Source organism: Cetorhinus maximus, chromosome 15, assembly GCF_964194155.1.
Source record: "Cetorhinus maximus chromosome 15, sCetMax3.hap1.1, whole genome shotgun sequence".
In the NCBI taxonomy this organism is placed as follows: domain Eukaryota; kingdom Metazoa; phylum Chordata; class Chondrichthyes; order Lamniformes; family Cetorhinidae; genus Cetorhinus; species Cetorhinus maximus.
Genome location: NC_135893.1, coordinates 79426663 through 79498751, shown reverse-complemented (window position 1 = coordinate 79498751; position 72089 = coordinate 79426663). Strand labels below are relative to the sequence as shown.

General features: G+C 41.7%; 1 protein-coding gene across 1 annotated transcript; it reads left to right on the top strand.

The window, feature by feature from the left end:
* The first annotated feature begins 26864 nt into the window (after positions 1–26864).
* carhsp1 (calcium regulated heat stable protein 1) lies at positions 26865–71299 on the top strand. Its single transcript, XM_078558704.1, has 3 exons — positions 26865–27080; positions 46924–47046; positions 68288–71299. The coding sequence occupies exons 1-3, from the start codon at positions 26899–26901 to the stop codon at positions 68448–68450; spliced, it is 468 nt and encodes a 155-aa protein (XP_078414830.1). The 5' UTR covers positions 26865–26898; the 3' UTR covers positions 68451–71299.
* The last annotated feature ends 790 nt before the right edge of the window (positions 71300–72089 follow it).

Here is a 72089-nt window from a genome sequence, read left to right as displayed (position 1 = left end):
AGTAATTAAAAACAGCTATCCACAATTGGGGAGCTATTAGGGCTTCATTATTAGGGTATAAAAATGTGATCACACTGGGTGTTTGGGGAGTGGAAACTGGAAGAGTCTGTGTATTTACTCTGCAGAGGAAAGAAACCTGTCTTAAGGTACAGGTTGGCTTCTGACCTATTCTTTCTTCCACATACTAGTAATGAAGTTAACATGCCTGTGATGTTCATTGATTTGTAGGGAAGTCTGTGACCTGACCATGTAGAGAAGATTAAGGGGTGATCTTTTGCCTGTTCCCTATGGCAACATGAAGCACCTTGCATCCGAGGAAAATTGCTGATTAGTCGTTCTTGACCGCAACTTGCTTTAATCTTCAAAGTAAATGGACTGTTTGCAACCTGATACCTGCACCACCTTTATGGGGCTTTGGGAGACTCCAGGTCTACTCATTGTAAACTTGGAGACTGCTGCCATTGTCACCAAGCGTAAATACCTTGTGCCACCTGCTCAGTAAAACAGTCTAAGCCTTCCTTTGATCTCTTAACAATCAAGCCGCCCAGGCTTACTGTCAGGCAGAGACCAGAACAGGTCACAAGGCCCCCTTCATTTACTCTAAATTTAAAGCTGCAGTCCCAAAATATAATAATATTCCAAACCTCATGATTATAACACTTTTAGCTACCTGCTCAGAAACCAAGCTGACTTGTAGTCCTTGCATCACTTTTTCTTTCAACAAGTTAGTTTGGGATTTGATTGAATTTTAAAGCGCTGTTATCAAGTAGAAGCAGCATTTTGCCCCCCTTTTCTAATCCTGCCCTATATGTTGGCTGAGAAACAAAACCACATTTATTGCACATTGGCAGTCCTGTTTGGGAATCACAAGGATGATTGATGTTTCATCCTTCAAGAACAAAAACTGATTGAGGAAATTTATCTTTACTCAGAAGGTTGATGAATGTTTGGATTAATCTGCCAGTCGGAGTAGTGGAATGGTAGGGGCAATCAAAATGCATATGGATACAGGAATGGAAAAATTCAGGCATTGGAGGGATGAGAATTGATAGTCCAGTTGCCTTCATTTGTCCTTGACTTTTGTAATATTATGGCATAATATCAGACCTGTACTTAAGGGCTATTACGAAATTTGAAACTATGGAAGAATCTGTTTACTGTATCATAAGCTTGTGTCCATTAATCACTCAATTTGCTTTGTTTTCTCTAACATTTAGATTCCTTTGAGATCCAGGTTATTCCTGGAAAGGGAAACAATCTTTTCCAGTAGGCATTCAGAGCCTGCTGTCCATGTCACTAATATACTGATAAATAATACTTAGCTTTTTATGTAGTCCCTTATCACATTGTTGAAAGCCCTGCACACAGCCTCTGTTGTTATGGTAGCCAGTACAAAATTACTATTATCTGATTAGATTCAAGGACAAAGACTGTAAGGGAAAATTCTTTACTTAGGTTGTGAATGAATGTAATGTGTTGAAGAGTGGCGTGTTTAGTTATGATTGTGATACAGACAGCGGTCAAAGTGTTGGAAAGCTAGTGATGAATAAGCTATGACTCAGCAGGTCTGGCAGCATTGGCGGAGAAGAATAAAGTTGACGTTTCGAGTCCTCATGACCCTTTTTGAAGGGTCATGAGGACTCGAAACGTCAACTTTATTCTTCTCCGCCGATGTTGCCAGACCTGCTGAGTTTTTCCAGGTAATTCTGTTTTTGTTTTGGATTTCCAGCATCCGCAGTTTTTTGTTTTTATCTTGGCATGAGCTGTGTTTGTGTGTAATGTTTCTGTTGCTTCCAACAATATGTAAGTGCTGACACTTGCTGGTATTTGAGAAAGTAATTAATTTTACACGGCTGGAACAGAATGCTCTGATGTAATCCATCTATCAGTGGTCTGTTTAGTTCTTTTATTCTATTCATTGTGTGTGCGTGACAGTTGTACTGATAGTGCCCGCCCTGCTACATCTGCGAATACATCTTGATATGCTATACTGTACAATGCTGTGCTTTTTTTTCTGCCTTATGTAATGAGTATTTTTCCATTTTCTGTATACTAAGCCCTAATTAAGAGTTCATGTTTCCAAGTGACTTGAAGATGCTCTCCAGGCCATGGTAAAAGAGGAAGTAATTCAGGCACCCAGAAGAGTTTAAAATTGGTAAGGAGGAGGTATTGGATAGGCTGTCTGTACTTAGTGGTTAAGGCATCAGGACCAGGTGAGATGCATCCAAGGATACAGAGGGAGGTGTGAATGGAAATTGTAGAGGCACTGACCATAATTTTTCAGTCTTCCTTAGACTTGTGGGTGATGCCAGAGGACTGGAGAATTGCAAATGTTACACCCTTGTTCAAAAGAAAAGTGTAAAGATAAGCCCAGCAACTACAGACCAATAGGTTGTGGGGAATCTTCTAGAAACAATAATTTGGGACAAAATTAATAGTCACAAGGGCAAATGTGGGTTAATTAAAGAAAGCCAGCATGGATTTCTTACGGGGAAATCATGTTTAACTAACTTGCTGGAGTATTTTTTTGAAGAAGTAACAGAGAGGATTGTTAAACTCCAGTGGCTGATTGGCAATTAGAAACCAAGTCTTGACTTCTTCCAGGTAGAGTTTATTCCCACTGATATAAAGCTCCATTTCCAGATCACCACTTATTTCCCCTTTATACTCTTTTGCCCACATCAAATCAAATAATCAACAAATTAAGGGGATAGCCCCTTAAAGGGACACTGTGACAAAAAATAAAAATCTAAAAGGAAACTTATCAAACTCAAATTAAAATGTCGTTTTGGGAGCCACTGATGCACCCCAGTCCCCACGGTGCCCACTGGTCTCGGAAGGCCTCAGTCATGCTCCTTCTCCAGGGATACCTGGCTGCTAACATAGCCACGGAAGAGGGGCAGACAGTCAGGTTGGATGACCCCCTCGACTGCCCATTGCCTGGATCTGTTAATGGCCACGTTGACCAGGCCCACGAGGAGGTCATCCTCCTCCCGTCTCGCCCGACCCACTGCCACTGGGTGTGTTTCCCCTTTTTACTCCTTTGATTGAACCAATTAAACTAAATTAACAAAAAATTAAGGACAAATTAAGAAGCAGCCCATTTAAGATTCGTCTTTTTTGCAGTATCCCTTTAAGGAAACTTACAAAAATTCAAAATCAAACATGATTTAAAGGGTCAATAAAGCACACCAGTCCCTGCGGTGCACACCGGGCACGGAAGGCCTCAGTAGTGCCTGCGGACATCACATGCTCCCTCTCCAAGGACACCCAGCCGTGAACATAGCTGTGGAAGAGGGGCAAACAGTCAGGTCAGGATCCCCTCGATTGCCTGCTGCCTGGACCTGTTGATGGCCAACTTGGCCAGGTCCAGGAGCAGGCTTACGAGGAGGTGGTCCTCCTCCCTTCTCACCCCCCCTCACCAGGTGTGTTTCCCCTTTTTTATATGCGCCAATTTAATCCTAATTATTCACTCAATCACTTGTTGAGTCTTAACTATTTCCTCTCCGAACAAGGGTTGATGAGGGTAATGCAGTTGATGTGGTGTACATGGATTTCCAAAAGGCGTTTGACACAATGCCGCACGTCAGACTTATGAACAAATTTATAGCTCTCAGAATAAAAAGCATGGATACGAAATGGCTGCGTGACAGAGAGTAATGGATGTTTTTTGGGTTGGAGGAAGGTTATTAGTGGAGTTCCTCAGGGGTCAGTGTTGGGACCCTTGTTTTCCCTGATATATATTAATGACCTGGATCTTGATGTACGGGGCACAATTTCAAAGTTTGCAGACGATACAAAACTTGGAAGCATGTGAAAAGTGATGAGCATAGTGTAGAACTTCAAAAGGACATAGACAAGTTGGTGGAATGGGCTGACAAGTGGCAGATGAAGTTCAATGTGGAGAAATGTGAAGTGATTCATTTTGGTAGGAAGAACATGGAGAGATAATAGAAAATAAAGGGCACAATTCAAAAGCATGTGCAGGAGCAGAGGGACCTGGGTGTGTATGTGCATAAACCATTGAAGCTGGCAAGACAGGTTGAGAGGGTGGTTAATAAAGCATATAGATCCTAGGCTTTATTGATAGGGGCATAAAGGATAAGAAAAAGGAGGTTATGCTGAACTCGTCTAGGACACTTGTTCAATCTCAGCTGGAGTATTGCATCCAGTTCTGGACAATACACTTTAGGAAGGATGTGAGGGTATTGGAGAGAGTGCAGAAAAGATTCATGAGAATGATCCAAGGGATGAGGAACTTCAGTTATGAAGATAGATTAGAGAAGTTGGGACTGTTTTCCTTGGAGAAAAGAATCTCCTGAGGGGAGATTTGGTAAAGGTATTCAAAATCATGAGGGGTTTGGACAGAAACTGTTCCCACCCATGATGGGATCGAGAACGAGAGATCACAGATTTAAAGTAATTGGTAAAGAAGCAAAAGCGACAATGAGGGAAAAACTTTTTCATGCAGTGAGTGGTTAAGGTCTGGAATGCATTGCCTGAGAGTGTGGTGGAGGCAGGTTCAATTGAAGCATTCAACAGGAAATTAGACAGTTATTTAAAAAGGAAGAATGTGTAGGGTTACGAGGAGAAGGTTGGAGAATGGCACTAAGTGATTTGATCATTTGGAGAGCCAGTGCAGACACAATGGGCCGAGTGGCCTCCTTCTGCACCATAACAGTTGTGTTTCTGTGTGTGTTTCACCCATCTCCACCTTTCTTTGTCCTGGTACTGGTGTTTGCACTCATTGAACATTTTGGGCTGAGTTGACAAGGTAGGAGCATGCAGAAACTCCCAATGCCTGCAGTATTAGCAATCAGAAGTTAATTGCTGAACTTGTGCTCATATTAACTGTTGTGTGCTTCTGATAACTTCACCATATATCAAAATTAATATTTGACATTTACTCCACTATAACTGCCATGCAGTTAGATCTTTATCCCACTTGTTATGTGTTCGCGATTAGTGGCAGTTTCTATAAGCCCTCCAAGTGTCCTGTAAGCCAAAACCTGCCCTCTTGCACTCTGGTTCTGGGTTAACTTGTGCAGGTTTAGCTATTAACCACTCATTGCTAAACATTGTTTGCAGGAGATCAGGTGGGATACTGATCACCTGAAAGATGGACAAAGCATATCAGCAAACCAGTGAACTACTCCATTAGATTCATGTACTGGTTAGTACACAGAGGCCAATTAATACAACAAGCTCTTGAATTGGGAATACCTAATTACAAAAAATAATTGTCCACAAGGAGTTGATGTGTTTTTAGAACAGATTGTGGCGAGCATTTGAATGGAAGTCAGGGTTGTTACCTGGCAGGATTTCAGGTTAGTTGTTGCAAGTGGACAATCAAATTTTAGTTCACTGAAAGAGTTTAAATCCCTGGACTAAATCTGAACAACCAAAATGTGATTTATGCAATGGCCACCTTTCACATTACAATCATTTCCCTGACTGAAAGCAGACTGAAAATTTGAATTTCACAACTTGTGACACGAGGTGTTACTGCCTGAGTACTTGTTGCTTCCTCCATATATTGCCCTTACTAGTTTAAGAGTCACTAGGATTAAGTTGTCCATTAGATAACCTGTTAATCAGCCATACAAAGAATCAATGATAAAAACTACCCTCTAGAATGCAAATACACTGGTGATGGCTTGTGCTTCAAGTAACTCCGCAATAACTTGGCCATGGCAATTCAATTGATGGCAATAACAACAGTTCTGCATCCCGACTAATGTTCAGATTAATGAGCCAGGCCTTGGATAACTCATCTTCCATCCTTCACTTCGCACGCTGGTGAAGGGAGATACCATCCATTTATAGGGTCAGCGGGCAGAATTTTCGGGAAAATTCCCAACTTCACAAACCCAATTCAAGAGAAAGAGGATAAAAGCAAAATACTGCGGATGCTGGAAATCTGAAACAAAAACAAAAATAGCTGGAAAAACTCAGCAGGTCTGACAGCATCTGCGGAGAGGAATACAGTTAACGTTTCGAGTCCGAATGACTCTTCATCAGAATGAAGGAGATATAGAAATGAGGTGAAATAAAAGCTGGTTGAGGGGGGTGGGACAGGTAGAGCTGGATAGAGGGCCAGTGATAGGTGGAGGCAAAGAAGAGATTGCCAAAGATGTCATTGACAAAAGGACAAAGGGGTGTTGATGGTGGTGATATTAGCTAAGAAATGTGCTAATGGTGACATTAAGGGTAGAAAGCAGGACAAGCAAGTGACAGCCTCAATGAGAGGGGGGAGGGGGGAGAAGGGATCGAAATAGGCTAAAAGGTGGAGATAAAACAATGGATGGAAATAAATTTGGGAAAAGAAAAATATATTTTAAAAAATTATAAATTATTGGAAAAAGGGGGATCGGAAAGGGGGTGGGGATGGAGGAGAGAGTTCATGATCTGAAGTTGTTAAACTCAATGTTAGGTCCAGAAGGCTGTAAAGTGCCTAGTCGGAAGATGAGGTGCTGTTCCTCCAGCTTGTGTTGAGCTTCATTGGAACATTGCAGCAGGCCAAGGACGGACATGTGGGCATGAGAGCAGGGTGGTGTGTTGAAATGGCAAGTGACAGGGAGTTCTGGGTCATGCTTGCGGACAGACCAAAGGTGTTCTGCAAAGCGGTCACCCAGTCTGCGTTTGGTCTCTCTAATATGGAGGAGACTAAATTGATGGAAGTGCAAGTGAAGTGCTGCTTCACTTAAAAGGAGTGTTTGGGCCCTTGGACGGTGAGGAGGGGAGAAGTAAAGGGGCAGGTGCTGCACCTTCTGTGGTTGCATGGGAAGTTGAGGGTGTAGGGGGTGATGGAGGAGTGGACCAGGGTGTCCCGGAGGGAATGATGCCTGTGGAATGCCGTCAGGGGGATGAAGGGAAGATGTGTTTGGTGGTGGAATCATGCTGGAGTTGGCGGAAATGGCAGAGGATGATCCTTTGAATGTGGAGTCTGGTCGGGTGATAAGTGAGACAAGTGGGACCCTATCATGGTTCTGGGAGGGAGAGGAAGGTGTGAGGGCGGATGCGCGGGAGATGGTGTAGGGGGTGGTGGTGTGTGTCAGCTTCACCTCTGACGTCAGAGCGGTCCGAATCGCTCCCACTCCCTGGGCTCTAGACCTTGGACTTATTTGGGGGTTGTGACAAAGTGCAGCAGACAACTGGTTTTGGTGCAAGAAAAAGACTGTGTTTATTGAAGTCACAAATGAACTTATAACATTAAGATTACACTGAGATTATACAGATTTACAAAGTACACTTAGTTAAGAATGGGGAACACACGGCATAACGAGGGAAAATCTCGCTACTAATCCCCTTACCCTTGTCCCACTCCCAAATCCTAACTAAATTGAACTAGGAGAGGTCAGGGGTCATGCTCACCAACCAGGGTTCTTTGACAGTTCGAAATCCAGCCAGGTAAGCCAGTTGCAGTTTTGGGGTACACTCTTTGTGTCCTCTGGGGCCTGCTGTCCCCACGTGGTCCTGGTCTGTGGAATCTGCGAAGGTTCTTCAGTTGGGTGGAGGGCGCGGTTGTGGGTGGCCGATCTTTGTGGAGGGCTGCAGTTGCGGCCTTGTTGTCTTCGGTTGAGCCTGCCACCCCGTGCCCCTCGCCGTGATGTTGCCTGCGGGCCTGCAAACCTCCAGATCTCCTTCCTCTGCTTGGCTCGGCTCCCTGCTTAAACTCGGCTTCAACAGCTCCCAACTGCTCACTGCCCTGTGCCAGCTTTCAAAACTGCTCACCCTTCTGTATTGGCCTCCCCTTTGTCACTCCTGGCCCAGTTATGCTGTTTTTTTCGAATTTCTTACCTGAAACCAAATCAAGGTTAGCTCTTTGTCTGATTTGGGCTTCTTCAGGTGATTGTTGTCTTGTTGTTTTTAATGGGCTCGCATGATGTTTATCAAGCCATTGTATATGTGGAGTATTGATGGGTTTGCATAATTGCATTGATTGTTGTCTTCCTGCCTTAGTAGTTAGTAAAGATTATTCATGCAAGATTTTGATGGGCTTTATTTTGTGTAAGATGAAGTCTTCCTCTGGGTTTATTGTTTTAAAGGGAAGAATGTGTATTCTGTCTCCTCTCGTTGTCTGGTTTCAGGTAAAAGTCTAAAAGTCATATCCTTGTTGATGATATGAAAAATATGGGAATTTTGAGAACCCTTCAATGGGCAGGACACGGTTGAGGGCCCTGTCAACCACCGTGGGTGGGAAACCTCAGTTAAGGAAGAAGGAGGACATGTCAGAGGGAACTGCCTTGGAAATTGGCATCATCAGAACCGATGCGACGGAGGCGAAGGAACTGAGAATGGGATGGAGTCCTTACAGGAAGCGGGGTGTGAAGAGCTGTAGTCGAGGTAGCTGTGGGAGTCGGTAGGCTTGTAATGAATATTAGCGGACAGTCTATCACCAGAAAGAGACAGAGAAGTCAAGGAAGGGAAGGGAAGTGTCAGTGATGGATCATGTGAAAATGATGGAGGGGTGGAAATTGGAAGCAAAATTAATAAAAATTTTCCAGGTCCAGACAAGAGCATGAAGCAGCACCGAAGCAGTCATCGATGTACCGGAGAAAGATTGGTGGGAGGGGGCCGGAGTAGGACTGGAACAAGGAATGTTCCACATACCCCATAAAGAGAAAGGCGTAACTGGGGCCCATGCGGGTACCCATAGCCACACCTTTTATTTGGAGGAAGTAAGAGGAGTTTAAGGAGAAATTGTTCAGTGAGAGAACAAATTCAGCCAGTTCTGCCTGTACTGGCAGACCAATCATGTCAGCCTGTTCCTGCCCCATGGAACTCATTTCTTGCTATCTTGACTCCATTTTCTCTCCCCTTGTCCAGTCTCTTCCCACCTACATCTGTGATTCCTCTGATGCCCTACATCACATCAACAATTTCCAGTTCCCTATCCCCAACCGCTTCCTCTTCACCATGGACGTCCAATCCCTCTACACCTCCATCCCCCACTGGGATGGTCTGAGGGCTCTCCGCTTCTTCCTCGAACAGAGGCCCAAACAATCCTCATCTACTCCATCTGGCTGAACTTGTTCTCTCACTCAACAATTTCTCCTTAAACTCGTCTCACTTCCTCCAAATAAAAGGTGTGGCTATGTGTACCCACATGGGCCCCAGTTATGCCTGTCTCTTCCCCAGTCATTGACCAGAAAGAGTGCTAAATTCCAATTAAAAAAACAACTTGAGTATGCAGAAAGTTACATGCGTAAATCTGCTGTTATGTACTCTGACCTGTAATGAGAAATGGTCGAAATATAAATGTTTGTATCTCCTGCTGGATTGTTGATCACTAATGCAAAATGGGTTGCCCAACAGCCTGCGTGTAAATTAGAATCAGTACATAAGAGGTCAAAGTCCCTTTTTCAGAAAATAGATTTGAGAGCGATAAGTAACAAGGCTTTGTCTTTAAAAGAGATATCCAGATAATTGAGAGTCCTGTAGATGTCGGCAGAAGTCCTATCATAGTTTCTGTATGACTTGAGATAATACTTTTCAAGTGTTTGGGGAAAATAAAGCAGAAGTCTGGAAACATTTGGGTAGGTCAGATGGAAAGATCAGAGGAGTTGATATTTCAACTGTGGAGGCATTGTAAGGAAGGGCCTACACTTTTTATCTGTTCTCTGTACAGATGCTACCTGATCTGTGTGTTTCTAGCATTTGCAGTTTTTGTTTCCGATTCCCAGCAACCACAGTTTCTTTTTTGCTTGTTGCTTGAGGGTTTTGAAATTTAATTCATATTTCGGAATATCAACTTGTCATCAATCTGCTTCTTGATGAGACGCCCGGGTACATCCTTCTAGTTTATGGACATAGTTGCTAGCCATTGCTGTAACAGGGCTGTTATTGGATTAACAGGTGTGTAAGGTCCAAAACATAAACTGTTCCAATTGAATGAATTAGCTAAGTATGGGTGGCATTTTGAGACTTGACTGTGCTTTTCGTTGATTGCTGGCCTGACCTTATTTATTTTTAATTTGCTATACAGTTAAAAGATAGGCTCAGATAAACTCTCGAGGCTAAACATTAAAGTGATGTAGGACTATTCCTAAATTTTCTAATGTTAGTAATACGTCTGCAGGCCATTTTATTATGTTAAAATTGGGGAGTCTCAAAATAAAATTCTTAAATTGTAATTTGCTTTTCAGATCTGTTTTGCTGATGTGGATTTACAGCACAGGATCCTTTAATCGATGATCACTGTTGTTTGTCCTGTCTGGCAGATGGCATGCTGGAAACTATGAACAGTCTACTTAAAAAAAACTGTATGGTCAGCATGACCTTTCTGACTCCATTAATGAGATTAATCTTGCTACACTGAATATTAAAAGGAAGTCTTTCTTCTAAATTCGGGTGTTTGTTTAATATTTCTGCATAACTGCACAAATCCTGCCCAGGCTCATTCATTCTATAAACCTTTGAGAATAACATCCTGCCTAATTTGATGTTGGCACAGGTCTTAATGGAAGTAAGTATCAACTAAACACAAACTATGCTAACATGATATTTAATTTGCAAGAATCATTCTTCAGTTGAAAGGAATGTTGATCGAGCTTATGCTTTCTCTTGTGTTTGTGTTTTGATTGTTTCATTTCAATGTGTTGACGCTCTTTGTCATGTGGTATAAAATGTACAACTGCATTGTTTCAAACTATGCAGTCCTGCATCTAACTCATGTGATGCTGAGTCATTATAGCTAAAAACTATTTGCCATATGCGTATACAGTTTTTCTTAAAATTGATTTAACCACATAATATGGGTTTGGTCCCACTCACATTCATATCAATACATTTTCAAAGTTTTGTTTTAAAGCTTGGGTTCCTCAGGATTCAGTTGTTTAGCTTTTGCTAATGTTGTAACTGTGTTTTATGGTTTGGATAGCTTTGTCTTTAATTATCTGTACATCAGAAGATTTAATAACACCTATTTCTTATGCGGAGTGGTCAGGATGAAGGGGGAAGAAAGAGCTATTCAGTTGGATCCCTGGCCCCTTTACAATGTGTGGGCATTTCTGGGGTTTCCCAGAGTGGTGAAGGGTTTATGGCTGCAACAGGTGCAGCTCCAAAGTACTATTTAACAAGGCAGGGAGGGCGTTTCCATGTCTGCATTCTTTTTCTGCACTAACTGCTACGAGATACCTATAGAGATGGTGTTGGGGCCTGGAACCCCTTGCAGATGGAATGTTATGAGCAGTCATAGCAGCAGCTCAAATACCTTTCCATATTGTCAATCAGATATTGGTTCCTGGGGCTTTCTGAATGCTACCGTCCATGTCACTAGCTCAGGACAGGAAGTACTATTTGTGGCTGGGGTGGACGGGAGAAAAGTATGATCACAATTTCAAGAACGTAATCCTCTTTGTGCAGATTTTTGCGTTTTAATGCGATTGATGATTGTCACTACAAGATCTGTGCAGTGAAACTTTCTTCTTTAGGAAGCTCATTGTGAAGCAACCTGTAAATTTAGACATCCTCTTCACCCTGATCACTCCCTCGGGGTGAGAAAGAAGACCTGTAGCTCACTAGGATTATGACCAGCTACAAATCTTCACATCAGCTATATTGAGAACACTTTTTTTGATGTTCAGTGATTTTTTTTTGGGATTGGAATCCAATAGAAAGGGGATGAGCAAGCAGCAAAACCACAAGGCGAGAATTTCAGCTGGTGGGGTGCAACTTCTCTCGAGTTTGAATGAATCTCCTCACTTGTGGTTATTCATGTCCTTGACTTTTTTTTCCTTAAAACTGACTAAGAAGCCTCAGAGGATGATGATAAATGTGCCATGTTACCTCTAAACCTGGGACTTGCATGACGTTATATTTGAGATTCAACTTTTGGCACTTTGAATGTCATCCACTTTGATTCCTTGTTTAGTTGCATTGATTGAACCAATAGCCAATAATATTGATATTGAATTGTCTGTGGCAAAATTCCATTTCCAAAGGTGAGGCACTTGTACAGCAGGTTAGGTGAGGGAATGCAGTGGATCTCAACTTGGGCTGCCTTTTGAAGACTAAGCAATTGCTTAGCAACTGTGCCCATTCTACAAGTTAATAAGGCATTTGTGGAGTAAATTAAGATATTACATTTAAAAATTGGAAAATTATAGATAAACAAGAAGGGTTTGCAACCTCTGAACTCACAAATATGGTCTATCTTCAACTGTTCCCTTCCTTGACTCCTCTGTCTCCATTTCTGGGATATGCTATCAACCTATATTGACCACAAGCCCATGGACTCCCATGGCTACCTTGACTACATCTAGTCATGCTCTGCTTCCGGCAAGGACTCTCCATTTTCCCAGTCTCTCTAACTCTGTTGCATCTGTTTGGACAATGCAAACTGGGTGACCACTTTGCAGAACATCCACAAACGTGACCCTGAGTTTTCAGTCGCTTGTTATTTCAATTCTCCGCCTTGCTCCCACTCTGCAGCAGGCTAAGGACAGAAAAGGTCAGTGTTCCACTGCAGCTCAACACAAGCCCGAGGAACTTCTTTCAACTTATCTTTCAACTGGAGCTCAATTTTAGATCATAACCTCTGCCCCCATTTTGTTTTGAGTTTCTTTGCTGGCTCAGTTTGTTCTCTTTTTTTCTTAAGCCCTTTACTTTGCATTTAGATGGCTACTATCCTGCCATTCGCACCTCACCTAGACACAGCTTTTGTCCTTTACTTGACCTGTTACCACTCTTTTTGGCTTTGTCCCATGAAACCACTTGTCAATCTGTCCTGCATTCCACCCTATCACACACCTTCCCTTTTTGTTCCTCTTCCCCCCTTTCACTTCTCAAAACCTATTACATTTCTAACTTTTCGGATGAAAGGTCACAGATCTGAAACATTAACTCTTTTTCTCTCTCCACAGATGCTGTCTGACCTGCTGAGCATTCTAGCGTCTTCTGTTTTTATTTCAGTGTTCCAGCATCTGCAGTGTTTGGCTTTCGTACACACATTCAGCTGTTTAGTTACACACTTAGAAATGATGAGCTAGAAGATACTGAAATATTAATGGGGCATCCCTGGTTTAAGAATTGCTTGTCATAGAGGTGCAAAGTTCTGCAGCATATTTAGTGCAAAGATTTGCTTGTTATGAATGTTGAAGCCATTAGTCTGCACATCTTTCGGCTGTCTTCCAGCAATTAAAATCCTTCCATGAACTTACTCAAGAAACAGGCTGTATGCCAAGAGATTAAAAAGATTAATATTAAATTTAGTGTTACACCAATTGCTCTGGCCTAAGCCCTTCGCTTGTGCGTTACTGTGGTGTCCCTATAATGTATGCTCTCTTGGCCCATAATTTTAAGGTTGTGAACAACTGTGTGGGTTGGTTGTTGCCTGGTGTAGCCTGTTTGGAAACTGGTGTTGGAATTCGGGAGCAGAATCATCATCAGTGATGATGCTATAGCGCCTGAGGTCATTTCATCCTTAGTGGAGCCTGAGTGGAGTGGTGAATATGTGAACACTTTAAGAGGAAGATGCCTCAGCAGACCCTACTCCCATCTCTGATGTAGATATGGATTGCTTACGTCCATTTTCATGTGATTAAATAGTCTGTCAAATTCTGCGGTAACAGACTAATGTACCTGGGCTCCTGAAGCTTCGTTGTACTAGTGACAGTATTTGGAATAATGTTATTCCCTCACTGTTTTGGAAATCCACAGCAGATGCTATTGTGCATTTCTTGCTTTAGGAAATGCAGTGAGAAAGGGTGGCCATTTTTGGAGTTCAAGCTTACTCACCTCTTAAAACCAGAAGCCTAAGGTGGAGGAAGCAGAGCAGGTAAACCCAGGCTCCTAGGTTCATTGTACCTGGAGGTGCACATTTTTGCCATTAAACTTCACAGTATTGACCTCTCCTTTTAAATGTGAGCAGTGGTCCTTTAGGAATTGGCTTTGTCTAATTTTTTGCCTCTCTGCTAACTCGGCTAGAAAGAGCATGTGGGAATGAAAGAGAAGGGTTTGCCTCACAAATTTGGTGAGGCCAAATTGGGCTTTGAAGTGTCCTGGAGGAGTGAGGCAAGCAATCCTGCTAGTCACTGAACAGAAGTCTCTTGATACAAACAAAAAGCTAAAAGCTACTGCGGATGCTGGAAATCCAAAACAAAAACAAAATTACCTGGAAAAACTCAGCAGGTCTGGCAGCATCGGCGGAGAAGAAATCAGTTAACGTTTCGAGCCTTCATGGCCCTTCGGCAGAACTGAAGCATAGTTAGAAGAAGGGAGAAATATAAATTGGTTTAAGGTTGTGGGGGGGGGGGAGGAGAGAGACACATTGAGGGACACATTGAGGGACATTGATCACCACACCCTCAATGTGTCTCTCTCTCTCTCTCCCCCCCCCCCCCACCTTAAACCAATTTATATTTCTCCCTTCTTCTAACTATGCTTCAGTTCTGCCGAAGGGCCATGAAGGCTCGAAACGTTAACTGATTTCTTCTCCGCCGATGCTGCCAGACCTGGTGGGTTTTTCCAGGTAATTCTGTTTTTGTTTTGTCTCTTGATACAATCTGCTGTACACGGTATAAATTTGTACAGCTTGGGAAACCCCATCTACTCGATTCATTATTGGTGACATTTTATCAAAAATCGCAAATGCTCAAAGTAATTGAAAGACTCCTTGTGCACCTAGTGATGCTTATAACTATCAGAATTAATGATAACTTTTACTCTTTTTCCTTTCTCACACTGTTGGAATTGTGTCTGCAAGGAGCAGGCGTCAGCTGTGGCTGTGCATGGCGTTTTGTGTGGGTGTAGGGAGGTGGAAGAGTGTTAAGTTGCTATATCTGACACATGCGCTACCTCTCAGTTGGGTATCCTTTATTTAGCCTTCTGTTGAAAGCATTTAATTACACAGTGCAAGTTTAATATTGATGACAAAATAATTTTAAAAATCAATGATATGGATTGGAACCTTGGGGAGAATTTTTCCTGTGGCGGGTGGGCTGGGCGGGAGTGGGCGTGGAGCCAATCGCCACCCGCGATCAGCTGTGCTCCGCCATTTTACATGGGCGGGCCAATTAAGGCCTGCCTGGCGTAACGCACGGCTGGTAGCACTACTTGTGCAGGCGGGGGGAGGAGGGAGAGTCGGTGCATGTGCGTGAAAGAGCGCAGCAATCTTGTGCCTCAGGGAGATTGAATGGATTATAAAAGTTTTCAATAAATAAAGTAAAAATTTATTTAAACATGTCCCCTCGTGACAGTGTCACATGGAAAATTCATTTAATTATTTTATAAAACCTTCAGGAAACCTCATCCCACCCGTGGATGAGGTTTCCTGAAAAATGCGAAGGCTGCTTGGGCCTTTAAGGTTGGACGGGCAGCATTCTTAACAAGTTTAATCATTTTTTTTAATGGCCTTAACAGGCCGTTGACAGTTCAGTGGGCGCGCAGCTGCCTCTGGTGCGCGCTCACCAAACGAAATATCGAAATGACGCGCGATGACTTCGGGCCCGCCCCCGCACGCCGACAGTAAAATTCTGCCTTTGTTTGAGTCAAACTCAGACGTGTTAAATTGCCCCCCAACTTTCCCTTTCTAAGGAGTTACACGAAAGAGGTTTAAGCACTCTTCACTCAGTTCATAAGGGATGAATTTGCGGCATTGACTTAATGAACCACAGGGCCATAGTATGAAATAATAATTCCAAACTGGCATAATAGAGGGTGGTTGTCAGGCTGGGGTTAAAATAGGTAATCCTTGGGTGGAGATGACGCATTCTCTGTCTGACCTGCTCCATTCCCATCCCAACCTCTAAAATTAACAAATATTAAAAAATAACTTTGAATTATTATGTTACGAGTCAGTATAGCAAATTGCTTAATTGAGGGAGTAACATGATATGTAGATTCCTGTGGAAAGGACCTTTTTTGTCATCTTGCATGATATGGCTATTTTCAAAATGCCTGTCACTTCCTTTTCCTTTTCCTATTCCACCTCCATCATGAGGACACACATGTGATTAATCATTGTGAACCCCTTAGTATGGGCTCCATGACAGAGGATTGGGAAGCAGAAGATTTCCCCACCTGAAAATTAAATTTGCAGAATCCTTTCTTGGTGGTACAGCTGATGAAAAGTAATTCCGTGGACAAGATGAAAGATGCAGAGACTGGCAATTCTGTGAGCATTCTTGAGAGAGCGCAGAGGAGGTTTACCAGAATGATTCCAGGGATGGGGGATTTTTGTTCCAAGGTTAGATTGGAAAAGTTTAGGTGGTTGTTCTTGGAGCAAAGAGACCGAGGGGAGATTTGATAGAGGTGTACAAGATTATGACAATTTTGGATAAGGTAGGTGAGAAAAAATGGTTCCCATCAGCTGATAGTACAAGGACTAGGGGACAAACGTTTAAGGTTTTGAGCAAGAGATGCAGAGGGAATGTGAGGGAGAACTTTATGGAGCGAGTGATAATGACCTGGAAGTTGGTGGAAGCAGAAACAGTCAATGGTTTCAAAAGGAAATTGGATGGGCACTTGAGGGAAGTAAACCTGCAGGGCTATGGGGATTGAGTGGGGGAGTGGGACAGGTTAGATTGCTGCATGGAGTGCCAACACAGACTTGACGGGCTGAGTGGCAGCCTCATGTGCTGTAAATGACTCTAATTTTCTGCCCCTTTATGTTGACTGGGGATTTCAGGGCTATATGCATGGGCGGGGGGGTTCGAGCTAGGGCTGCACTTGCAACGGATGCAGGCCCGTTTGTGACATGTAAATTAGACAGGCAGAGTCATTTCTGGCCTCCTGTTTCTTTTTTCCAAGTTGTGGATGATGAGTGCCCCAAAAAGCTGCTGTTGCCCTTGCTTTGTTGAGATTGGACAACCTGAAGCGCCTGGCAACAAACAGAAGAGGAGGCCCAAGGTATTTTCGCAAATTGTCAGGGTGATTTTCTGCAGGGATTCCTGGTTGGCCTAATGGAGGCCTTTAAAATGATGAAAGGTTTTGTTAGAGTGGATACAGAGAGAATGTTTCCTCTTGTGGGGAAGAGCGTAACTGGAGACCATCAATATAAGATAGTAGCCAAGAAATCCATTAGGGAATTCCAGAAGAAACTTATTTACTCAGAGAGTGATGAGAAGGTGGAACTGGTTGAAGCGAATAATATAGATGCATTTGTGGGGAAGGTAGACAAGCACATGAGCAAAGTTTCTGCGAATCATGGAAAACCTGGAAAAGTCATGGAAATTTCCAAAAAAAAGGCCCAAGAAGTTGAAATTTAAAAAGACTGGGGAATAAGACTCTTCTGACTTTGGGCGGAATTCCCACTGTTTCCAATGTTTTGCTGATGTCCATTTCTCTCTCTCTCCATAATAATTTGCTTTGCTTTTTATATGTCTGGACCCCAGACTTATTGTCGTCCTCCTGCCTGAACCCGCCCACTGTCCCTGCTGATTGGCTGCTTTGAAGATGGGCAGAACAGCAGTAGTCATTGGCTAAGTAACCTGTCAATCAGGTGCTATGTGCCAATTGGCTGCTTTGGACACTGTCAGTACAACAGCAATAATTGGTTAAGTAATAAGTGCCAGAGTCCCCAGCCCCCCCTCTCTTGCTTGCCTCATGTGAGGAGTTTGTTGGTGTCAGTTGCAGAGTTTGGTTGTTGTGGAGGCAGAGGGCTTGGCGGGTGCTTTCTTCTGAGCCGGAGCATGGTAAACAAGGTAAGGCAGAGCAAGAACAAGCATGTGATGGAGGGGACGATGTCTAAAATAATGCTTTATGTCTATTGATGAGACCCACCTGCTCTGAGAGACCCCACTGAAAATTTCTTCTTCAACCTGGATAAGCCATGAAATTTTATTTTCTGAAAGGTGTAGGAACTCTGTATGGGGAAGAAAGGAATAGAGGGTTAAAATGATAGATTTAGATGAGGAAAGATGAGAGGAGGCTCAAGTGGTGCATAAACACCAGTGTGGACTGGTTGGGCTGAATGGTCTGTTTCAGTGCCATTTTTCTTGTGTAATTCCATATGATGATCTGCTACAATTTGGGTGGGAAATCTGCCAAATCTGGTGGAAATTGCATGAGTATCGTTTACACCTGTTTTCTTTTCCATGAGCCTACTGCTTAAGTTACAGCAGGCGATAACAAAAACCTGCATGGAAAATTAGCTTTATGTACATAGCAAGCTGACCTTTGTGGGTCCATCTGATTGCAGCTTTCCGCGTTAATGGCCCAGGATTCCCTCAATTGAACAGGTGCAGTGCATTTTAGCACCGGTCTAAAATTTCCAATATTTACATATGCCTGACCTCTCTAGAAAGTATTTATTTTAATAAATTCAGGAAATACGCTTTGCTTAGCTGATCGGAGCTGATAGAATAGTGGCTGGCTTCAAATGTTAGAACTGGTTGTAACACATTTCAGTAATATCCTCCAAGTTATAAAATTATCTGAACTCCTTGAATATTGAAGTAATCGCACTAGATTTAAGGCAGTTATTGTTTTTGTCGCAATGTCCTTTAAAATGTTTGGTACTGCTTCCCAGAAAGAGAATATATGTATATGGACCAATATGTATCTTATGTATTCATACATGTCCAAATATGTTCTCATATTTAGATTTGATAGTGGTGTTCGAAATCATGAATGGCTTTAATAGAAACTGTTTCCTGTGGCAGAAGGGTCGTTAACTAAGGATAGAATTTTTAAAGTGATTGACAGAGAACCAGAGGTGACATGTGGATATTGTTATGATCTGGAATGCACTGCCTGAGAGGGTGGTACAAGCAAATTTAGCAATAACATTCAGAAGATTTATTGGATAAATACTTGGAAAAAATGTACATAGCCATGGGGGAAAGAGTAGGCGAGTGGACTCAATTGGATAGCTCTATCAAAGAGCTGGTCAGAATGGGCAGAATGGCCTCCTTTCATCCTGTGGTGTTCTGATCCAAAGTAGTGGTAGCATTTACAACATGGCAACAAACTAGAGGAAACTTCTAAGTTATAAAATGTGATGGCCAAGAGTTTTCACTTTGGACACAATCAGCAATTCGGATGCAAATTAGGCACATAATTGTAGTTGTTTTAAGACTTCTGTTTTGCTCAAGCTCCTGCTGAAACTCATTTACATATCACCAAAAGTAAAATTCTACATAAACCAGTGTCATTGGGCAGGAGTTTAGAACGTAATTTTTCTAAGTTGCCTGATGCAGTTTTTATTAAATGGCTGAATATAAGTTTGTTAAAAATAAAAAGACTTTTTAATCACAGCAACCAGTCCACCACCTAAGTGGCCCGATTTTAAATAATTGCAAATGATTTTAAAAAGACTATACAGAACCAATTGCTAGTTACATTGGCGTGCAGTAGTCAGATTGCTAGTAAGTTAAAAGCTAAACCATTCCTGTTAATGTCCTTGCGCCTTTTCATCATGTAACTTTAGGATCCTCCTCGAAGACCCATAATTAGTGGAAATTTGCCATGGTGATTAATTTAATTTGGGGCTGTGGGTGGGGCCAGCATCCAGCATAATTTTTTTAAAAATTAGTGCAAAAGATTGAGGAAGCTCATTTTGTGCTGGACATAATTTGCACTTGAAATTCCTCTATCTTTTGTGCTTAGTTGGCTAATTTTAGGTGAGTTGCACTGAAAGAGAGCACAAGCTAGTTGGAGATAGCTGCCTGATGTGTATTGATCAGCCATCATTCAGTGGACAACATATAACTGGTAATCATACAAACATCTCCAGGACAGAGGGAACAACCAAAAAAACTTGCTCTACTTAACTCTGGATACAAAGTTACACCAGTATTGATACTTTTTAAACCTGCAATACATTTGTTGGAATTAACAATCAAAAGTTAACCAGGGACAAAATATCAACTTTGTGTGGAGTTCTATGATGTAGAGAACTGTTTGAAGATAGCCTCATAAATAATGTTTGGCCTATCTGTGCAAAATATCATAACCCAGTTATTTTAGGTTAAGATTATCACTTTGAGCTGGTGATCTGCTCTGTGACTGCTGCTAAAAGTATAAGGTGTTTCTCATCTGGTCTCTGCCGTCTCCCTCAGTCAGTACAACTACATATCGGCGATAGAAACAAAAAGCAAAATGCTGCAGATGCTGGAATTCTGACATTAAAATAACGGAAAATGCCTGAAATACTCAGCAATTTAAGTCAGTTAGTGTTTAAGTCAGAGGACCCTTCCTTTGGACTGAAAAATGTGGCAGCATTTAAAAAAATTCAGGGGAAAGGTTGGCGGATTTGCACATAAATTGCTGTCTCACCCGGGTGAAAGATTTGAAGCTATGAACGGTGGTGTGAGGTTGGTTGGTTGAATGGGTTGGTGGTACATCTCCAGCAGTAGCTTGGGAAAGTGCCTGGGGAGGTAGGTTGTTTGGGTGATGGAAAGTGACCCAGGTTGCCGCAGAGGTAAGATCCCTTATGAATGGAGGGAAGTCGTGGGAAGGTTTGGTGGAATCATGGTGGATTGAAAAGTTCACTGAAAGGGAGGTGAGGATGGGGAGGCCCTTGTCCTGGTTCTGAGAGAGGGAGAGGGGTGATGGCAGAAGTACAGAAAATGATTGGACTCAGTCATGGGCTGTGGTAATTATGGTGTTATCTAATGTGTACCATACCTTTAAGAAGAATGTTATAAAGGAAGATCACATGATCTTTAGTAACCAATAGAAGAGTAGTGTGGGCAACCTCTAATATAGCGATAGGGGTTGAAGTAAAAGCATGTAGTTGCTGCTGAGTACCTTTGTGAACAAACGTAATGTTTTCCACCTAAGGAGTGTCTGCTGATCAACTCTATCTGTAGCACCAATTTGGCCACCACTTACAACAAGCATGTGACGAGGATCCACAAGATCCAACAAACTGGCGACGAGGATAAAACAAGTTAACAGAAGAAATGAAGAGAAACAAAATCGGGCTGTACCTTGCAGAGTAATTGTAAGTAGAATTTCCATTCAACTCGACGAAATAATTCCCTCTCAGAATGCTGCAGCTTGATCCAGCCATGGACGATTGGTCTCATTACATTGAACAGCTCGTGTTCTTTTTCCAAGCAAGCAAGATTATGGGGGAAGTGAAGAGGCAGGCGATCCTCTTAAATACATGTGAAAATAAAGCCTCCGGCTTGATTTGAAGTTTGACAGCACCCGGTGCCCCAGATTTTAAAGATTTTGATGAATTGGTGGACCTCGTGAAGGGTCATTACCAGCCAAGGCCCTCAGTAACAATGGAATGATTCAAATTTAACTCGAGAAATAGAGCCCCGGGGGAGACGGTTGCTTGTTTTGTGGCAAGTTTGAAGCAGCTAATGGAACATTGTGAGTTTGGTACATCTCTTAAAAACATGCTCAGAGATTGTTTGGTGGGCTATGTGAATGAGGACATTATTGAGAAGAGATTGTTATCCGAAACAGATTTGGATTTTAAGAAGGCGCTAGAGAGAGCACTGGCCATGGAAAGCGCAGTAAGGGATTCAAAAGTCATACTGGGAGCGCAAAATAGCACCGTCCTCCACTTTGGGCAGGAAACCCCAGCCAAAAAGGGCAGGAAAATGCAATGATTCTGCCGAGAAGCGGGAAACAGACCCTGCTAGCTGGAAAATGAGAAAAAATGACTTAGCAGCGAAAACAAGGAATAATTTCAATAGAGGTGGAAACGAACAGTCTTTTAATGATTGGCAGTTTAAAAGAATCAAATGTTTCTATTGCCATAGAAATGGACACGTAATGAGACAGTGCAAGGAAAGAATGTGGCAAACTTTCAAACAAAAGAAAAAACCCAGTGAGATCTACAATGGAGAAGAGCCTGAAGCAACAGATTCAGATATTTATTCGTTATTTAATTTGAAGGTTGGAAAGACAGAACCAAAGTATGTAATAGTGAAAGTAAATGACAGACCTGTTAGAATGGAAGTGGACATAGGAGCATCCACTACAATAATTGGGGAACATACCTTCAGATATCTCAATTATGGTGAACATCAATTAAATTTAGAAGAAACTGATGCCAAATTAAAAACATTCATGGGTTGAAGACATTCAAGTCAAAGGCATAAGTAGAGTAACTATCCATTACAGAAGCCAATTAATAAAGCTACCCTTGATGGTGGTAGCAGGCAAGGGGCCAAACCTCCTGGGGTGAAACTGACTGAAGGAGATTAAGTTAGAATGGGCAGAAATTTTCCATTTTGAGAGCAGGTGGGTTACCAGAGCTACTACGAAAGTATGCCAGTCTTCAAGGGTGAACTTGGGAAGATCCAGGGGCTGCAAGCAAAATTCATGTGGATCCAGAGGCAACCCCCTGATTCATGAAGGCACGACTAGTATCTTACGCACTGTGAGAAAAGGTCAACACTGAACTGGACAGATTAGAGAAACTGGGCGTTATACAACCTGTGCAGATCTCAGAACGGGCAGCGCCCATAGACCATGTCCTTCAACCTGATCAAAGCGTTCGAATTTGTGGAGACGACAAATTGACGGTTAATAAAGTAGTTAAGTTAGACAGATGCCCCATACCAAAAATTGAAGACCTGTAAGACAATCTGGCAGAAGGGATCACCTACTCGATGCTTGATAGGAGTCTTGCTTATCAATAGCTGGAGGTAGAGTATGCCTCCCAGGAATTTGTCACAATACTCCCAGGAATTTGTCACAATTAATACCCACAAAGGGTTGTACTAATATACTCAATTGCATTTCGGCGTCTCCTCAGCTTGCGCCACCTTCCAGAGAGCAATGGAAAGTTTACTGCAGTGACTGCTCTACATTGTAGTCGATTTAGATGATGTTTTGGTGATAGGATTCACTGAAAAAGAGCACTTGGCGAAGTTAGAAGAAGCCTTAAACCGTTTCTTGCAGGCTGGAGTGCGTTTTTAAAAAAAAAGAAAAGTGCATGTTCCAAGTGAGGGAGGTAATTTATTTGGGTCACCGGGTAGATTCACCTGGGCCTCCACCCGGTTGAGGGGAAAGTGAGAGCCATAAGAGAGGCACCTGCGCCAAAGAATGCTTCAGAGCTCAATTATTCTTAGGAATGATCAACTATTATGGGTGGCTCTTACCAAATTTGTCTACAGAACTGGCATCCCTACATTATTGACTCAAAAAGAACAAACATTGGTCTTGGGAGTTGCCCCAGAAAGGAGCTTTCATAAAACTGAAACAATTGTTGCACTTGTCCAACTGATTAGTGCATTACGACCAGAGAAAAGAATTGGTGTTGACATGTGACGCATCCCCCTACAGAGTGGGAGCAGTGCTCTCCCATTGAGTGGACGATGGCACAGAATGGCCTATAGGATACGTATCAGGAACGCTCACCACAGCGGAAAAGGGATACTCGCAGATAGAAAAAGAAAGCCTGTTGATCATCTTTGGTGTCAAGAAATTTCACCAGTACGTACATGGCCATCATTTTACTATTGTTTCAGACCACAAGCCATTACTAGGATTGTTCAGCGAGGACAAGGCTATACCACCCATAGCCTCAGCAAGAATACAATGATGGGCTTTAGTCCTGTCAGCATACGAGTACACTTTTGGACATAGGCCTGGAAATCAAATCGCAAACGCTGATGCACTTAGTCATTTGCTTTTACAAGAAAATGATGAGGATGTCCCAGTTCCACAAGAATTTGTTTCATTGTTAAATTTCTTAGATTCCACACTGGTATGTGCTCGACAGATCAGAGACTGGGCAAGCGAGGACCCAGTCCTATCTTGAGTATGAGAACAAGTGCTTCGTGGTTGGTCACGAGCCTGTATCTGACGAAATGAAACCATACTTCAACAGAAGACATGAAATAACCAGCCAGCATGGCATCTTATTGTGGGGAGCATGAGTGATAGTACCTCCAAATGGAAGAGAGCCACTGTTAATTGAACTACACAGTGCACATCCTGGAATATCCTGAAAGAAGACCATAGCACGCAGCTACCTATGGTGTCCTGGGATGGATGGTGATCTAGAGAGTTTAGTGAAGAATTGTGTGCAATGTCAGCAACTGCAAAAATTATCTTCAACAGCTCTGTTATCCCTTGGGAGTGGCCAGGAAGGACATGGGTCTGATTACACATTGACTATATGGGATCTTTCATGGAACAATGTTTCTGCTCATTGTCGATGACCACTCAAAATGGATGGACATATGAGGTGAAGTCATCAACATCTTCTGCTACAATCTAGAAACTCAAAGTTTTGCCATTCATGGACTACCAGAAGTGGTCGTTTCCGATAATGGCATGGCATTTATGAGTGCTGAGTTTCAATAGTTTACCAGCCTCAACGGTATCACTCATGTAAAAACTATACTGTACCACCCTTTCTCAAATGGACTGGCTGAAAGGATGGTTCAAACGTTCAAGGCAGGCATGAAAAAGTTAACTGGAGATTCCTTACCAACCAAACTAGCACACTTTCTTTTTCATTATAAGACCACTCCTCACACAACAACAGGTGTCCCACCTGCAGAGTTATTGATGAAACGCTGTCTCGGGATGAGATTGAGGTGGAAAGGGGTCAGGGAAGTTAGAAAACTAGACACGTTTGGCATAGTTGTGAGAGGAAATTTACCATGGGAGAGACTGTGTATATATGAAGAACTTTGGAGAAGGACCAAATTGGTCACCGGGCGAAATAAGTGCAGTGACTAGACCTCTATCTTACCACATGGAGGTGGAAAGCTGAGTCATACAGAGACATGTGGATCATCTAAGGAAGAGAGAAACAAATCACCAAGAAATGATTCCACCAGTGTTCATGACTGGGTCAACATTTCCTGTTGAGAGAACTCAACCCAGTACAGACATGTCTGATGTTCCTGCAGGAGTTGAGGATACAGATCTGCAGGAGGCCCACAAAGCACCTGATTTTCAGGCAACTCCGGAAAAGTAGGTTTCTGACAAAGCATCTGAAGTTGTAGAGCTGAGACATTCTGCACGCATATGGAAACCCCCAGAAAGACTGAACTTGTAAATTACTTACCAGTGTAAATAATTTGCTATCTTGAGAAAATTGTACTTGTAAATGTAAAATGTATTTCTGAGTAAAGGGGGAGGGATGCTGTAATTATGGTTTTACCTAATGTGTATTATAACTTTAAGAAGAATGTTATAAAGGAAAATCACATGACCTTAAGTAACCAATAGAAGAATAGTGCGGGCTACCTCTGTAGTTAGTAGTCAGTAGTATGGAGATAGGGTTTGAAGTGAAAGCACATGTAGTTGCTGCAGAGCACCTTTGTAAATAAACAAAATGTTTTCTACCTAAGAAGTGTGTGTTAATCAACTCTATCTATAGCACCAACTCAGTCACTACTTAGAACAAGCGTGCGATGAGGATCCACAAGATCCAACAGGGGCCCTGTCAACACAGGTAGAGGGGAACCCTCAGCAGCTGTGAAAAATGGAAGGGAAGTTTAGAAACTCTAGAATGTAGCATTAATTGCAAAAGCCAATTACGTCTAAATTCCAATAATATTGAGAAAATGTTGGAAACATTCAGCTGGTTAGGCAGCATCTGTGGACAGAGAAAGGCAGGATTAGTGTTTCAATTCAATGATCTTTTGTCAGTGCTTCATGCCACCATTCACGGCCATGTATTGAACCATGCTTTAAGCTCTGGAATTTTCTGTCCCTAAACCTCATCACCTCTCAGCCTCTCTCCTCCTTTAAACTCAACTCTTTGACCAAACTATTGGTCACCCCTCCTCATATCTCCCTCTTTGTGTAGGCCTCACATTTTGCCTGCTTACGCTTCTGTGAAGCGCCTCGTGATTATTTTTCTATGTTAAACGCACCATACACATGCCAATTGTTATTAATGGAACCAAGTTAAATAAATATGAAGTGCTACAGGGGTTTAATTTAAATTTGAAATCTGTTCACAGAACTTTTAAAAAGCACATAATGCTCAGGATATGGGCATTGCTGTCAAGGCCAAATTTATATCCTATTACAAGCTGCTGTTGAGATGGTGGTGAGCCATCTTCTTGAGCTGCTGCAGTCCATGCGGTAAAAATATTCCCACAGTGCTGTTGGGTAGGAAGTTTCAGGGACCATGATGTTTTAAGGTTGGATGGTGTGGTGACATGCTCACATACCTGCTGCCCTTGTCCTCCTAGGTGGTAGAAGTCATAAATTTGGGAGGTTGCTGTTGAAGAAATGTTGGTTAGTTGCTGCAGCTCATCCACAGTGTGCCAGCAAGACCAAGTCATTATCAGGAAAGTTGTTCTGGTGTTCTGGCCAGATGTAACCATTCAACTGACATTGCTACAATAGATGAACGGATTATCATTCTCATTGTTTTTGGGATCTTGCTGTCTACAAATTGGCTGCCATGCTTGTCTACGACCCAACAGCAGTTGCATCTCAAAGTAATTAATTGGCCGTGGAACTCTTGAATACATTGAATTCAGGAAAGATTGTATGTGAATATACACTGGTTTTATCTTTGAGACTTATATAGTAGATGTGGATTAATGCACTAGGTTTTGCCTAATTACAGTACCAACAACAAATCTAGTCCTGTCTATATTGAGCATTTTTCCTTACAGTTAAATTTTGCTTTTTTTTACAGCTAGTCATTCAGAACCCTTGTTCCAAGGTATTTACATAACCAATATGTTGATATTTCCTTTTACTTTTTTTTCAAACCTGAGTCCTCAAACACTGGACTCTACCAGACCCTTAAACCTCTCTCTGGGGCCAAAATGCTGCAATAACTGTATCTCTAACTCTGTAATGTTATGTTTCAAGTGTCTGCTAACATGTGCACTTAGCCAGAAAATATTTTCAGGGATTCCCAATGCAGATTTGGGGATCTGCCCAAATCCCCAGAAAAGGAAATACTTTATATTTTTTATTGACCTGTTATGTATCCTGAATGCATAGTAACTGTGTTCCTTTCCTTTTCAGCTTCTACATATTAACTCTCCTCGCTCTTTGGAAATGGCCTCTCATTCCACATCACCACAATCTCCTACATCTGCCCAGCTATCACCATTATCACCATCTTCTGCAGCTCTTCACACTCCTGAAAATACTAAACTAAGGGAGCGTTCTCCTTCACCAATGAGGGGCTTCCTCATCCCCAGCCCATTACCAACCAGGAGGACCAGAACTATGTCTGCGTAAGTACACAGTGAGTCGCTGTAGCAGTGGAAAACTATGACAAAATTACATCTTTTCTGAAACAACATCTGGTACACCGGTTAAATTTTTAATGAAGAATCAATAGAAACCTCGAATTTTAGTTTTGATAAAGACTGTATAAACAGTTACATCTTGATGGCACTTAAAGAATTGTATCCAAACTCTGTGTGGGTTGGTGAAAAGATTCTTTAACATTGATAATTGTTCTTGTATTTTTATTTTTTTTTAATACCTGTATCTGATCAGTTTTTTGTAGTAGAAAAATTAGAGGGTAGTGTAAAATAATGCAGCATCTAATTATCAAAATAATACCTATAGAGAGCTCCCTTGGTGGTGAGGATGACTGAGTCAGAGGATACAGTTTTAGATTGATCTTATCCATTGTAATGCAGTATGTTTTGGCATAACCTCTGTGAGGTTGCCAATGGTGAAATGTTTTCTAACAATAAGAGGCGTTATCAACAAAATGTTGTGGGAAAGCTGTGATAGGAAGTTTGCATGGCATGTACAGGAAGACCGCTATATGCAAGGAACAGAGAGCGAATCTCCTGTGGCATTGTTCTCCTTCTGAATTGAGTGATGCATTGTTGTAGAACCAAAGCAATATCTAGCCACAAAGTGCAAGAAATGCATGATGACCTTGTTGATGATAAGTGAGGAGGGACAGCGTTAACAACATGTTCTATTTTGCAATGGGAAATTCATTTTATTTGAAGTTTTAGATATCTGAAACTTCAAAATCCTCTTCCAGCCAGCTCTGAACAAAATTCTGTGCCTACCTGTGGGAGTCCTATAAATGAGAAATTTGCCCTGGATGAATACTTTCGAAGCAGATGCATATGCTGTACAAGGCCATGGACTTCCTGGGAATGACCGTGTGTGCAACAGGGATTAAGTTGTCATTAGCATTCTTCCATCTATGTAACTTGATGGACCTGCAGCAAACCAAATACATTCGGGATAGGGTAGCTTCAAAAGATACACTTTTGCTGATGGCTGAAGGGACTAACCTTTGAGAGGCAGTGTCTGCCACAAGTGCCGCATAGGAAGTTATCAGATGTTGTCGGTTGTTGTTTTCTGTGTTGGTGCCTGTTGCCTAGCCACTAATGAATGTATACCAGTGAATTTGTTGCCTTAGTTATTGTTGGACAGAGAAAGGTGAAAAAAGGAAGCTCGTGAAGATGTTAAGTTGTCCAGAAATTTCTGGTTAGTTGAGATTTTCACTATCAATATTGCGCAGGTGCCTGCAGAACATAAATTTTCAGTGGAGAAAAGGGGGATGTAAGGAATGTAATAGCGGTTGTGATTATTTAGCAGCAGTCATGACTTTCTGAAGGTGTTAAGGTGGAAGAGTTTATACTTAATTACATACATTTCAAAAAGAATGGTGGCAGCACTAGAATCAGTGCACAAGTTCATTGAAATGGCGTTGAATAAGCTGCCAGTCAGTTCACTGTCTAGAAACAGTAGCAACAAAATCAGTGGAGTCATAAGCTTACAGTAGAGGGGATTGTTTGTGCAAGAGTAACTTCAAACTAATCCCATTGCCTGCTCTCGTCTTATAGCTTTGTTTGTTTGTTCCCCTTCACATATTTATCCAATTCTCCCAGTGAGTGATACCGCATTTGTAGGACACTCATTGTTTTTTCATTGTTTTTTTTAAAGGCAGAGAATTTTGCTGGGGGTGGGGTGGGAGAGGCTTTTAATACGTCTTTCAGGCTTGAGTTTCCACTGCAGTTTGTGGAGTAAACCTGGGTTTTAAGGTGATGTTGTATTGGAGTTTGGGGGACAGGCTGTTTTGACCAAGCTGTTACTTGCTGGAGAATTGTGGGAAATGGCAAAGGATATCTTTCTGAGAACAAAGGGATGAAATTCCATTCTGGGTGTTCAGAACAGGCAGTAGTGGATTGACCAATTATTATTCACCCTGCCTGATTTTCCTGGCCTTTGGCGGGGATAAAACGGGGGTGGGGGGGAGGGGTTGCGGTTTTCCATTACTGCCTGTTTTGTGCACACCCCCACTCCCATTTCTTTAAACAGGTTGAGGCTTTAAGCTTCAGTGCGTTCACTGTGATGCCAGATGGGAGGAGCCAGACATATACCTTGAAATATTTTCCCTGGAAGATGGAAGAGTAACACCCACAAAGGAAGGGAGATGTTGAGTTGGTTAGTGCAGAGCAGTACATTGTCAATGTACGGTAATATTTTGTGGTGGTCATGTTTGTATTTTGAAAGGATGAGATCAAATGGATTGGAGTGCTTTCTTCATCCGAGCTTATTTTGACCTTTTGATTATTCCTGGCAGTACATTATGGACAGGCTTCATTCCTGTGCCTCCTTAACCCTACAACTTCGACTGTAATATTTTCTATCCTCTTAACATTTTGCACTCTGAAGGAAAACAATGAAGCTCAATTCAGATTTATCTATCTTCTAAAATGTCATAAAACCCTTCATTTGCAAACAAAGATACCAGTTCTGTACATAGAATACAAGGCCCGTGCTAGTTATCTGGTGAGCTATTATCTGAGGTTCCTTCTCAGGAACGTGTTGTACGTGTCTATTTAAAATTAGTGTCAAGCATATTAATGAAATTGTTATTGTTTCTTTCTCCACCATTAATCTTATCTCTCTTGAAGTCGCTAGCTCTTGGATTTTAGATATCGACACACCAGCTCAAGTGACCACGATTCATGCATAAGGGTAGACAGTAATTGTTAGACTGTTTCGCCATGGGGAATATCACATTGTGTTCTCGTCTCTGGTTCACATGGGCATGGTTTCCCCAAGAGGTTACTACATAGAAATCGGGAATGGCAACCTTGGCACCAGGCTGATTTCTTCTTCTATCCCTTATCCCAAGGGCAAAGAGACACATTTTAACAGCCTAACCATTATATGAGATACATAGACTTGAAATTTTTCTACTTATTTTTAAATTTGATTTTGAAATGTAATTTGTAGAGAAAAACATGCCTGAAAACTGAAAAATCCCTGAACAGAATAACACTCGTGCACTTTACAAGTGAGATAGTGTTCATATCTTGTCATTAAAAACTGCTTGAAAATAATTCGGAATTGGTGGAAAGATAATCTCTTGAAATGATAACTTGTCTTTTAATACACAAGTATGCAGAAAAACATGATTTGTCAATTTGTGTTAAAGGATAAATTGAAACTGTATTTGATGACTCATTTAATTCGCCTAAACCCCTTTCTTTAATAAAAGTTCAAGGTTGTGCCAGTGTTACTAGAATGATGTTAATGGCATTGGGCACACAAAGAAACTTGGGGCATAGGTACTTAGTATGAAAATGTCCACAGGTCTGAAGGATATCTGAAGATGATGCTGATTTTCCCTTCTTGTAGTGTGTGGCTTGGAGAAATCTCGTGATTTTTGAGCTTTTGAGTATTTTTATTTATGTTCCAAAAAAGAGTTCTTAAGCTTTTGCAGAAATTGAGAAGTGCTTCTTCGTCACTAAGATTGAGACCATCCAATCAGTTGCTTCAAGTCCTAGTCCCACAAAGTCTGACAGGCTCTGCTCTATCTATCCTTGGCCCCCTTCCTTTCCCCATCTACATGCTGCTCTTTGGCAGCTTCATCTAAAGACACAGGGTTAAATTCCACATATACATTGATGATATCCACCTATATTATAATAATTACAATTATTGCAGAGCTCTGGGGAAACTGCGGTGGGAGGTGGGACTTGGTAAATTGCTCTTGTAGAGAGCTGGCATGGGCACGACTGGCCAGATGGCCTCCTGTGCTGTAACTATTCTACAATTCTGTAATGCCACCGCTGTCTCCATTCTGCTTTCTCTGTGCAGTTCAACTGTTTGTCTGGCATTAAGTCTTGGTTGAGCTACAGTTTTCTCCAGGTAAGCATTTGGTAGATGAAACCATCATATTTGGCCCCCATCGCAAACTCCGTACCCTTGCTGCTGATTCCATGCCACTCCCCATCCAATGACTGGTTGAAGCGGACAGTTCATAACCTTTTGGCATTCTATTCAAACCTGAGCTGAGCACCCAACCCTAAATACATTCACTCGCAAAGACCACCAACTTACACCTCTAACATCACATGTTTCCAACACAACCTCATCCCATTTTTCTTTTATTCATTCAGGGGATGTGGGCTTCACTGGCTAGGCCAGCATTTATTGCCCATTGCTAGTTGCTCTTGAGAAGGTGGTGGTGAGCTGCCTTCTTGAACTGCTGCAATCCATGTGGTGTAGGTACACCCACAGTGCTGTTAGGAAGAGAGTTCCAGGATTTTAACCCAGGAATGGTGATATGTTTCCAAGTCAGGATGGTGAGTGAATTGGAGGGCAACTTGCAAGTAGTGGTGTTCCCATCTATCTGCTGCCCTTGTCCTTCTAGATGGTAATGGTCGTGGGTTTGGAAGGTGCTCTCTAAGGAGCCTTGGTAAATTCCTGCAGTGCATCTTGTAGATGGTACGCACTGCTGCTACTATGCGTCGGTGGTGGAGGGAGTGAACGTTTGTGGATGTGGTGCTAGTCAAGTGGGCTGCTTTGCCCTGGATGGTGTCAAGCTTCTTGAGTGTTGTGGGAGCTGCACTCATCCAGGCAAGTGAGGAGTATTCCATCATACTCCTGACTTGTGCCTTGTAGATGGTAGACAGGCTTTGGTGAGTCAGGAGGTTAGTTACTCATTACAGGATTCCTAGCCTCTGACCTGCCCTTGTAGCCGCAGTATTTATATGGCTAGTCCAGTTCAGTTTCTGGTCAATGGTCACCCCCAGGGTGTTGATAGTGGGGGATTCAGTGATGGTAATGCCATTGAACACCAAGGGGCGATGGTTAGATTCTCTCTTGTTGGAGATGGTCATTGCCTGACACTTGCATGGCGCGAATGTTTCTTGGTACTTGTCAGCCCAAGTCTGGACATTGTCCAGGTCTTGCTGCATTTGGACATGGGCTGCTTCAGTATCTGCAGAGTCACTAATGGTACTGAACATTGTGCAATCATTGGCGAACATCCCCACTTCTGACCTTATGATGGAAGGAAGGTTGTTGATGAAGCAGCTGAAGCTGGTTGGGCAGAGGCATTACCCTGAGGAACTCCTGTGGTGATGTCCTGGAACTGAGTTGACTGACCTCCAACAACCACAACCATCTTCCTTTGTGCTTCATATGACTCCAAACAGTGGAGCGATTTCCCCCTGATTCCCATTGACTCCAATTTTGCTAGGGCTCCTTGATGCCACACTTGCTCAGGTGCAACCTTGATGTCAAGGGCGGTCACTCTCATGTCACCTCGGGAGTTCATCTCTTTTGTCCATGTTTGAGTCAAGGCTGTAATGAGGTCAAGAACTGAGTGGCCCTGGCAGAACCCAAACTGGGCATCAGTGAGCAGGTTATTGCTAAGCAAGTGTCGCTTGATAGCACTGTTGATGACCCCTTCCATTAATTTACTGATGGTTGAGAGTAGACTGATGGGGCAGTAATTGGCTGGATTGGATTTGTCCTGTTTTTTGTGTACAGGACATACCTGGCCAATTTTCCACGTTCCCGGGTAGATACCAGTGTTGTAGCTGTAGTAGAACAGCTTGTCTAGGGCTGCGGCAAGTTCTGGAGCACAAGTCTTCAGTGCTATTACCGGAATATTGTCAGGGCCCATCGCCTTTACACTATCCAGAGCCTTCAGCCGTGGAGTAAATTAAATTGGCTGAAGACTGGCATCTGTGGTGCTGGAGATCTTTGGAGGAGGCCGAGATGGACCATCCGCTCGGCACTTCTGGGTAAAGATTGTAGCAAATGCTTCAGCCTTATCACTTGCATTGATGTACTGTGATTCCCCCATCATTGAGTACGGAAATATTTGTGGAGCCTCCTCCTCCAGTGAGTTATTTAATTGTCCACCACCATTCATGGCTGGATGTGGCAGGACTGCAGAGCTTAGATCTGATCAGTTGGTTGTGGGATACTTTAGCTCTGTCTATCACTTGCTGCTTATGGTGTTTGGCACACAAGTAGTCCTGTGTTATAGCTTCACTAGGTTGACACCTCACTTTTAGGTATGCCTGGTGCTGCTCCTGGCATGCCCACCTGCACTCTTCATTGAACTGCGGTTGATCCACTGGCTTGATGGTAATGGTAGATTGGGGGATATGCCAGGCCATGAGGTTACAGATTGTGTTCAAGTACATTTCTGCTGCTGCTGATGGCCCACAGCACCTCATGGATGCCCAGTCTTGAGTTGCTAGATCTGTTCGAAATCTATCTGATGGTAGTGTCGCACAACACATTGGAGGGTTTCCTCAGTGTGAAGGCGGGACTTCATCTCCACAAGGACTATGCAGTGGTCACTCCTACTGATACTGTTATGGACAGATGCATCTGCGGCAGGCAGGTTGGTGATGATGAGGTCAAGTATGTTTTTCCTTCTTGTTGGTTCCCTCATCACTTGCCTATTATGACACAGCTGATGGTAAAGGCTAAGTTGCTCAAATCCCAGAGGGAAACTTGAAACAACTGGCATAACCCATTTTTGCAATTCGTAGGTATTGAGATGCAGACTTTGAATTCAGTACTAATAAGACCACCGAGTCTCGAGGTTTTTTATAAAACTAAATTAAACTTTTATTAATACAAGAAAAATTGTAAACACATACATATGTCTACAAAATTACTACCAAAGTAAGTACAAAAATCTCCTAATTAACCTGACTCTCAGTTAGACCCCTGGTAAAGCAGCAGTAAATCCCATAGATTTAAACAGACACTTGGCAAAGCACACCCTGGGCAGTCTCATTCAAAATGAGTTTCTTTCAGCTCTGGGTCCTTGCAGACAACAGCTTGAGGCTTCTTACACTTGTTGGATCTTAAAATGCCTCTGTCTTACACACAATATCCTTTCTCCTTTATACATATCTTTCTCTTTGAATGTAAATGTTCCATTGTATCACTAGGCTTTTAATTTTACCTCTTCTAACAATAACATCCATTCATTCTCCCAATTTTATTAGAAAGCTTAAAAGAAACACATTACTTGGCGTTGTCTAGCTAGGTGCAAGATTTCACCCATTCTTTTGAATGGCTTATTAAAAATACAAATTTCCCCGTTGACACCTATGTTTCTCAATTTCCCCATGTTTATCTAATTACCATTTTAAACCTACTTCTTCCTGTACATCAAAGTCTCTAGACCAATTGACTTTAATCTAATTAAGATGCATGCAGATGGACACAGACACCACTAAACTCTATTTTAAAAAATAATTTCCAATAATACTATAGACATTAATATCTCTTCATGACACTGCTGCAGGCCCACTCTAGCAGCTATGTCTTTTAGGACTCGGCCAGCTCAGTCAGTAGTGGTGCTACCGAGCCACTCTTGGTGATGGACATTGAAGACCCCCATCCAGAGTATATCCTGCGCCCTTATCACCCTCAGTGCTTCCTCCAAGTGGTGTTCAACATGGAGGAGCATTGATTCATCAGCTGAGGGAGGGCAGTACATGGTAATCAGCATGAGGCTTCCTTGCCCATGTTTGATTGAGACTTCATGGTGTCCGGAGTCGATGCTAAGGACTCCCAGGGCAACTCCCTCACGACTCTATACCACTGTGCAGCCACTTCTGCTGGGCATGTCCTGCCGATGGGACAAGGCATACCCAGGGATGGCAATGCTGGTGTCTGGGACATTACCTGTAAGGTATGATTCCATGAATATGACTATGTCAGGCTGTTGCTTGACTAACCTGTGAGACAGCTCTCCCAATTTTGGTACTAGTCTCCGGATCTTAGTAAGGAGGACTTTGCAGGGTCGACAGGGCTGAGTTTGCCGTTGTCGTTTCCGGTGCCTAGGTTGGTGCCGGATGGTCCGTCCAGTTTCATTCTCTTTTTTGAGACTTTATAGCAGTCTGAGTGGCACGTTAGGCCATTTAAGAGTCAGTCACATTGCTGTGGGACCAGACTAGCTAAAGACAGCAGATTTCCTTCCCTAAAGGACATTAGTGAACCAGATGGGTTTTTACAACAATCGACAATGGTTTCATGGTCATCATTAGGCTTTTAATTCCAGAATTTTATTGAATTGAAACTCCACTATCTGCCGTGGTGGGTTTTGAACCTGGGTCCCCAGATTATTATCCTGGGTTTCTGAATTACCAGTCCAGCGACAACACCACGATGCCATTGCCTCCCCGTTGCTACTGCAGCTGCCATCCATGCCTTTCTTACCCCCATTATTTCAATGCTGCCCTGGCTGTCCACCTACACTCCATGTTCTGTGAACTATAGTTCATCCTAGGATCTGCTGCTCATCTTCGATATTGTACCATTGCCTGCTAATCCATCACACCATCCTCACTAACCTACATTGGTTCCATGTTCCCTGATGTCTCCTATTTAAAGTTCTCATCCTCATGTTTAAACCTGTATGGCCTTGGCATCTACAATAGGCATTGCAGTAACTCGCCAAGGCACTTTTGACAGCACCTTCCAAACCCGTGACCACTACCCCCCAAGGGTCTGTGCTAGGGCCACTGCTTTTTTTGTTATATATGAATGACTTGGATCTTGAAATATGAAGCAAAATTCCAAAATTTGCCAATTATGCCAAAGTTGGAGAAGTGGCAAACATTAAGGATGATGCAAATTGTCTGCAACAGGACATAGGCTTGCAGAATGGGCAGACAAATGGCAGAAGGAATTTAATACAGAGAAGTTGAGGTGATGCATTTTGGAAGAAGAGATGGGGAGAGGCAATATAGACTTAATGGAACAATTTTAAAGAGTGTGCAGGAACAGAGGCACCTCGGGGTGCATGTGTATCGATCTTTGAAGGTGGCAGGACATATTGAGAGAATGGCTAGCAAAGCAAATGGGATCTTGGGTAGGAAAGATGTGAAGGTCCTTGTTAGGATGCAGAGGAGATTTATGATTCCAGGGAGGGGTGGGGGGTTTACTTACAAGGTTAGGTTAGAAAGTCTGGCATTGTTCTCCTTGGAGCTAAGGAAATTGAGGGGAGATATGATAAAGGTGTCCAAGATAATAATGGGCTTAGATAAGGTAAACGAGGAAAAACTCTTACCATTGGCTGATAGTACAGGGACTTGGGGGCACAGATTTAAGGCTTTGGGCAAGAGATGCAGGGGGGAATGTGAGGAAGAATTTTTTTAACGCAGCGAGTGATAATGATCAGGGTCTTGCTGCCAACGAGGGTGGTGGATGCGGAAACGATCAATGATATGTTATGGCACAGCAGTTTGTAAAGGCTGAGTTAAAGTCCCAGAGGGAAACTTTAAACAACCGTCATAACCTATATTTTCAATTGATATGTTTGGGATGCAGCTCTGAATTCAGAAATGAAACCAACAAGCCTCCAGAGTTTTTTATATAAACTAAATTAAACATTTATTAATTTAACAAATTTAAACACATGCACATGCCTACAAATTACTACCATAATAACTTTTAAACAAATCCCCAAATTAATCGCTCCCAGGTAATCTTCCCCAAGGCAACAATAACCCATAGACTTAAACAGACACCAGGCAAAGCACATTTTATCTCATGAATTCAAATGAGGTTCCTTTCAATTTGTTCCTTTGCATACATGGTGGTAGGCTTACAGGCTTAGATATTACATGCTTCTGATTTCCACACACAAAACCCTTCAGTATATACCTAGCCTTCCATTTGAATACAAGTTATCATTGTATCACCCGGCTCTTTGAACTCCACCTCTTTTAACGATAAAACCCCTTCCATAGTACTAATTTTATGAGTAATTTAAACATATTGCTTGGCGCCTTTTATCTAGGTGCTAGAGTCCACTGCCAGTCTTTGAATGGTTTATTCAACAAAATGCAAATGTCCCTTTACCTTACTGTTTAGCATTTCAAAACTACTGTACATCAAAGCACCTAGCCTAGCTGGCTGTAATCCAGTTAACACACACACACGTGCACACGCATACACGCACACACGCACGTGCACGCGCACGCACACGCACACGCACACACACACGCACACACACACGCACACACACACGCACACACACACGCACACACACACGCACACACACACGCACACACACACGCACACAGACACAGACCCCACTACAAGTCCAATTTCAAATAGTTTCCAATAACATTATATACAATAATATTTCTTCATGACAGATATCAAAAGGAAATTGGATGGGTACTTGAAGGAAATAAACTTGCAGTGCTACAGGGACTGACTGGATTGTTCCGTAGGAAGCTGGCATGGCCGAATGGCCTCCTTCTGTGCTGTAAATGACTCTGACTCTAGAAGGACAAGGGCAGCAGACACATGGAAGCACCACCATCTGCAAGTCCCCTTCCAACCCTCACACCATCCTGACTTGGAATTGTATCACTGTTGTTGGGTCAAAATCCAGGAACCCCATTCCTAACAGCATTGTGGTTGATTCTACAGCACATGGACTGCAGCGGTTCAAGAAGGTTGCTCACCACCGCCTTCTTGAGGGCAGTTAAGGATGAGTAATAACTGTTGGCCTAGCCAATAATGCCCATTTCCTGAGAAGAATTTTTAAAGTAAAGCCCTGCAATGTCCCTGATCTATTCCTCCACCTCTAACTCATGTTTGCATTGCACACACTTCCTTCCTTCACCTCACCTTCGCAGCTGTGCCTCTAGCTGTCTAAGGCCCCTTACTCTGGAATTTCCTCACTAAGCTCCTTTGCCTCAGTACCACATTTTCCTCTTTTAATGCACTTCTTAAAAGCCACCTTTTTTTAAAATCGAGCTTTTGTTCCTCCAGCCTAATGTTGCTTTTGTTTTGCATCCATTTTTGTCTTGAGGTTTCATCGATGAGCCATGGGGTTTTTTTAATGCTAAAGGATGCTTTAGCAATGCCAGCTGTTAGATTAAAAGTGAAATAGACTAAAGAGTATGGTAGCACTGTACCGTGTTACCAGGGTCTCCTATTTCAGATAGAGATGAGAAGTTTCTTTTCTGAGAGGGTTATTAGTCTTTGTAATTCTCTACCCCATAGGACAGCGGAGGCTGGGGGCCATTGAATATATTCAAGGCTGAGTTAGACAGATTTTTGACTGAGAGGGGAGTCGGGATTATGGGGCGCAGGCAGGAAAGTTGAGTCAAGGCTACAGCCAGATCAGCCATGTTCTTATTGATTGGCGAAGCAGTTTCGATGGGCCGAGTTGGTTCCTATTTCTTATGACTAATAATTCAAGAGGCTTGAACTAATGATTCTGGGACATGAGTTCAAATCCCACAATGGTTACTGGGGAATTTAATTTCAATTTGTTGAAATAAATCTGGAATAAAAAGCATGCTTGCTAGACAGCAGAAACAGTAGATCGTGTTGTAACTTGAGCAGGTTGATACCTCATTTTCAGCTATGTCTGGTGCTGTTCCTGGAAACTCTTCTGCACTGCTTTTGCCTTGGCTTGTTTGTGATGGAGGAACTCACCATAAGGCTCATTTGACAGCACCTTCCACACCTGTGACCTCTACCATCCAGAAGGACAAGAGCAGCAGATGCATGGGAACATCACCGACTGCAAGTTCCCTTCCAAGCCACACACCGTCCTGACCAGGAAACATATCGCCGTTCCTTCACTGTCGCTGGGTCAAAGTTCTGGAACTCCCTCCCTGACAGCACTGTGGGTGTATCTACACCACGTGGACTGCAGCAGTTCAGGAAGGTGGCCCACCACTACCTTTTTCGAGGGCAATTAGGAAGGGGCAACAAATGGTGGACTAGCCAACAACATAATAGAAAATGAGGTGTCAACCTGCCGAAGTTACAACACGGTCTACTGTTTCTGCTGTCTAGTAGGCATGCAGTCCTATCAACAGAGCCATGTAATCCCACAACCAACAACTTAGATCAAAGCTCTGCAGTCCTGTGTAGTCATACGAGGCATGAAGGAAGATGGTTGTAGTTTTTGGAGGCAAATCATCTCAGCCCCAGGAAGTTGCTGCAGGAGTTCCTCAGAGTTGTGTCCTAGGCCCAACCATCTTCAGCTGCTTCATCAATGACCTTCCCTCCACCATAAGGTCAGAATCCTCACGGATACCTGGGGAAGAATTTTCCGGTCGGCGAGCAGGGGCAGGGCCCGCTTGCCGATGCGTAAAATGACACGTGGTGATGTCCCGATGTCACCGCGTGTCACTTAGGTTTTCAGTTCGGCGGGCACACAGCCAACTTGGTTGCGCGCCCGCCAAACTGTCAAAGGCCTATTAAGGCCTGTTTAAAAACTAACTAAAACAGTTAAATGAGTTCCCCGTCCAACCTTAAGGTTGGCGGGCAGGTGAAGAGCCCAGGCGGACTTCGCACTTTTCATGAAACCTCATCCACGGGCGGGATGAGGTTTCTTGAAGTGTTAAAATTCAATAAAAATTATTTTAAAAATTCATTGACATGTCCCAGCTCGTGTGACACTGTCACATGAGGGGACATGTTTTAAAAGTTTTATTTTTTCCTTAAACTGATCTCCCTGAAGTGCAAAAGAGCGCAGGCCCCGACTCAGGGAATCCCCCCTGTCCACTTAGGGAGCACTCAGCGCTTCCGGGCGAGCATCACGCTGGGCGGGCCTTAATTGGGCTGCCCACGTAAAATTGTGGCGCGGACCCGATTGGGGGCGCTGATCGGGTTTGCACTTTCTCCCGCGCAAACCCAACCCCCACCCCCCCATGGGGAGAAAATTCAGCCCCTGGAGTCAGCTGATGATTGCACAACATTCAGTTCCATTCACAATTCCTCAGATAATCAAGTTGGCCATGCCCACATTGTGTGAACATTTAAGTAAAAAGAGTGAGGGTTATAATGGACGTGATTGTGGTGGACTGCATGTGTGCTGCTGCTAATGATCCACATGGATTCTCAGGCTTCAGCTGCTGGTTATGTTCTTAACCTGACCCATTTAATGCAATGGTAGTGGTGTACAACACAATGGACAGTGTTCTCACTGTGAAGATAGGATTTGGTCTCCACAAGGACTGTGCAGTGGTCACTTCTACCAATCCTGACTTGAACAGATACATCTGTGACAAGTACTTGGGTGAGAACAAGGTCAAATAAGTTATTCCTTAGCGTTGGTTCTCTGACTTCCTGCTGCATGTTCAGCGTGGCTGCAATGTCCTTTAGTACTTAGCCAGTTTGGTTAGTAGTGTTATTGCCAGCTCCTGTGCTTTCTTCAAGAGTGTGCAACATGGACTGCAGACTCAACAGCTATCTTGTCAGGCTGTTGCGTTACTTGTCTCTGAAACAGCTCTTCCAGCTTTGGCGGCTTATTCCAGGTGTCCTTGAGGATGTCTTTGCCAGGCTGACGGGGCTGGGTTTGCCTTCATTGTGTCTGAATCCGCTGCCTGGTACTCACCCATTCAAGGAGTATCAGTAGATTTGGTTGCAGAAGCAGTAATATAAATGCTGTAATCGTACTTGTTGGCGTGACTCATGGAGGTTAAATGACTTGTAAATCAAATAGATATCTTTACTTAACATTTGCATGTTGTTGTCAGATATTAAAGGCTTAAATATAAATTATTAATGTTAACATCTAGTTAGTGAGGAGCTTGTCATTACCAGTTATTGCAATATGCAAGGGACTTTTTCATATTTTTCTTAACCTTCAAATATGCCCACATAGTAAAACCACAGTGCTAATCTCACTGTTGTGTCCAAATCACTGTTCATACCAGGATCACTACTGAAAAATACCAAATTATTCAGGTCAAAGCAAAACTGAATTTAAAAAAAAAAATTCCAAGGAAATAAATAATTTATAAGTTGTTTGAGCTTTGATCTATTTTTGGAGTGTTTAAGAGTGTGTAGCTTTCTGATAGAAATTTCTAAAATGAATAATTGAGAGGATAACATAGTTCAGGCTTTTGTGTTCGACACTTCAAGAATGTTCGGGAATGAGTTTGTAACATATAATTTGATTGGGATGAGTTTGCTATTCCTGTGTGGTAGTCACTTTTGTTATCTCTCTCTTGGTTGTCTGATTACATCTTTGTGCAAGCCTTACTTTTAAATTTGTTGCAAGAATGTATATTAACAAGTAATACTAAATAACATTATCATTTTGTTGTTTGGATGCTGAATGTTACTGCACAGATTTAACAGTAACTTGAGAGAACATTTAATCTTCAGGTTTGAGAGATTGTGCCACTAATGGCAATGTTTTTCATAAATAAGCTATAATCTTCCCCATCAAAGTGCATAGAACATGCTGTAACTGGTGAGATCTTGTTTCATATCAGTTGGTGGATGGCTCTGGATTAAAAAGTAACTTTCCTCTGTCATTGGATCTCAATTCTTTGGGTGCAGTCAGTCTTCTGTGGCAGTTATCCATGTCTGTTATGGCTGAATCCAATAAATAAGTTTTATCGTTCTTTCTAGACGTTTCAAAACAGTGGAGCTAACATGAATTGTGTCTGACAACAATTTTCCATGAGTCACTAGATGGGGAACAGGAGTAGGAGTCAGGCTGATATTTATTTTCACTTTCCCCTTCCTCTCTACTTCAAGCTCACTGATTGGAATCAATTATAGTACACCTACCACCACTGACTTGATGATTACTTAGGGTCTTCCTGGTCTCTATGGCTCTAATTGACACAAACTGACCACCTAATGAAATTAACTGTTAAATCATAAAGCCAATTTCATGTTGAAAGGAATCTTTGTGCTGGATCATTTGCGAATTGATCTAGGCAAATGATTCTCCATCTTTTCCTGAAGCAATGCATTTTTACAAAAGTTTTCATTTCCTGTTTGGATGCCACATATTTAATAAGACATCAATTGTTAAATGTACAGAGAGAGAGAGAGAAATCCATTTGTTTCCTCCTGACTTCGAAGCAACTAGAGAGACTATTAAATAAACACAGAGCAGAAAGCAAATATCTGCCAAATAGACAAACATCAAAAACCAATCAATGACTAGCCCCTAATTGGCCACTAGACCTGTCTAGATTAGAGATTCCCAAAATTTCTTTGCTGAGTCCCATTTCAGAGATTTACACCCAATGCCTGTCCCCTCTTACTAAGAATCAATATTTTTGCATAGAATAAGAGGATTTTATTTTCTCAGCTAACATAACATTTACTTAAGACGGAAAACATGAACAGCAAGGTACCGTTACTATGCAACTGAAAGGTGTTTGCTTGTCAGTGTTACTGACCAGGACCTTCCAAGCAACAATATAGACAATAAGAGGATTCAAACTCCAAATTAACCCACACATGAAAACTGACCTTGCTACAAATGCCCATTTAAATGTCACTAGCAGGTTTCAATTCTGTTTACTTATCCAATTTAGCAATCTGTTTTGAAACTAAAATCAATAAAATGCAAAAGAAATATGAAGTTAAAGACCACAAATGCAATATAACCTGAATATTAGAAACATCTTTTATTGAATCATACATATATACCTGAAGGAGTTAAGTATTTTTGGAACAGATCAGTGAAAATCTGCAATGTGGTCACAGCTTTCAAGGTGAGTTCAGCTTGCAAGGAAGTGGATTGACAGTGTTAGATGCCCATAAATAAATTTCCTAAATGTAAACAACCGCATTGCTCTTTTAGTACACTGTTGCTCTGTAAATTACTCTTAGGCTGAAGAAGGTCTAAATCTTTTTTAAAAAATGTTATCTTTACGTAAAAATCACAATTGGTTAAACATTATAAACTTGCTTTGCAGTTTGAGATCAGTGTTTTAATCAGCAATGTTGTAGCTGGCATTCAAAGAGAATTAAACCAAAATGGATGCCATGCAGTGTGACCTCTACCTCATCTGCTGGCACACGCAGAATTAGTTACTGCTCTCTGTTTCTCTCTCTCTTTCCTGAACAGTGCATTTAAGGATGGTACCCTGCATTACTAAACTGCTGTTGGCGATATGATTTTATACAACCGGTTGTCTGCTTTGGTTTGATAGATTACAGATCTCGTGTTACAGCAGCTTTAACTTGATATTGTAAAGAACTGATCAAATTTTTTTAAAGACCACATCCCTTTTCATAAATGTTAACCGTACTTGGTTTCATATAGTTAAAGTCACATATCAGCGATTACTGTGCCCAGGATTAATTCTATCACTTCAGTAATATAACTTTTCCAAGACAGACAAATATGATGAGATTTATGTTGTATAATGAAGTTGGGAAAAACTTACCTGTACATTAGGGAGGAAATAAATAATCCGATGGTGCAGCTAATGCAGATCATAGGTTGGATGTGCTACTTAAATATATATTGAGACATGCTAACTTTCTGTTTACCATTGGGAATCTGTTGCTTGCTGTTAAGATCTTGCTTAGGCACCAGAACCAGCTCCCAGATTGACAAATGTCAGAGTCGAGAGATCCGCACGTAAAACCTAGAATCTTCCTGCTTTGCTTCACTGTATTGAGTGTTTATCGACTTCAACTCATGCTCGTTAAACCCTACAAGCAGGTTCAATGGTAAATATAATTTCATAGACGAATAAAACAAGCCCCCCCCCCCAACGACTCTCCTCATATGCTGCTGACAATCCCACTGTAACACGCCCAGCTTTGGAGCCTCTCATTTGCACCACTAGTCAGCCAGGGAATTCATGAGCAGTGGACATAACAGAAAGGTCAGGTGACCAGTTAACACGACAGCAATGGTGCAGACACAGGCCATTTATGAGTAATGCCACAGATCAATGGTGGTATTCTAAAGTGATGCTATTTGCACATCATGTTAAAGGATTAGAGCAATGAGTGATGTAAGGAGTGGCCATTGAACAAGCTGACTTGCAGACATAAGAAGGGCGTCTCACATTTTGGTGACTTTCAGCTCCAAAAGCAGCATGTACAACGCAAGCTGCAGCTGGTTCTATCTGCGGAAATTTGGGGTGGGGGAGAACTCGGCTGAGCACACTTCACTGGGCCGATAGCTGTGAGAACTGAGAGTGTGTGCAGGTTGAGCAGAGGCTGATAGAGGAAGTGAGATGGATTACAGTTTTTAAGGTCTCTAGCTAAATTTTAAGACAAGGTCATGGCCAGAGTGTTGACAGTAATTTGCTGAGATGATTACAGTCCCTGGTTGATCCAGCTTGAAATTGGGGCGTGTACACAGAATTTATTGTATTTGCCACCTGATGCTGATTGACAGTGGTTTACGGGCTGTGGTAATTAGGCTGTAAAAGTGAACAGTGACAGCGACGTTAGTCGATTTTATGCAACTGAGAAACTAGCAATGAAACAATAGCAGAATTATTGCTGATAAAAAAGAGACGTGTCATTGAAACTTTACATCTTGTACTGATCAGGACACTTGCAAGGTTACCAAATTTTGAAGAGACCAACAATTTATACTGCATGAGAAAAGAGTGCTGATTCATTGGCAGGTGGACTCTGATCAAGGCATTGTCATGGAGAATACACTAGGGAACAGTTCTCCCCCAGGCTTTTCCTTAGATCCAGGAAAGGCAAGTTGACTCTGATTAGTTGAGGGGTCGCCATGGGGAATGCACCAGGGAACAGTTGTCCCCATGCTTCTGATAAATTGAAAAAGGCACAATGCCTGGACATGTTCTTTCTGCTTGCAGAGGACAGGGTCCTCTATATGTAGGTTCTACAAGCATAAATGAGCCACATTGCGAGCCCAATTATGATCTTAAATTGGCTAGTGACGTTCTTAGCACACTCGAGATTGTTCAGTAAGTGCTGTCTAATTGTGGAATTGGTTGTACACTACGTTCTATGCACAAGCTGGTTAAGTACGGTCAGTGCTCTGCATGTTGCAAACAGCCGGAAGAATGTGCTGTTTGATGCAATCCACCAGACTTTGAAGCGTATGGCCTATATGTCCATCACACTGGAGCCCCTGGAGCCTTCTCTATCGTTCTGTCAGATCATAGCTGACCCAAGGAAAGTCATGGTAGAGGCCAGAATTGGAGTAGTGCAGAGATCTCTGTGTGTTGTACAACTGGACGAGGTTGCAGCGCTGACTAGCAGCTAGACCGTGGAAGGATTAAGAATTTAAAACTGATGCGTTGCCAGACAGAGCCTGTGTATATCGGCAAGCACAGGGACAAAGGGTAAACGTGACCTGATGCAAGTTAAGTTAGATGCAGCTGAGCTTTGGTAAGTTTTGAAACATTCTTAACATATCTTGTGACTGAATGTTTCAGTTGAAGAGCATTCGAAATATATCCCCTATGGTTTCAAATTGGTAAGAAGCTTGTTTGGGTAAAACATAGGAATACAGGACTTAGGAGCAGGAGTAGGCCATTCGGCCCTTCAAGCCTGCTCCACTATTCATTAAGTTCATGGCTGATCTGGTTCTGGTTTCAACTCCACTTTCCTGTCTGCCCTCCCATAACGCTTGACTCCCTTGTCTAACAAAAATCTGTCCTTAACTCGGTCTGGAATAGATTTAAGGGCCCAGGCACCACTACTTTCTAGGGAAGAGAATTCCATACTCTAGTGACCCTCTGAGAAAGAAATTCCCTCATCTCTGTCTTAAAAGGGAGACCGCTTATTCTTAAACTATGTCCCTGAGTTCTCGTTTCCCTTACAAGAGGAAACATATTCCTGGTAAACCTATCCAGTCTCCTCAAGATTTTACTTGTTTCAATAAGATCACTTCTCATTCTTCTAAAACCCAATGGGTATAGGCCCAACCTGTTCAACCTTTAAAGATATTTCAACTTACGGGTAAGTCCAAGACTAGGAGACATAAATTTAAGATACTCGGGAAAAACTTCTTCTTCAGCCAAAGAGTGGTTAGAAATTGGAACTTGCTATCATATGTAAGAGTGATTGAGGCAATTGCCATCCATACATTTAAGCAGAATCTAGACAGGTACATGTGAGAGGAAGGAATAGAAGGATATGGCAATTGGGTGAAATGAAGTAAAGTGGGAGGAGGCTTTTGTAGAGCATAAATGCTGACATGGGCCAGTTGAGCCAAATAGCCGGTTTCTGTGCTGTACATTCATGTAATTCTTGTCCTACCCTTCAGATTCCATCTGATATTGAATCCTAACCCTCAGCAGTAAGCTTTGTGTTTTACGTATTAGATGTATATCAAGTGCTCCTTTGTGTTAGGTTTATGCAAATGTCCTGCAGCCTCACAATTGACTATTTTGGTGAATGTTGATGTTGTGAAGTCTGATCCGAGTTTGTCAGTGCAGTGCTGTTATCTTTCTGCTACAAAGTTGGAACCGGTGGAAATGTGACAAAGTGAATTCGCAAAATTATGTAGCAGTCCGCTGTAATTATACATGATGGAAGCATGATTTCTGTATCATATCAATGTGATGCTCTCATATACTCGGTAAGGGAGATTTACCAGAATGATTCCAGGGAGGGGTGGGGGGGTTTAGTTCGAAGGTTAGGTTGGAAAGGCTGGGGTTGTTCTCCTTGGAGCAAAGGAGATTGAGGGGAGATTTGACAGAGGTGTCCAAGATTATGACAGGCTTAGATAAGGTGGACAAGGAAAAACTCTTCCCATTGGCTGACTGTGGAAGGACAAGGATTGAAGATTTTGGGCAAAAAATACAGTGGGAATGTCAGGAAGAACTTCTTTATGCAGCGAACGGTAATGACCTGGGACTCGCTGCCTGTGGATCCACCACGTCTGTGGAAACAATCAATGATGCCAAAAGGAATTTGGGTGGGCACTTGAAGGAAATAAAATTACTGGGCTGCAGGGACCAGGTGGGATTGTCTAGATAGCTCTGCCAGGAGCCGGCATGGACTCAGTGGGCTGAATTGCCCCCTCCTGTGCTGTAAGTGACTGTATGTAGTTTAGGAGCTAATGTCATTCCTGTTATTCTGTTACAGAACTGCTCGGGCAGCAGAAGGTCCGGTCTTCAAAGGAACCTGTAAGTGCTTTTCCCGTTCAAAAGGTCATGGATTTATCATCCCTGCAGATGGAGGACCGGACATTTTTGTTCACATTTCGGAGTAAGTTGTTAGAGTCTACAGCATGTTTATATGGAATGATATCATGAGGGTAAGGTAAACAAATATGATCAAGAGTCAAAAAAAAAACCATTGCATAAGGGTGCTGTTGTCTAAACCTAGATTGAATAGTTGGCTAATTGATTGATAGCCTGTAGGTATAGTGGAATTAGTAAATTACTGATATCTTGAGGACTGGTATCAGCCATCTCTTTTGATAGGTAATCTTATTTTCAAAATAGTTATTATGTGCACTGTTGCAAAAAAAAAAAATTAGTGGTTATAGGCTCAGAGTTCGCTGGTGGAAGTAGTTTATAGGCCCTCTAACATAGTTGTAATGTTGGACACCGGTCTTAAGCAAGCAATAATTAAAGCTTGTAACAAGGGAATGAAATAACTGTGGGGGACTTCAACCGTTATAATGACTGAGCAAATCAAATGGCAATGGTAGCGTGGAAGATGAGTTTGTAGAATGCTTTCGCAAGAGTTTCCTGGAATAAAACTCTTTTAGATCTAGTAGTTCAAAATTAAGGTGAATTCCATATTAAATTTGAGAGCAACAGACTTGTCAAGAACAAGAATATTAAACTTAAATGAATCCAATTTCATGGGTATGAGGGAAGAGCTGGCTATAGTTGATTGGGTAAGTAGACTAAAAGGTATGGCGGTAAATAAGGGAAACATTGAAAGAACTGATTCAACATTTTCAACAAATATATACTCCATTTAAAATAAAACAGCAAAAAAGGTCTGCCTGTGGTTTACTGGAGAGTTTAAGGATTATGTTAGATCAGACAGGTTGAGTGAGTAGGCAAATACATGGCAGGTGCAGTATAACATGGATAAGTGTGAGGTTATCCATTTTGGTAGGAAAAACAGAATGGCACAGTATTATTTAAATGGTGATAGATTGGGAAATGTTGATGTACAAAGGGACCTGGGTGTCCTTGTATCCCACCACTGAAAGCAAGCATGCCCATGCAGCAAGCAGTTAGGAAGGCAAATGGTATGTTGGCCTTTATTATGAGAGGACCTGAGTACAGGAGCAAGGATGTCTTAATGCAGCTGTACAGGAGCCTTGGTGAGGCCGCACCTGGAGTATTGTGCAGTTTTGGTCTCCTTACCAAAGAAAGGATATACTTGCCATAGAGGGAGTGCAGTGAAGGTTCACCAGACTGATTCCCGAGATGGCAGGATTGTTGTGAGAGGAGAAATTGGGCCGACTATGCCTATATTCACTGGAGTTTAGAAGAATGAGAGGAGATCTCATTGAAACATAAAAATTCTGACAGGGCTGGACAAACTGGATGCAGGACTAATATCTCCTCTGGCTGGGTGGTCTAGAACAAGGGGTCACAGTCTCAGGGGTAGACCATTTAGGAGTGAGATGAGGAGAAACTTCTTCACTCAGAGGGTGGTGAACCTATGGAATTCTCTACCACAGAAAGTTGTGGAGGCCAAGTCACTGAATATATTGAAGAAGGAAATGGATAGATTTCTGGACCCGAAAGGCGTCAAGGAGTATGGGGAGAGTGCGGGAGTACAGCGTTGAGATAGAGGATCAGTCATGATCATGTGGAAGGGTGGAGCAGATTGGAAGAGCCGAATGACCTACTCCTGCTCCTATTTTCTATGTTTCTAAAAACAGAGTTGTAAAATGTTGCAAATAATAATAGTGAATCTGAGGCCTGGGAGGTTTTAGAAACCAGCAAAGGGTGACCAAAAAGTTGATTAAAGATAGGGAGAAATAGAATATGAAAGTAAATTAACCAGGAATTAAAAACAGATGATGAGAGTTTTTACAAATACATAAAAATAAATAAATATATAAAAAGGAGGAGAGTAGTTTAAAAAAAAACATTGGTCCTTTAGGGGCAGAGACAGGTGAAATGATCCTGGGATATGAGGAAATGGCAGAGAAATTAAAACAATTATTTTATGTCCATCTTCACAGCAGAAGACACCAATTACAAACCAGAAATCGAGGGTAACGCTAGGGCTAATAAGGTTGTTAAGATCATCAGGGAAAATGTATTAGAGAAACTTGAGGGGCTAAACGTCTACAAATCCCCGTGATCTGATGTATTATCTACCTCTGCTCCTATTTCCGTGTTCTAAGATGTGTTACAGGAATATTATCAAACAACATTCGACACTGAGCCACATAAGGAGATATTAGGAAAGGTGACCAAAAACTTGGTCAAAGAGGGGTGGATTTTATTGAGCGTCTTAATGGAGGAGAGGAAGAGAGGCAGTGAGATTTAAGGAGGGAATTCCTGAGCTTAGGGCCGTGGCAGCTGAAGCCACAGCTGTCAGTGGTGGGGGAAGTAAAAAATCAGGGATGCGCCAGCGTCAGAATTAGGGGAATGCCGAGATCTTGGAGGATTGTGGGGCTGAAGGAGATTACTGAAATCGGGAGGGACATGGCCCTGAAAGGATTTGAAAACGAGGATGAGAATTTTAAAATTGAGGTGTCATGTATTTGGGAGCTATGCCAGTCTGAGTGCAGGTGTGTTGGCTGAACAGGACTTGTGTGTTAGGATATTGGCAGGGGAGTTTTGGATCAGTTTGAGTGTGCAACTTTGGTAGTGGGCAGCTAGGAGAGCATTGGAATAGTTGAGCCTATAGGTAACAAAGGTGTGGATGAAGGTTTCAGCAGCAAATGAGCTGAGGCAGGGCAGTGGTGGGCAACATTATGGAGTATGTGGTCATGGTGATGTGAAGAATATGTGGGTGGAAGTACTAGTTGTGGTGTAATAGGATGTCAACATTGTGAACAGTCTGCTTTAGCCTCAAACAGTGACCAGTAAGAGGAATGGAATCAGCGGCTGAGAAACTGAGTTTGTGATGGGGATTTCGGGTAGTAAATAAAGTTTATTGTATGTTTAATCTGTGTTTTTAATGATAACGTTGATCTTCCTGTCCTTGAGAGATCAAAGGTGCATAAAAACCTGGAATTAAAAGTCTAATGATAACCATGAAACCATTGTTGGTCGTTGTAAAAACTCTGGTTCACTAATGTCCTTTAGGGAAGAAAATCTGCCGCCCTTACCTGATCTGGCCTACATGTGACTCCAGAACCACAGCAATATGGTTGACTCTTAAATGCCCTCTGAACAAGGGCAATTAGGGATGGACCAGCCAGCGACGCCCACATCCCATGAATGAATAAAAAAAAACATTCATGAGCATGACATTTGAGTCAGGATACCACCTGTGGCATAGACATAGGCTGATCAGCCCAAGTGATGTGTACCAGTGTTCAAACTCATCGTGAGGATCTTCTTGCTCCCAATTACCTCTCAACATCCTGCCCCCATATCCTTTAGTTCACTTCCCCTCGCATACCCATCAAAGTCTTTTCCTTAAATATGTTGGTGCTTGCTCCTTCAATCAATCCATGTGGTAGTGAGTCCCACTTGCTCACAACTGTGTGTGAAATTCCCGTGAAATTCTCTACTTGATCTGTTACTGGCTACCTTATGCATCTTTAGCCCCAGATCTCTTTGCTCCTCTCCTCATTTAGCTTCATACTTTCCAAGGAATAAGTGGTGTCCTCAGTTCCTCCAACAAAAATTACTTCATATTGAATTCAGTTTGTCATTTATCTGTCCACTCTGCAAATTTGATTGGCATTCTGTATTTTGGTGCACTCCTCCAAAATATGAGCTATAGTCTCCAATTTGGTATCATCTGCAAATTTCAACAACGTTTCTCCAATTTTAGAGTCCAAATCTTTGATGTGTTTGGTAAATGAACAGTGGTCACAATGTAGATCCTGAATCTTTTATAGGTTTATTCTTAAAACCCTTTTTGCAAACAATATCATGTTTGAAATTCTGTAATTATTGTAACCTGGGCTTTTTTGATTTAAAACAAAAACAGAAATATCTGGAAAAACTCAGCAGGTCTGGCAGCATCGGCGGAGAAGAACAAAGTTGACGTTTCGAGTCCTCATTACCCTTCAACAGAACTAAGTAAATATAGGAGAGGGGTGAAATGTAAGCTGGTTTAAGGTGGGGGGGAGAAGTGGGGTGGGGGGGAGGTGGTGGTTGTAGGGACAAGCAAGCAGTGATAGGAGCAGATAACCAAAAGATGTCACAGACAAAAGGACAAAGAGGTGTTAAAGGTGGTGATATTATCTAAAAGAATGTGCTAATTAAGAATGGATAGCAGGACACGCAAGGTACAGATAGCTCTAGTGGGGGTGGAGTGAAATAAGACTAAAAGGGTATAAAAGGTATAGATTTAAAAACAATGGAGAATAGGTGGGAAAAGAAAAATCTATATAAATTATTGGAAAAAAACAAAAGGGAGGGGGAAGAAACGGGAAGGGGGTGGGGATGGAGGAGGGAGTTCAAGATCTAAAGTTATTGAACTCAATATTCAGTCCGGAAGGCTGTAAAGTGCCTAGTCGGAAGATGAGATGCTGTTTCTCCAGTTTACGTTGAGCTTCACTGGAACAATGCAGCAAGCCAAGGACAGACATGTGGGCAAGAGAGCAGGGTGGAGTGTTAAAATGGCAAGCGACAGGGAGGTCTTGGTCATTCTTGCGGACAGACTGAAGGTGTTCTGCAAAGCGGTCGCCCAGTCTGCATTTGGTCTCTCCAATGTAGAGGAAACCGCATTGGGAGCAACGAATGCAGTAGACTAAGTTGGGGGAAGTGCAAGTGAAATGCTGCTTCACTTGAAAGGAGTGTTTGGGCCCTTGAACGGTGAGGAGAGAGGAAGTGAAGGGGCTGGTGTTGCATATTTTGCGTATGGATGGGGAGGTGCCGTAGGTGGGGGTTGAGGAGTAGGGGGTGATGGAGGAGTAGACCAGGGTGTCACGGAGGGAACGATCCCTACGGAATGCCGCCGGGGGGGGTGAAGGGAAGATGTGTTTGGTGGTGGCATCATGCTGAAGTTGGCGGAAATGGCGGAGGATGATCCTTTGAATGCGGAGGCTGGTGGGGTGATAAGTGAGGACAAGGGGGACCCTATCATGTTTCTGGGAGGGAGGAGAAGGCGTGAGGGTGGATGTGCGGGAGATGGGCCGGACACGGTTGAGGGCCCTGTCAACAACCGTGGGTGGAAAACCTTGGTTAAGGAAGAAAGAGGACATGTCAGAGGATCTGTTTTTGAAGGTAGCGTCATCAGAACAGATGCGACGGAACTGAGAGAATGGGATGGAGTCCTTACAGGAAGCGGGGTGTGAGGAGCTGTAGTCGAGGTAGCTGTGGGAGTCGGTAGGCTTGTAATGGATATTGGTGGACAGTCTATCACCAGAAATTGAGAGACAGGTCAAGGAAGGGAAGGGAAGTGTCAGAGATGGACCATGTGAAAATGATGGAGGGGTGGAGATTGGAAGCAAAATTAATAAGTTTTTCCAGGTCCCTACGAGAGCATGAAGTAATCATCGATGTACCGGAGAAAGAGTTGTGGGAGGGGGCCGGGGTAGGACTGGAACAAGGATTGTTCCACATACCCCATAAAGAGACAGGCATAGCTTTTTGATATAATGTTGCTGTCAGACACGTACTGAGTGAACATCTGAGAATGAGATTAATTTTACTACAGAGCTCAGCAGCTTCATTTGAACTTGCAAAATGGTCTGAAGGTAACGTTTGAAAGCCATTTAAAAGTTCCTATCAGGAAACAAAATCTTAAGGTGCCAAAATATTTATTTTTAAACAATCACCTTTTGTCTATATTATTTAAAACTTGTATACATTCTTCAGATTTCAAAGCAAAAAAGAATGAACAACTTAACCTATTTCTCTCACTTGGTGGCACACAAATAGTTAAAAATGCATGCTTGTGATAAATGTTAACCCTAAAGAATACAAGGGTCATCAATCCTCTGTGTTTTTTTATAAACCCTTTTCTGTTTTTAGAAACAGTAACAAACAAAATGTTTCTAATGGTTCAAATTATAATTGCACCAAGTTCCATTAGATTGTTTGAACTGTAATGCAGCCTTCTTGCTCCAGCTTTCAAGAACCATTTTAATGACTTTTTATGTTCATTGCCATGGTTACAAATATTTGACAAGCTGCACTTTTGCTTCGGATTATACAATTACCACCGCACATGACAAAAGACATCCTAGAGTTTGTTACGTCTGCAGGAGATTAGTCTGACAAGTTACAGGTGAATTTGCAAGATTGAGCAAATGGAGAATTTGCAGTTCTGTGGATTCCTACTCTTAATTGCTCCTGAGCTAAGGTTGTGCTGGCTGATTAGTCTGAAGCGTCTGCATTAAGGGTGGGAGTACCCTGTCACTGCTCCTTGCTTCCTGCAATGTGTTCAGCAGCCACTTTTGCATGGCTGCTGGTGGCCCCAGAGTTGCTGTTGATCCAACAATCACATGGCTGTCTGTCTGGGTTGGAAAATTCCAGACATGCACTACCCTCTGAGAGAAGGAATTCCTTTGCATCTCAGTTTTAAATGAGTGTCTCCTTATTCTGTAACTATGTCCTCTAGTTCAAGATTCCCCCACTGGCTGGTTCAGTTCCTTCTTCCCGAAGTGAAGGCCTTGAAACTTGAGGTTCCATTTAAGCAGCTGTGATGGCTTTTTCAATCAACTATTCGGAGGTTTGCCTTTTCAGGTGGACTCAGCAGGTCAGCCGGTTTTTGGGAGAGAAGGTAGATTTCCTATTCCTCGCTAATTCTGTGGTTACAGCACTTGCAGATTGCTTGGACTTTTTTTTGGCAGAACTGCAGTTGGTTCCTCAATACCTTCCTCTTTGTCCTCCCTTGGTCAAGAACCCTCTCTGATGTTGTTTCTCAGAGTTCTTCCTGGGGCTGTGCACACAAAATGGCTGTTCTTAGGCTTGTCTTTATAACAACCAAAACAAAGTGGCTGCTATGTTAATTTCACCGAAGCATTATTCTGCCAGGCAAAGAAGTTAATTATGTTGAGGTCATTTGAGGCCCCTTCAAGCCTCCTGTTCCCTCCGAAGTAAAACTTTGGTTTTTCACACTTTTTAGAATTCAACGGCCATCCTTGGATGGGTCTTTACATTTTTAATGACTCTTGGTAGCCAGCTTTAGAGATACGAATCTGACAAGGTTTGAATAAACACCAAAAGGTGCCATGTTGCCTGTCCATACTTCCATTGTGAAAAAGACTTTTGAACTCAATGCAAAAGTTTGAATACAGAATTGTGCCTTTAAAACAGTTGTCCTTAAAATCTGTAATATCATAATTACAGTTCGTGACTGTCTTTGCAGAGTATGCCCTTCGGTAGATTGGCACCATTCACATCAGTAGCCTTTTGGGGCCATAAGACAACATGGAATGTTAGCAGTGAGTGGGAGTTATGGAATTAGTTCTTTTGGGTTTATGTCTGTCGGTGAGCAATGGCTTAACTCTCTCAACCCAAATTAGGGATCCAATTTGTGGATTTTCTTTTCACCTGCGACCAAATGGAGGAGTACTCACACCGTATGTTCAGATCAGAGAATGATGCTGTACATTATAGTTGGAGCTGTTCCCACAATTTAAGATTATTTAGATCAAACAAGAAACTCTGCACTTGAAGACTGCTGAAGGGAGCAACAATATAAAACAATTTGTGGAACCTAAAATGCACATTCTGGGTTCGTGCTGCCTGCTATCGAACTCCTCACCTTGGAGCAGTCTACTTGCCATTTATTTTTACAGTAAAAATATTTTAGTTTGAGATTAATAAATCAGCTGTTTACTGGATAGCAACTAAACCAGGAATATAGACATTTATAAGAACATAAGAATGCGGCCCCTCGAGCTAACTCTGCCATTCAATAAGATCATGGCTGATTTACCTCAACTCAATTTTCCTGTTCTATCCCCATATCCCTTGATTCCCTTAATGTCCAAAAATCTAATGATCTCAACCGTTTATATACTTAACTACTGAGCATCCATAGCCCTCTGGGATAGAGAATTCCAAAGATGCACAACCCTCTTGAGCAGAAAAACTATGCAAAATTGTTTTACTTTCATTCTGAGAATGGGAAATATGTAAAACTTTATATTTTCTATTTTGCCTTCACTATTAAAATTGGTCCTGCCTAAGTATGCCACTGCCTGTGTGTGCTAATAGTTGAATCCTGAATAAAAAGCTGGTATGAAGGTGATGGTAGAATGGTTTGTGTTTACTAGAAGAAAAGGAAGGAAAATCAGTGGGTGAGTTACTCCTTTGTGGCCAAATCAAGAATGACATTGACAAAGGCCTATCCACCCAATTGGAAAGGAAATAGTGAATTGTGCAGGCTGACCTAAGAGAGGACGAAAACAATTAAACTTTACTTGAATAAAAAGGAGAGCCAAAGAACATGGAGGAAATGGGTTGGTTATATCTATTCCTCTTGTGTGCAATTATAAACGTGCTGCTGAATACGTGCATTATTACTTTCTAAATGTTGGGGGCAAAATTACAAATTGAATATACATGCAACATGTACTCCTCAGGGTAGCAAGGGAGTGAACTTGGGCCAAAAGCCACCATGCATGGCAAACCTGGTTACATTTTGTAAAGGTAAAGCTTATGTGGTGAGGCTTTAATATCATTCAGGCAGCAATGTGCGCAATGAGAAATAAAAGATTTTCAGTTAATTGTTGTATTTCGTTTTGTTTGGAAGAATATTTCATTACTGATAAATCTTCAGTAATGGCTACTTATTGAGTGCTGTATTTAGATGGTCAGAAATTGACAGTGTTGTACCATTTCTGCATGTCACTCTGTGCTGTCAGCAACCACCATGATCAAGTCCTCCAGACACTTGTTCTTGTTACTGTTACCTCTGGCTGCAACCTGTTGGGCTGTTGAGTATATGTAGAAATAAAAGCTCCCTCTTTGCTGTTGCTGATATAAAGAGATCACATAAACAATGGCCCAGACACCCTAATGGTGCAGAGAGAAGGAATTTGTGACTGTTCACATATGGTCTGGTAACCCTGTCCAAATGCTGGTGGGCAGGCACATGGTGCCAGTAGTGCATGTGCCTAAAGTGGGTCGGCAGAGGTAAGCAGCACTGGTTGCAAGAGATAGTGGAATTTCAATTGAAAATTCTGCCACTTTTGCTGCAAGTGGTTTTCCTGACAATACCAATTGCTTTTGGAAAACCAGCATTTCAAATTTGAAGCTTCCCCCTCCTTCAATGTCCTTTAATAATGTTGGATGCTAGGAATACATTCACTGTGGCCATAACTTCTGACCAGCAGACAAAGGTTGGGACTTGGTGTAACTGGACCCTACCGGTCCATCCATATTGTGCCCGAGAACCATGCAGTTTGGGTCTCTGAAAGCCATCAAATACTTCATCTATTTATTAAAGCTGTAAAATTCATTTATTTCCAATATTGCTGTTCTTGTGATTTTTAATGCAGCCCTCTTTATTAAACGGCTCAATCTTCAGGTGTTCTTGTAATTTGGGGCTCTCTTTCATCTCCTCCATCTTTACTTTCAATCTTAGTATCTCTGATAGAAACTCATGCTTTGGCTTCACTATGTGAAGAAGAAAATTCTTTTGAAAATTATTTTACTTTGGTCAGAGGAGTAATTGTGTTGAAATGAATTGAAAGACATTTCCAGTACTTTTAATTCCCAAAATACAATTGGTTCAGTTTCTCAAGTGGTTGCTTGGCTCCCTCAATGGCTGTGTGTTAATGCACGATGCGGTGCTGAGTCATACAAACTATGAAGGTCCCTGGTTTCTCTTGGATTAGGTTACCTCGGCTAGTATGACTAGTGGGTATGCCACAGTTGACCTCAGAATTAGGCAGAGAAAGAAGTTTATTGCTATTAGTGCAAACTGCTAGAATGTGTGTACGTTTTAGGTAGGGGAGTGAGGGTAAGAGATGTCAGGGGAAGAGCAGATTGGACTTGGCAATTGAATAGAAGTAAATATAGCACTGTGTCACCATGCCACTTCTTGTAAGGATTCTATCCCAATCCTCCAAGCTTCTCCATCTCTGTTGTATCTGTTTTGATGATGCCATGTTCTATACCAATGTTTCCAATATGTCTTTCTCTTCCGAAGATTTTCATCAAAGTTGACAGAGCCCTCAACTGTACCCATCTTATTTCCCACCCTTCTGTCCTCATCCCTCCCAGAACCATGTCAAGTTTTTCATGGTCCTCACCTTCCATCCCACTAGCCTCAACATTTAATGGGTCATTTCCTGCCACTTCTAGCCTGATGACACCACCAAGTATATCCCCCCTTCCCCTTTCAGCCTTAAAAAGGGACCATTCCCTCTGTGACATCCTGGTCCACTCTTGCAACACCTGCTCCCCTTCCCGCAGTACTTCTTCTCGAGATGCAACACCTGCCCTTTCACCACCTCCCTTCCCACCATCAAAGGTCAGAAATATACCTTCCAGGTGAAGCAGTGATTGACATGTACGTATTTCACTTAAGTATTCTGTGCTGACAATGTGACCTCCACACTGGGGAGATCAATGCGGTTTTGGTGGTCATTTTGCTGATCACCTTCATTCAGTTGCCATTGTGACCCTGAGCTTCCAGTCGCTTGCCACTTTAACTCTCTGTCCTCGGCCTGCTACACTGTGCCAGTGAAGCTCAGTGGAAGCTCAAGGAACAGCAGCTCACCTTTCGATTAAGCCCCTTTACAACTTTCATTTGACTCTCAATCTAGTTCAACAACGACAGATCACAGCTGCTGCTCCCATCTTTTTTCAGGCAGCATCTGCCAGTCAGGAATGGTGCTGGTGTTGCCATTTACGACTTTTATGCTCATTTTTCTTTTGTTTATTCTCATTACCATTCCTTTTCATCATCACTTTTATCATTTAATCTCTCCTGCCTTCCACTCAGAGATATTTCCTTTTGTTCTTTCCTCCCCTTCCAACCCCTTCTCTCCTCCCACCCCTCCCCAGCCTCTAACTTTAAACGTTTTCCAGGCCTGATGGAAGTGGCAGACCTGAAAGGTTAACGCTGTTTTTCTCTCTACAGATACTGTCTGCACTGCTGAGTATTCCCAGCGTTTTCAGTTTAAATTTCAGATTTCCAACATCTGTAGTATTTTGCTTTTGTACAACATAATCAAATTCAAGTGTTAGGTCTGAAAAGGAGAAACGGAACACAGTTAGTAATTTTGGTAAGGCTAACATTAACAGGATGAGAATGGCACTGACAACAAAACTGCTATCGGATAAAACTGCAGGTGAAGAATGGAAGGTGTTCATAAAGAATACAGGATTTTACCCCCCACCAAGGGGTTAAAAAGCTCTACACACCAAATAAAACAGACCAAATAGTTGACAAAATTGGTGAGAGATTGCATAGCCCTAAAAGAAAAAACAAACTACAGTGCAAAGAACGTGCAGATCCAGGGGACTGCGATGGATATAAAGAACAGCAAAGGAAGATTAGAAAAATATAGAGCTGTGAAAAAAAAAAGTACAAAAAATACTTGAGGAATATAAAGACTGATACAAAGTTTTTACAATATATTCAAAGAAAAAGGATAATGTGGGCCCTTTAAAAATAGATGTTGGTAATATTGCAAATAAAAGTAAGGAAATGGCAGGCTTGTTGAATAATTGCTTATGTCAGTCTTCATAGTAGAGAGAGAGAGAGAGAGAAAGGATACGTTACCTGACATTCCAGTGAAACTAGTAATGAATTAAGGACTATTGATCAGTAAGAAAATGGTACTGGATAAAATAATGACACTAAAGATTTGCACAGCCTTGGGCTAGTTTCTATCCAGGGTTTTAAAGGAAACAGAGAAAATAGAAAATTTTCATACAGAAAGAGGCCATTTGGCTCATCATGTCTTTGCCAGTTGACAAAGAGCTATCCAGCCTAGTCCTACTTTCAGGCTCTTGGTGCGTAGATGTCTGTTATGACACTTCAAGTGCATATCCAATGTTAACTGGATCTACGCTGGTTGGTGAAGTTAAAACTAAGAGACAGCAGTTTGCTGGAGAGAGTTTATTGACTTAGTTCACAGTTAACACTACTCCAACACACCAGTGTCCCAGCTGTCGTCTTTTTATAGATGTACAAATACAGATCATCTGTTTAACAATGTAACTGCCATTAAACCTTAACAATGTGATTAATAAGACATTGGCATCCAATAATTTTTTTCTCTGCAATAAGGGTTTATTGCCCTGCTGCCTTCAGTGATTTGTGGACATGCAAATCTTTGGTCTCTTTGTTCCTCTACACTTCTCAATATCCAACCCTTTATTGTGTGTTACCTTGCCTTGTTTGCTTTTCCCAAATGCATTACCTCACACTTCTCAGGATTGAATTCCTTTTGCCACTTTTCTGCCCGCCTGGCCAGTCCATTGATATCTTCCTCAATATCAACCAAACGACCCAATTTTTGTACCATCTGCAAACTTCTTAATCATGCCCGCTTCTTTTAATTCTAAATCATTGCTTTATACTATGAAAAGCACAAAACTTAGTATGAAGCTCTGTGGAACCCCATTGAAGTTACAAAAACACCAGTCGACCATAACCTTTTGCTTACTGCCACTGGCCTAAAATTACTTGGGACATCTCTTCCTTTTTAAACAACAGAACAATGTTAGCAGTCCTCTGGCACCATACCTGTAGCCGGAGAGAATTGGAAAATGATGGTCAACGCTTCCACTATTTCCTCCCTTGCTTCTTTTAGCAGCGTGGGATACATTTCATCTGGGCTTTTGGTAAGGAAATTGTAGATGCTTTAGCCATAATCTTCAAAAGCTCTCATGAATCAGGAATTGGCTCTGTAGATTGGAAAATTGCAAATACAACTTCATTATTTAAGAAATGAGAGAGAGGGAGAAGAATTAGAAATTGTAGACCTGTTAGTCTAGCATCTGTTGTGGGAAAGTTATTGGAATCAATAATTAAGGACAGAGTCACTGAGCACTTTGAGAAATGTGAGCTGATTAGAGGAAGCTAACATAGATTTGTGAGAAAGTAATTAAAATAATCGACAGAGAAATGAGGATGGAATTAATGCAGGCTTTCAGAAGGCATTTGATAAATACACTGTTAAGTAAAAAGCACAGTACGTGAAATTGATGGTGAATTATTGACTAAGTTAGAGGTTGGTTAGATGGTAAAAGTGGAGATTGTGTGTATGTCCTTGAATTGGAACAAAGTGACTTGTGTCCCAAAAGGATTTGTGTTGGGCTCTGACTATTCATTGGCCTTGGAAGGAATGCAGTGCAGACTCATCAGGATGTTACCAGGGCTCAAAAGGTTAGGTTATGAGGAGCGATTACATTGACTGGGCTTGTATTCCCTCGAATATAGAAAGTTATGAGGTGATTTGAAGTAAAGCACAAAAAGCAGTGGAGCAGTAGCTTAATTAATAATTTAAAATCGAGATTAGCTAGCAACAATCTACCAAAGATAGGGAATACAGAACCAAAATCTGTAAGTGGGGCTAGGATACAGATCAGCCATGATCTCAAAAAATGGCAGAATAGGCTTGGGAGGTGCTGAATGTCCTCTGCCTGTTTCTAAAGGTATGATGTGATCTTGAGCCATGTAGATCCTGCTGGAACCAAGCAGATCATTGTTGAGTAATTTGATTAGATTTGTTGATGAATCTTCCTGTCACTTTACTGATAGGGAGGTGGCTGGTGGGCTAGGTGTTATTTTTGAATTTGACATAGGCAGTCTTCAACATTGGCATATAGATGCCAGACTCTGCAGTGGACTGGAATAGCATCTCTAGGGGGCAGCTGGTTTGGTCCACAGGTCTTCAACACTGTAGGTAGGATGTTATCAGTACTTAGCTTATGCTTGTGCCTTTAGGGGCTTCCTAATGCCTGAATCAAATTGAATCATCCATTTGGCAGGTTTGTCTGAAAACACTTGCAAAGACAGAAGCCTCAATTCTTGCACTCACAATGCTGGGCTCCATGATGGCTGGGAATGGGGATGTTCACAGAGCTACCTCCTACTGCTAGTTTCTTTATTTCTTTTTTTTGAACCAGTCTTGTGGGACATCATTTCAAACACCTGAAAATCAATATGCAATGCATCTACTGCACTTCCTTTTTATCAGTCACCTTTAACAAATTCACACTGGCTGTCCTTGATTAACCTATGCATGTCTAAGTGCTCTCAAATTTTGCCTTGAATTAGAATGTCCAGCAGTTTGCCCACAGTTGCTGTTAGATTAATTTGCCTGTAGTTAACTTTCTTCTCCTTCATTCTCCTTTCTAATTTTTTATAGAAGCAATTCTTTTTCTACAGTTCCCTTACTAGATACCCCTCTACTAGACTTTGATTTTAAATTCGCCCAACATTTGTAAAGGGAAACAATGCAAAATATTTAGTACCTCTTTCAAACCTTTATCATCCATAATTAAACTTCATCCTTCACCTTGAGCGTTCCGAGTGAAGTTCATATTATTTCCTTTTAAATTATACACCAGCCAGCTCATGTTTCTTTTTCGTCTGCATTTTCATCTCCTTCCTAGGCTCTCTGTACTCCTCATGATTATCCTTAGCATTGTGAGTCCTAACTTAATCTAAGGCCTCACTTTTAAGTTTCGCTTTAGTTTTGATCCCTCTCTTTATCTATGAATTCTATTCTTTAAAACAATTCCTTTTTGCCTTTTAGGAATATATTTATTTACTATCCCATCCACTTCATTTTTGAAGATTTCTTAATATCAATTCAAGTTTGTTAACTTTCTTGCCCAGATAATCTAAGACACAAGCTGCCTTTTTCCAGGCAGCACCCTAATCTTTGACTCTTAACCAGTATTCTTGGACTGAGCTTTGCAGTTGTTCTTTCCCAATTGTTCTACTCACATCTGTTATAGTGCTTTCCTTGATCTCAAAATCCACCAAGGTGGTTTACGATTAGCAAGGTACTTTTTGAAACATAGTCAGTGTTTTAATGTAGTGAAGTGGCAGGCAGCAGTGCTCCATACAGAGTCATATGATCATGACCAGATAACCTGCTGATTAGTGATTTAGATGAGGGATAAATATTGGTCGGAATTCCCCTGTTATTCTTTTTAAATATTGCAGATGGGGCCTTGGCCCTCAGTTACTGCACTGTGGTGTCTGCTAGATTATGAGTTGAAGTTTCTGGAGTGTGGCTTGAACCTATGATCTCCTGACTTCGCAAGAGTGGTGCACACATGTCAATAGCTGTTGAATCAAGCAATGCTTCTTTCTCTGTTGGACTCTAAATGTACAGACCTAGGAAACAGGCTTGAATGAAATGAAAATGTATCCGGGGATGCTGCCTTTTGGATGTCTGGGACCCTATAATGTCCTTCCAAGAACAGATGATAAAATGGTTGAGATGGCTTGGACTCCACAGTGCCACAGAGCCTTGAGACCCCCACACCTATCTATCCCCATAGCTACATACCTTGGATAAGGCACTAGAAGGTGCCCGGTATCTTTGGAAACATCCCTGTTTCAACGAAGGGAGGAGGAAAATTAACAAGAAAAAAGAAAATTACATTTGAAACTTTGGAGTAATATTTTTATGAATACAAGAAAGTTGTTTGATTTGAGTAGGTGAAGGGAAATGGTTGAAATACTTGCAAGAATCGTGCCTAGTCTACAGGGAAGAGTAATGTAACTTGATCTTTAGAAGTACTGCTTTACATAATGGCTTGCATTATAAATGTTAACAAAGATCATACAATACATTTAGCTATTTCTGAATGTCATAAAATTTTAATACAAGTGTAATTGTTCAAGCGTAGGTGTACAGTATGAGAAGATCAATCTTTTGTGATTCATATAATTACATGACAAATGGTTTTGGTATAGATGTTATAAAATATGGTCCATTTCCTGTGTTAACAAATGGTAGCAAATGTTTGAATGTTCTCTTAGTATTGATTTTAAATAAACAGCCAGCACAACACAACAGATTAACAGAATTAAAATACCCCATTTCTACAGAAAATGGTGGCCTGGTCATAACAAGTACTTTCTGGAAAGTAAGCTTACTGTAAAACAAGCCCACAGGTTCCATATGCTAAATCCTCAGGAGTTTGTCATGTACCTTATGTATTTGTAATAATTTTTTGTAATGTTAGAGAGAAATCAAGCACTAAACTTTATAAAATACAGTTTTCAGCTCTGGATAATTTTAAGGCTCTGTAAAGTCTAGGTTGACAGTACAAGTTTGTCTAGACCTGGAAATATAAGTGAAAATTTTTAGACTAATGGCAGGCTTCAGCACTGTGGTTGTCATATAAAAAATAACCATTCAGTTCAACCTAGGGTGCAGAAATATTGGAAACGAATCCACCTATGCATTCTTGTATGGGAAAGCAGCATTACCCCCCCACCCCACCTATTGCTTGTATTTTTCTTTCTTTTCTATCTTTTCATTATGTTGGAACAATCAACTCATTTTCTTTTCCCTCTGACATTTGCCAAAATTTGCCAGTTTGCACCTCTCCCATCTCCCACTGTTCATTACTTTTTCATTAGCAATGACTTTCTCACTTGTGTGTCAACCCACCTGGACACTGCACTTGTCAATTTTCAAAAACTCAAGTTATTAATAAGATAAACACATGTGTGTGTATATATATATATATATAACTTTGATATTTAATTTTGCTGCTGACTAGAGATATAAGGAGATCATTTATGAGATGTACTACAAACAAGTTCACTTTTTGCAATCCTGTATGGTCCCTTGGGTGTTTACTAGACTCAGTGCAGAGCTGGAGCATGTTTACCATCTAAGCACTTTTTACAATATGTAGTTGTGTGGCAACAGCAAATGAAATATGACGCATGAGTATATGAATTATTGCTAGCACCCTTTTACCCTTCACCTCACCATTTGTGGTCATGCCCCCTGCTGCCTAGACCCCATCCTTGGAATTCTCCCTCCCACCTATTTATCCTGTGTTCCTCCCATAAGATTATCTTTAAAACTCACTTCTTTTCATACTTTCTAATACCATTTTTCATCTCAGTGACTATTTTTGGCTGATTAAACCTTTATAACGCTTTTTGTCTTGCACTCATCAGGTCGGTTTGCAAGAATACTAAATGTAAAGGGAACAACAATTTATACCACGTGAAAAGAGAGTGCTGACTTTTTGGCAAGTGGACTCTGGTAGAGGCGTTGCCATGGTGAATGTACCAGTTGATGGTGACTGACAGTTAACCGCCAAGCATTGTTTGAAAATTTATACCAGGCAGTTTAACTCTAATTGGTCAAGGCATTGCCTTGAGGAATGCACCAGCAAATGGCTGCCTCTTATTTTGTTTAGCTGAAACAGGCGCAATGTGTGTACATGTTCTTACTGTATGTAAAGAACAGGGCCCTATGTATGTGTAGCTTCCAGTACATGCCAATGTGCCACACTGCAAGCTCGACTGACAGTCTTAAATCTTACCACACAAAGGATTATTTAGCAAATGTTGTACACTGTGTTTTGTGCTTTACAAGCACAGGCTGGTTGGGTACGGTCTGTACCTTGCCTGTTGTGAACAGCAGAAGGGACACGCTATTTGATATGATCCACCAGTCTTTGGGATACATGGCCTACATACCTAGCATCACACTGGCACTAAAGTTCATAAACCCCATTATTCATTTGTGTGATAGGCGGAGCATTTTTTTGGCTTGACAGCAGCATCCTGTTAGTGGCAAATGCCACTTGTGTTGCTACTTCATAGTAGCAACAGCTAGTTTCACCTATTGCTCAAATTTTTGCAATGCCTTGCCCTTCCAGGGTCATCTGATAATCAGGGCTGAAAATGATGGCTTGGGCCCGTGCATGATTTTGCACGATATGCAGTGAGAAATGATCTGATCAGGGTAGACGTTTATCTTTAATCATTCATGGGATGTGGGCTTCGCTGGCTGGGCCAGCATTTATTGCCCATCCCTAGCTGCCCTTGTGAAAGTGGAGGTGAGCTGCCTTCTTGAACTGCTGCAGCCCATGTGGTGTAGGTACACCCACAGTGCTGTTAGGAAGGGAGTTCCAGGATTTTGATCCAGCGACAGTGAAGGAATGGCGATATATTTCCATGTCAGGATGGTGAGTGACTTGGAGGGGAACTTGCAAGTGGTGGTGTTCCCATGTGTCTATTGTCTTTGTCCTTCTAGGTGGTAGTGGTTGTGGGTTTGGAAGGTGCTGTTGAAGGAGCCTTGGTGAATTCCTGCAGTGCATCTTGTAGATGGTACACACTGCTGTTACTGTGCGTTGGTGGTGGAGGGAGTGAATGTTTGTGGATGTGGTGCCAATCAAGTGGGCTGCTTTGCCCTGGATGGTGTCAAGCTTCTTGAGTGTTGTTGGAACTGCACTCATCCAGGCAAGTGGGGAGTATTCCATCACACTCCTGACTTGTGCCCTGTAGATGTTGGACAGGCTTTGGGGAGTCAGGGTGTGAGTTACTCGTCTCAGGATTCCTAGCCTCTAACCTGGTCTTATAGCCACAGTATTTATATGGCTAGTCTAGTTCAGTTTCTGCTCAATGGTAACCCCCAGGATGTTGATAGTGGGGGATTCAGTGATGGTAATGCCATTGAACACCAAGGGGTGATAGTTAGATTTTCTCTTGTTGGAGATGGTCATTGCCTGACACTTGTGTGGTGCGAATGTTACTTGGTACTTGTCAGCCTAAGCCTGGATATTATCCAGGTCTTGCTGCATTTGGACATGGACTGCTTCAGTATTTGAGGAGTCGTGAATGGTGTTGAACATTGTGCAATGATCAGCGAACATCCCCACTTCTGACTTTATGATGGAAGGAAGGTTTTTGATGAAGCAGCTGAAGATGGTTGGGCCGAGGACACCAGCCTGAGGAACTCCTGTAGTGATGTCCTGGAACTAAGATGACTGACCTCCAAAAACTATAACCATCTTCCTTTGTCCTAGGTATGACTCCAACCAGTGGAGAGTTTTGCCCTGATTCCCATTGACTCCAGTTTTGCTAGGGCCCCTTGATGCCACACTTGGTCAAATGCTGCCTTGATGTCAAGGGCAGGTACTCTCACCTCATCTTGGGAGTTCAGCTCTTTTGTCCATGTTTGAACCAAGGCTGTAATGAGGTCAGGAGCTGAGTGGCCCTGGTGGAACCCAAACTGTGTGTCAGTGAGCAGATACAGCTAGCAAGTGCCGCCTGATAGCTCTGTTGATGACCCCTTCCATTACTGATGATGGAGAGTAGACTGATGGGATGGTAATTGGCTGGATTGGATTTGTCCAGCTTTTTGTGGACAGGACATACCTGGGCAATTTTCCACATAGCTGGGTAGATGCCAGTGTTGCAGCTGTACTGGAACAGCAAGTTCTGGAGCACCAGCCTTCAGTACTATTGCTGGAATATTGTCAGGGCCCATAGCCTTTGCAGTAATCCAGTGCCTTCAGCCATTTCTTGATATCACGTGGAGTGAATTGAATTGAATGAAGACTGGCATCTGTAATGCTGGGGACCTCTGGAGGAGGCTAAGATGGATCATCTACTCGGCACTTCTGGCTGAAGATTGTAGCAAATGCTTCAGCCTTATCTTTTGCACTGATGTGCTGGGCTCCTCCATCATTGAGGATGGGGATATTTGTGGAGCTTCCTCCTCCAGTGAGTCACCCTGCAGGATGACTTTGATGCACCCTATTTGGCATCAAGCTTGCAATGGCTCGGACAATATTTACAAGGTTGCCGATAAGGCCAATCTTCTAGCCTCTTGTTCCTTTTACATTTGGTACTCCTGCGAATTGTCCTGATGAGTGCAAGACGAAAAGCTTTGACAAAAAACTTCTCTTTTTTTCAGCGACACTCAAGTTCTGTACTACCAAATGACTTTCTGAAGCACCTTGGGGAGTTTTTCTATGTTAGAGATGATACATTTTTAGCAATGTTTTAAGATTTGTTTTTTGTCTATTTTCTGGACTAAATGGACAACCTATTTTATAAGGCATCATTAAATTAAAAAATTTACATCAGTAGTCTGGTGACTTCATTACTATGAGTGGGAGAGTTGCCAGTGACTTAAGGAGAACATAATGAGTGGGATATTTTCTCTTTAAATCCCTCCGCTTCCCTTTCCTCCTCTAAGGTCCTTTTTTAAATTATTCTTTTCACAGGACACGGGCGTCGCTGGCTAGGCCAGCATTTTTATTGCCCCTCCTTAAAACTCACCTTTTTGACCAAGTTGTAGTTATAAAGTCTATCTTATGAATGTTCACGGTGTATTCTGTTTTGCTATTTGATAGTACTGTGATGAGGCAGCTGGGTTTACCAGTGTGAGGAGGTTCTTTGGCTTGGCATTACGCGAAGGGGAAAAGCGAGAGCTTTGCAAGTACTGGAGGTTGAGTGCGGGGTTTAGCTCACTAGTGGAGTCCTGAATTATTGGCCACTCTCTGGAAATAATGTACCTTTTGTTTAAAGGTTTTGAGCACTTTTTTTCAATTTAGTTTCTGTCTCTCATTTCCTGGAGTAATATGGAAAAGGATTACCTGTTCTTGTGCAGTTACACCAATCCTGCTATAGTTAAAATCAGCCCATGAATGAGCTGTACCCTCCTCGATAGTGTGGTATCAGCTCATTTGAATACTTTTGTAGCCCATGTCTCATGACTTGCAAGCAGAGCTGGGGGGCTGTAATCTAAGGTACCAGGTGGACGTTTTTCTTGAGGGTTGGAGAGAGGGACAGGAGATGGTGATGGGGAGATGAAAGGAGGGTAAAGGAAGAGCCTGCCAGCGGTATTCTTTTTTCTTTGCCTGGGCCACTTCTTGCTGGCCAAACGCACTGGATTGGAGCAGTGAAGGGGCCTCCACATTGCTAGATGCATGTACCATCATATTAGTGGCCTTTATATGCTGACTGGTTTTCAAACATTTTCATCTTGGTCACACAAAAAGAATATAAGTTTCAAATTTTGAAACATGGAGCTCCTGTTTCATCACAATCTGTTTACCTCTGTATTGTTAAATGCACAAGAGTTCAGATAGGGGCTTCTGCTGTAAAATTGTTGCTGTCTATGGAAATGGATATAGGCATAAAGAAGTGCAAGTTTACTGATTATATTACTGACATCTTGTGGATAATTTGGAAGTCAGGTACTGAGCCACCACCTTGTGAATATGAAAATAGTACTAGACCTCCTTTGTGAAGATACATATCTTTATGCACATAAATGTAAATAAACGCTTTATTCAAATAATTATTTATCTCTTTGAGTAATGGAGGCTTCTATCCAGACCTGAATTTCATGATTGTACGCAGTAAATACATAAGTCGAATACATGGGCAACTCTTGGCTAAATATGTTCTTTCTTTTTTATACCAGTATCGAAGGAGAATATGTACCAATGGAGGGGGATGAGGTCTCTTACAAGGTCTGTTCCATTCCTCCCAAAAATGAGAAGAAACAGGCTGTCGAAGTGGTCATCACCCACCAAGCACCAGGAACAAAGCACGAAACATGGTCTGGACATGTCAGCTTACAATAATGACCAGTTATCCCACCCTGCTATCCAGATTGGGAGTTTAAGTGTGAGCAAATATCTGGGTTAAGTGTTTGAATAGTAAGCATTCTAACTGACTGCTTGCAGGATTAAAAACATCTTTTACAAGGTGTAGTGTTTTAAACATCTAAAAAATTATTAATTAAACAGCCATTGGTTACTAGTTTCAATATCACTCATTCCTTAATAGAAAATATGGAAGGTATCTGAGCCAGTGAATGTACATGTGGAACTTTGTATCAGGGAATCATGCTTTACATGTATCTCCTCCCTATCTCAAGAATGTGCATAAAATAGTTATGTCACTCTAACAACTATATTAAAAATTGCACTTTTTTATAAAGCAGCCTTGAAATGGAAATTTATTTTAAACTGCACTGCCCCACAAACCATTAGTTGAGTTTGCCTTAGTTTCATTGAATCTCTTTCACAGGAAATCACATTCGTGATTTTATCAGTTTAATCATTTTAAACAGTATTTACGCTTGAATGTTTTCTGCTTACCTCTCTTCTGGTCTGCATGATCCATTGCTTAAGAGCTGGTGACTATGCCTCTACCAAATTCCCTCCACACTAGCCAGCAGGAGGTGAAAGCCCACAACAGTATTCTAGAATAAGTTTTTCTAGAAAAAGTTTTTTGCTTTTATTCTAGTATTCTCCCCCACTATCACCACCCCCCAATGCAAGAACAAAGTTGAACTTTTGAGTCCTCATGACCCTTCAGTTCTGTTGAAGGGTCATGAGGACTCGAAAGGTCAACTTTGTTCTTCTCCGCCGATGCTGCCAGACCTGCTGAGTTTTTCCAGGTATTTCTGTTTTTGTTTTGGATTTCCAGCATCCGCAGTTTTTTGTTTTTACCCCCCAATGCAATGTGTGTCTTAATTCAGTGGAGTAGGTGATCATGTCTCATCACTGTGTAGCCTAGAGCATCATCTCCCATTGTGTGCAGTAGTTAGAATCTCTGTGAGGTTACAATAAATGCAGTGTTTTGACAATATTGATTCAGCATCGCTAATTTCTGGCTGTCCAACTACACACCCCTCCAGTGATTGATCAGTCCAATTGTAAATGTCACACACTTGTGAAATCTTAATCTTGTTAACAACTTTTTGAATGGATTAACCAGTAATTTGACTTTTGTTTCCTTTGATTTAAAGAAAGCTTATCACTTTTTTCTTACTGTAACCTTATTGTGTATTGGCTGATTGGGAACACAGATATGACCTGAGTTATCAACTTTATATAGTGTCATAGTGGCTGTTAACTGCCATGAAACCTGTATATAAATGCCATCTGAGGCTCTTAAGTATAAATACACACCCAGGGTATTTGCAGTGTATTGAGCTTTAAAGAAACTGCTGCATGTGTGTCAATATACTTTCTTGCTGCTGACATTTTTTCTTCGGGCAAGCACATAGAATATTACTTGTTGGGCAACTTTTAAAAAAAATATCTAAAATTGGATGAGTAACAATGGCAAAAATAGCTTTAAGGGACAAAAAACTCTTTTGCCCATACCTCTTCATAAAAAGTTATTAAAATAAACACTGCAGTGTGGGCTCTTGCAAACCTGTGATTAAAGTTGTACTTTTTAAGAGTTATAATTTTGTTGCAAGCTTTGTGTTGATGGGCATTCTTTTAAATCTACACATTACATCAAGATAATAAATCGAGCAAACCAAGCTAAATTCAGTGCGATGATTCACAAAGGAATATGGAGGTGGGGTAATTATAGCTGGGTGACGGTCTGAAACAGGAAATATTGGTTCCACCTATATTCATATCAATTCAATTCACAATGGAAACTGAGTAATTATATTTGTCCTGTTGATAATGAGGCATTCCTTGTCAAACTTGCCTTTATTTTCCCATCCTAAGTAACCAAGAGCTAAACTGTATAATGGAACATTAAGAAGTACTTAATTTTGGGATTTATATTTAAAATTTGTATTAACAATAGTTTTTTGCTTTGTAGTCTTAAGATAACCTTTTAAGAATTTGCCCACAAATAATGCTGTCATACTATGGAAATGTATTTGAATAAAAGAAATTGCCATTTATTGTTTAACCATTAAGCAATTTTTCTATCTGACAATGTCTACTTGCAGATGGGGATTAAAAGTAGGTTTCAACAAACTCTGCCTGGTTTGAATTCTCTGCTGTGCTAAGAGTTAAGGGTTCTGGCAGAGTGATGTGGGAATAGATTTGTGATTTCATCTGCAAGTCTCCTCTCATTTACTTTTGTTTTAAACTGCTGTTAGTCAATGTTATAGGCAGAAAGCTCTCATTCATAGGTTGCAGGCAATGAAAATTTGACTCTGCGTGCTGATTTAAGACCCAGGGGGCATTGCTGATACTGCAAGAAATCTGGATCTCGGTTGCATGGAAGCCTGCTGCATTTTTATTGGAGAGTACCAGTGAAGGCAGGAAAGCTGCACCTGTCATCAATGACATTTGATGTAAAAGAGCCTAATTATATTGCTGTGTCACTCTCAATTCTTTTGTTTTGTGAAGAATATTTTAATCCAGATATTCTTCAGTGCCTTGGTCTCCGATAACACTATTTTAACAATGCAGCAGGAGCAGTATCCGTTTTATTCCATGTCAAATTTCAGTCATTGGTTTATACTTACAGATATGAATAATGTATCGATGTATTTTACCGTGCATTCTACTACAACTGCAATCATTACATCTAAACTATGTTATTTAAATTTATTTTGAGTGAACTTTGAGGATCAATGTGCCTTTTAGTATTTATATGTTACCTGCAATCCATGTATTTCTGAGGAAAAATACAGCTCAAAAATGTTTGAATAAATGACAGAACTTCACCCTTGCAGTGTTTTGATGACCAGCCTTTGAATCATAAACATAGGTGTAACTTAGAAAAAGTACTAGGAAATTTTGCAAAAAAGACATTTATTTTGTATGAGATTTAATTTGTTTTTCAATGGTTATCAGCTTAATATTTTTTGAATGACATGTATCCTTTTCGAGCACCAACAATATCTGATGGTAAAGAACAAAAGACAGTCGAAGTGGTAGTTCAAAATTATATTTAGACAAGAAGAATCATTCCTGTACCTGGAAGGGTGGTTTTAAATCGCATTGAGCAGACAAATATGCCCTTCATTGAAGATTTTTCAAGAGTACACAAGTACTAGATGTTTTAAGAGTTTACCAAAGACAATTGATTTTACAACATGTTGAGCTTTGGGAGTTACACTATGCAAATATTAGTTAAATTAAAATAGGGCCGAATACTTAACATTTATGTGATTCATTTGTAATACTAATATTTATACAGCATAATCTTAGGGTCCTATTACTTGAAGGTATGTATTATAATGGTTTTCCCACTATTATTGATTCAATGATTGGGGAAAGATGCCTTGTACTGGCAAGATGTTTCCTTAAGAAAATTTGAACGGCAGAACTCCCCTTAATTTGAACTGCTGGAACAGTTTTATTTAAATGTTCACCTTAGTTGAAATTGCTCTGAATATTTCAGTAGGCTTTTCTCTCCAGGGCAAATGTTGTTTCAATCTGAATTTTGTATCATATGTAAGTGAAAAATAAAGAGCTGCTGTTCTGAAATACAGTATTTATGGAAGTTAGGGA

Bases quoted from the DNA above. Each gene is read 5' to 3' on its own strand.
- carhsp1 (XM_078558704.1), top strand. From the start codon at position 26,899: ATGGCCTCTCATTCCACATCACCACAATCTCCTACATCTGCCCAGCTA. The intron at 27,081-46,923 runs GTAAGTACACAG...ATTCTGTTACAG, and splicing joins AGGACCAGAACTATGTCTGC to AACTGCTCGGGCAGCAGAAG. The intron at 47,047-68,287 runs GTAAGTTGTTAG...TTTTTATACCAG, and splicing joins ATTTTTGTTCACATTTCGGA to TATCGAAGGAGAATATGTAC.